Source organism: Buteo buteo, unplaced genomic scaffold, assembly GCF_964188355.1.
Source record: "Buteo buteo unplaced genomic scaffold, bButBut1.hap1.1 HAP1_SCAFFOLD_50, whole genome shotgun sequence".
Lineage (NCBI taxonomy): Eukaryota > Metazoa > Chordata > Aves > Accipitriformes > Accipitridae > Buteo > Buteo buteo.
Window position 1 is genome coordinate 124,334 of NW_027439216.1, and position 71,208 is coordinate 195,541.

The following is a 71,208-nucleotide window of genomic DNA, read 5'->3' on the forward strand; positions in this document are numbered from 1 at the left end:
TGACTCCATGGTGGGTTCCCCGGGGTGTAGGTCGCCTGGGAAGAGGGATGACTCCATAGGGAATCCTAAGGTCAGTCTCCCTATGATACCGCCAGATAGTCCTTTAGGGTAATGATTGCCCATTGGGATGACTGGCTGCCCAGACAGGGCAAAAGCAGAGAGAAAATGATATATTAATGCATACAGGGGTGGGGTGGTAAACAAATTAGAGGAGATCAGGTATTTCGGCCTGTTTTGGGGACGTTTGACGATTGGATATGTCAAGCCTTAAACATATACGTAAATTCTAAGGAACCCTTGAGTTTAGAAGAGAGTGAATATGCTCATTTATGGATAAAATTAGATACCCAAATCCATGTATTTGCTCTAAGTGAAAAGAACCATAAAAAAAAAAAAAAGAACTAAAAACCCCGAAGAACTTCCCACACCTCCTCCCCCTTATGTTCCCCCTACACTCGCACCTGACCCAACCCCCCCCTTCCTCCTCTTCCCCGACAGCCCCAGCCCCAGACTTAGACCCTCCGAGTTCCCCTGAGGAGAACAGGGGAATAACGAGGAGTCAGACCAGAAAGAAAAGCAGTTAGAAGAAAGATTATACCCCTTGAGAGAAATAGCTATAGGGGGTCCACAGCCTGGCATGGGATTTGTGTCAGTACCTTTGAATTCCGGAGATGTAAGGGAATTCAAGAAGGAGATGGGGAACCTTTTAGAAGGCCCCTTGGGAGTATCCGAAAGGTTGGACCAGTTTTTGGGTCCTAATATATATATACCTGGGAAGAGTTACAGGCAATTTTAAGTATACTATTCACAACAGAGGAAAGGGAAATGATTCGAAGAGCAGGAATGAGAGTTTGGGATCAGCAGCACCAACACGGTCCAGGCGCAGATATTAAATGGCCACTACAGCGGCCAAACTGGGATAACCAAAATGCAGAACATAGAACTCATATGGCAGATCTGCGCATTATAATTGTTCAAGGCATTAAGGAATCTGTTCCTCGAGGACAGAATATTAATAAAGCATTTAGTGAACACCAGAAGAAAGATGAGACCCCCACTAAATGCTTAAAGAAGATTAGGGGGGTCAGGGGATCTATTTGCTGGGGACCCCTAAGAAAACAGAGCCCTTGATAAAATTAAAATTACGTCCCCAGCATCAAGAAGTAGAGTTCCTTGTGGACTCTGGGGCAGAGAGATCTAGTGTCCAGTTAGTGCCCCGAAGATGCACACTGTCCTCGGAGAAATTACAAGTAATAGGAGCAAAAAGGGAACCGTTTCAGGTACCACTAATAAAGGGAGTAAAAATAGAAGCTCCATCTCGACTTGGAATAGGATCCTTTTTGTTGGTACCTGAAGCAGAATCTAATTTACTGGGAAGAGATTTAATGATTGAATTGGAAATTAATTTGGAAATAAAACCCAAAGAAATAGCAGTAAAATTGTGTGTCTTGACAACGGAGGATGAAGCTAAAATTAACCCCAAAGTGTGGTACACTCCAGAGTCAGTAGGACGATTAAACATTGCTCCATTTGAAGTCACTATTAAGAACACGGAAATTCCAATTAGAGTCAAACAATATCCCATGGCACAAGAAGGTAGACATGGATTACAGCCTGTAATCGAAAGGTTGTTACAGCAGGGATTATTAGAACCTTGCATGTCACCACACAATACCCCCATTCTGCCCATAGAGAAGTCAGATGGCTCCTATCGCTTAGTTCAAGATTTAAGGGAAGTAAACAAAAGAACTGTTACCAGGTTTCCAGTCGTAGCTAATCCGTATACGTTGTTGAGCCAACTCTCCCTGGAATTGAAGTGGTACAGTGTTATAGACTTGAAAGATGCCTTCTGGGCTTGCCCCTTGAAGGAGGAATGTAGAAATTATTTTGCCTTTGAATGGGAAGATCCAGAAACCCACCGGAAACAACAATTAAGGTGGACTGTACTTCCACAAGGATTTACAGAATCACCAAATTTGTTTGGGCAAGCTCTGGAACAAGTACTAGAAACTTTTGAATCAACCTCAGAGGTAACTTTAGTGCAGTATGTAGATGATCTGTTGTTAGCTGGGGAAGATCAAGAGACTGTTAGAAATGAGAGCATTAGATTATTGAACTTTTTAAGCCTGAAGGGGTTCAAGGTTTCAAAGTCTAAATTACAGTTTACTGAAGAGGAAGTAAAATACTTAGGACACTGGCTGAGTAAGGGAACTAAGAAATTAGATCCTGAACGAGTGAATGGTATCTTATCCCTCCAGGCACCAACAAGCAAGAGACAGATAAGGCAGTTGTTAGGACTTTTAGGGTACTGTAGACAAGGGATTGAAAATTACAGCAACAAAGTGAAGTTTTTGTATCAGAAATTAGTAGGAGTAAGATTAATAAAACGGACTCAGAAGGATGAACAGAGTCTAGAAAGCCTCAAAGCTGACCTTGTAAATGCTCCGGTATTAAGTTTACCCGATACTAAACGACCGTTTTATTTGTTTGTGAATGCAGAAGGAGGAACAGCCTTTGGGGTATTAACCCAAGAATGGGCTGGAAGAAAGAAACCTGTAGGTTATTTTTCCAAATTATTAGATCCAGTTAGTAGGGGATGGCCTACTTGCCTACAAGCTATAGTAGAAGAAACATTTGACTAAATTAATCATTGAAACTAAAATGAACCGGATAAAATGTTTACCATTAGCACTATTAAATGTAAGGACGCAACCCAGAGCAAACACTGGGATCTCTCCTTTTGAAATGTTATAGGGGATGCCCTATGACCTAGAAATGCCGATTGAACACCCAAAGATAGAAGAAAAATTCTTACAGGAGTATATCATTAAACTCATGAAGAGACGGCAAGAACTAATAAAGAAGGGACTGATAGTGCAGAGGCCACCATTAGATATTGCAATACACAAAATTATGCCTGGAGATAAGGTATTGATCAAAACTTGGAAAGAATCATCTCTAACTCCCTGTTGGGAGGGACCGTTTCTTGTTCTGCTTACTACAGATCCTGCAGTCCGGACTGCCAAAAGAGCATGGACTCGTGCAAGCAGAATCAAAAGACCAATGCAGAATTCTCACTGGGAGGCGACCAGAGACCCTGACAGCTTGAAAATTAAGTTCCGAAGAAAAGCGGATGAGTGAGACTATCTTTTGTAAAGATCCTCACTGTATATGTTATCCCTTTGTATGTTACAGGTGTAAACTCTGTAGAGAAAAGTGGTGCACACATTGCTCCTATGGGTATTCCCCTCTAGTGGTATTTGCCACGAATGTTATTATTACAAACGGGAATTAACTGAGCAAGCATTACGTGTGGGAGTATCAACCGGGAAAATTACAAAGGACTCCAAAGAGTGGTGGGATATTTTTGCTAAAGGCATAAACCCTGAGAGGTGTTGTCTTTACGCCAACGAGCCGTGTTCAACGAAGGCTGAAATACTGCCAATATCTTGCAGACAAACAGTGGTCAGAGTGGGGTGGGGAGCTTGGAAAGTGAAGGATAAAAACTGGGACGCATATAAGTCAAAGCGAATCAAATATAAAGGAGGTTCCCCTGAAGAATACGACTGCTGCCGAGAAGATGGTACACCTCACTGCTCTAAGCAACAGAGTAGGCAGAGAAGAAGGCAGAGACGTACTGCTGTTCGGATTAAAGTTGATGAACCACCTCCAGAGAAGGCTCACGGAGCCTCTTGACTTATTACTCCCAAACAAAACGTCCTCAGAGCTTCCCCGAAGTCTCCCATCTCTCACCAGGGGTAAAGACAAAAACCAAAATGATTATCAACAAATTCGGAATACCTGTCGCAAGGGTAAGGGTACACCACTTTTCTTGAACTTAAGATTAAGCATTTGGATGATAAGACTGTTACTAATGCTGATAGGGATAACCCAAGGTAAAGGGAACCCCCACCAACCTTATAAATGGACGCTCTATAGGTGGGAGGATCAAATGATATTACAGCAAGTAATTGCTACCGGGGCCCCAAGTTTTAATCAATCGTTATGTCAACTCGTACCCAGAGACCCATGTCTACATAACTTAGGCTTTTAGTTTTGTCCTAGTTCTCATAATGTTAATATTAACCTTTGCACCTTGTATATTGAATAGAATTACTGGATTGATAAAAAATCGATTAGAAGCTGTACACCTAATGTTGATAAGAAGACACTATAAGCACCTAGAAGAAGACGAAATTGTTAAAGAAACTCCCCTTCTCTCCCTAGCTCGAGAAGCTCTTGCCCAGTTTGAGGAACAAAATAAGAAAAACAAAAAGGGGGAATTGTAATAAACTTTGCATAACCAATTTGTTCATCAAACCTGTTGATTGTTAAAATATATTGATCTCTACAACTTAGTAACTAAGCTGCTTTTAACTGTAATAACCACAGTAACAAGTGCAGAAACTAGATATTGAGCTAAGTAAGCAGGATGAGCCAGTCTTGATTACCTTATCATATAGCTCCTCAAGAGCAGTTTTCTGAGAAAATAAGGAACTGGTCCCAGAAACCGGCCAAGGCCGATTCCGTGGCTTGGATAGATAAACTTGAGGGAGTGTCCCCTTGGAACTAATCGTAATACCTCTCGGAACTAATTGTAATACCTCTTGGAATTAATTTTAATGCAAAGCGGGAATAGGTCATGCATATGTATAGGCGTACCTGCAACTCCCATACATATGTAACACTTAACTGTTTAACTGTCAAACACGTGACCACATCAGGTGTGTGCCGTTGGTGGAGCGGAGACTCCCCGGCCACCCAGCGCTGTTTTGCCTGCTTGTTGCTTGCTACAATAAACCTGGATTGGTTTATCCCCGGGCTGGCATACAAATTTTCGCCGTAACTTATAACAAAGACGCAGCGTGCCTTGTGGCAGGATCACCATCGCAAGTGTATCGCTTGCATTCATCTCCATCTTAATCTGCCGGCTGGCACTTGCTCCCTCCAGGCTGTAGCCGGGATAAAAGCGATGCAGGTTACAAGAAGCACAGCACCGTGTGAGCCCGCTGTGTATTTATAAAACCGGCTACAAATACTAAAGCTCTGCAGGGACCGCTGACCCACACAGAGGCTGTGTTTTCTGAAGAGGGAGTCTGTGTGAAACCCACAAACCCAGGACTGCGACCCCCCTCACCCTGCCCCTTCTCTCCTTCCCTCAGCCGGGCCCGGCTCCCACACCCCCACGCCCGCCCAAGGGCCTCGCTCGCCTCACGGGCAGCCCCAGCCCTCACCTCAGCCGGGCCGCAGCTGGAGCAGAGACTGCAGAGACCAACATGGCCGCCCGGCAGCCCCGTGCCCCAGGACTACAGCTCCCAGCATGCCCCGGGAACCACCAGGGCCCCCGGCAGCCCCGTGCCCCAGGACTACAGCTCCCAGCATGCCCCGGGGCGCTCCTTCCTGCTGCCTGACCCTGCAGGGACACCGTCCCCGGCCCGGCCCCGGCCCCCGCAGGCCTCATGGCCGCCTGCCTGGGGGAGGACGAGGGCGAGGGCGAGGGCGAGGACGAGGATGAGGACAAGGACAAGGACAAAGGGGCAGGACGATGAAGCCCCGTGGGGCAGGAACCTGTGAGTCAGGTTCCCTTCTGCACTCAGCATGAAAGGCCTTGTGAGATATTGTCCTGACACAAAGAACCCCAAACATTCATGAAATGCAAATCAGACCCATACCCCCAATCCCACATGTAATGAGGTAAGAGAGATTTTACAATAGCCAATATATTTTCAGCCTGTATCTCAAGATAAGATGATAGCTTTTTCACAGACTTTGAGCAATACAAAAACCAGGACTAAAACACCCTACCAAACACCACAAGATCCAAGATAGAAATCACAATTTTTGCTGGGTAACATCAACACCACCTTTTTTCTTTCCTTCTTGAAAGACTTCCATTCTTCTACCGATTTTAGTATTTTCCCGTGAAACAAAAGTGTTCTAGATGCTTGTCTTATAAAAAGGCTTTAGTGAATAACTCTAGTTTTAAAGACTACAACCAAATGATCTTTTTCTTCTTTCCTGCTGAGATTCCTGACTTTTGTAAGCCTCTGGATTTCATCTCTACTGCAGGAGAACAATAAAAAACGTCTTGCTTATGAGTTTTTAAAATGTGAAATGCAAGTACAAGATGAATAGAATTTTGAACACACACTATTACACTATGAGCGATTACCCACAAAAAGTAGGGAACACATACAAATGCTTAGGCGTTTAAGATGATTGCTACCCCTGTCTCACAAAGCCGTTTTTTTCCTGCTGCTTTATTCCACATTCCCTTGGTTGTAAGTTAGTTCGGTGCATCCTTCTTTTCACTGTAGCTGTTTTCTTCCTTCAGAAATGAAGGGGAAAAACCTATTATCCATCGGTAACATACCTATAGCTCCTCTGCTAATTTTTTTTAAACTTTTTGTGCCTTGAATTCACTTAAAGTGTATATTCCATATAAACCCCATTTTCCCTTTATAAACTATAAATAACTACTATATCAAATCTTGTTGACTGGGTATATGGATTTCTGATATTTTGGTTTATGAAACAAAAGCAGCCACCTGAAAACTTCACAGTGTTTCATGTCTAATTGCCTGAGTTATTTAACTGTCACCTCACTTCACTTGCTTCAGGAATGATACGTGAGGATGTACTTACTGATTAAAATGACAATTAAGGTAGGTTACCATCACATATCTGTACGAAACTTTGAACATGCTGTGTTTCTCAGCTTTTACAAATGCTGCTATATTTACATGCAACATAGCTGAAATTTGACCATGAAAAATGTATCCCTCACACATAACAATACAAAGTGTTGAGTGAGGCACATTAAAACAAAGATGTGTTCACCTAATTCTAACGTCTTTATAGTTTAAAAATCACCTACTAAAAAGCTATGAATGTTTTGCCTGTGAATACAAGAATTAGCTGCTTTTTTTTCCTCCAAAGAAAGCAACAGGCCTGCCTGCCAGTTTCCCGGCAATTGCAGTTGGTATTTGAACAAGCTTTCTCCTTCTGAATACAAAAGAACAATTAACTTGAAATCTAGAAGTGAGACTAGAGTAAGGGGGTATATACCCACTACAATCTATTGCAAAGCCATCTGCAAGGTTCCACATGAGATGATTGTTTTGTACAGAACAAAAAATAAATAAACAAAAAAGCACACGCAGCATTCACTTCACCTCCAGACTTCTAAGTGAAAAGATGTATGTAACCTGGGATGCAGTGAACTATATAAGGGAAATCGGGCCTGATAATCAACCTCTTTCATGTTTGTCTTACAAAAGCAAGGCTTATCTTTCTATTTGTTTGACAGACCCCAATTAGAATGAGTCCCGATTTTAACATGAGTTCTGCAGAACAAAACTCCAGGTAGTTGGGTGTTTGTATTGCAATTCTCACTCCAGATCAGCCCTCTTCTATTTATTGAGGAGCAGGTGCTGAGAGAGAAAGCAAAATGTATTGCCTTGTTTGGAACAACAACATCATCCTTAGCAATGATGTACCTTCATGAGTAAATTGACTCATGTGGGTAACTTCTAACTTGGCTGCATAATTATGCAAGCAACTTCATGGGATTAGTGGCATAAGTAAGTGCTCACTAGAGTAACAAAAAGGGCTTCATACATTAACATCGTTTTTCTTTCCCTTCAATGTAAGGCTCCTGTAACTTGTAATGCAACACAACAACAAGCAAACATCAAGAAAAAAAACCAAAACAAACAAAAAACCCCAAATATGGGCTAACTTAACAGAGCATGCAGGCAGTAAAACTTCTTAGTCAGAATCATCCTGGCAAGACGGCCATTCTGTAGGATGAGCTAGCATGAACTGTCCAAAGAGTAACCGCAGTGTGCACTGTTGCTATCCTAGCAGGAACTCTGCTGCACACAGTGAATTTTTCCTGCTGGAAAATGTCAGTTGTATCCCAAAACATGGTGTTTTCATTTTGGTTTTTTCCTTCATGGATGTGTAAGTACTTTACCAAAAAAACCTGTACTCAGTAGTTTATCGTATTTAGTTCACATCCCACATTTCTCATGTCGTTAGAGCTTATGGGACTGTTATTTACTCACAAAAGCCTACTGAAGTGATGTTAACCTGTACACTGTAGTGCATTGCTTCTACTTCTGAAGACAAAGTCCAAATAAAAGGCAGGAATGCCCTTCATTGCAGAGGAAAAAATACAGCTGCCACAGTGATTCCTTCTGTTGCTCCTGATGCTGTATATATTAACATCAACATCTGCTGACATTGGCAAAGAGCAACATGGAACTAGACTTACCATCAAGAAATCATGTTTTTGTGTGATAAATAGGCAGCAGCAGCTGTTTTTACAGCTGGGAGATTTCATCTAACTGTGGGACCAGACACAGTCACTTCTTGGACATTCCAGATTGTCTTGAACAGTGCTAGAATGAACAGAGAACAGAAAGAAATGCTGAAATTGCAACTTTTCTTATGGTAAATTGCAGTATTATTGGCATTCTTCTGAGTCTTCTTCCACGTGCTGCCCAATTCTTTTTTTGTGTGCTGTACTATGAGAATGTCTTCAAGGCACCTTGATAAAGGACATGCTCAGGACTACACTTCTCTCAGATTCTGTGCTTGACTGCTTCCTCTGTGTTCCCGACCAGTTAAGTTCTCAAGGTTATACCCCAGCTTCATCCCACTGGCCCAGAATAGGAGAACCACAAATTACAGTAACTTTTCTGGGTATGACGGGAACAGGCAGCCCCACGCTCACCGTGCAGCTCATCTCCACACATTTTCTTGACATGCTTTTCTGACTGCAGCACCATGAGCGCTTGGAAAGCCTCTCCTGCTTGTTTTGCCTGCCAACAAACCACTTCAAAGACTTCAGCCCTCTGTTGTCTGCTCACATGCTACCCCACGGGATGGCCACGTGCTTGTACCTGTAATGCACTCACAAAAGAGGATCGAGAGGGCTGTGAAAGTGGTACCAGCTGCAGGTGAAATGACTTACGTAAGGGATTTTTCTATTTGGAGAAGATCATAAAACAATAATATTTTGGGCTACCAATAAAAAGACAGTTTTGTGATAAAATAGGAAGTTTTAGGCTCCCTTCCTCCCTCCAAACAGTGAGCAGCAGCCTCTAGACAGGAGCATGGAATAGTCCTGACCAGAGTCAGCATTGCATCACATGGACCTGGTCTAAAATAGCTCTAACAAAATCCCAGCCTCAGAGGAGAAAGCAGCAGCAGCAGCAAAGATAAATCCTGTGATTATAACCAGAGTGAGGTTGTAAAGTCAGTATCTCTCTTCAGGAAAGTGACCATTAAGACTATGGCTTCAGTTTCTGTCCTGGGGCCTTTTCAAGCTGGTTAGGTCATTGTTTTAGAAGTTTGAGGTTTATTCAGGAAGAGATCAATTCACGAATGGATCATATATTTTAGCTGATCAAGAGAATAAATGGCACATGGCTATGTCTGTTAGTGTGTGAGCCCATGTCCGTAGAAGCCCCGTCGACAGCTTCACCAAGATTACCTTCTCACAAGGCCATTCTTCAATGACCTTCAGACGGTTCAAAATACACAGCCTATCTTAATGCCACTATCCAGGAGAGGATGTTTGTCCCAGCTAGTGTTGCATGGTCTGAGAGCTGTCTTTCTCAGGGACGAATCGTCTAGGGTGAAAGTGGTTTTCGTCTTAATGAGGGCAGAGCAAAAGTGTGATGCTGCACAGACTCTCCCTCTCGTGGGGAGGGAGGTCCATATTGGTGTCTGGGTCCAGACCATGACATTCCCTTTCTCTTGCAGTGTGAAGTGTTGAGGCACACAGAGCAATGCAGAAAGCACAAAACACCAAGTTACCGTTACCAAGTTGGAAACTGTATCTGCACCCTATCAGCATGGTCATCTTCTTTCTCACTGTCCCATGCCAAGAGAGAGCCTCCCCAATTTGACCACTGCTTTGGCTAGAGAAAACCCACACAATTCTAATCCTCATCGCAGTGGCACAGGGAGATGTGCATGAAGGGCGGGAATGGGAAGGGTGCTACATAGACAAGCAAGGGGAATCCAGGGATAGCCACACACTTGTGACTAAGACACAGTGGCTTAGGGAAATGCACAGTTCTGGGGCATGAAGGTCCTAGCAAGAAAGACTGCAGAAGTCCCAAGCCCTTCCCCTCTGCTCTGTCGAGCCCTGGGCTCCCCAGTGCCAGGCAGAGACGGCCACATTGGAAAGAACTCTCCCCCCAGTGCCCCTCCCACTTTCCGTTGGGCTTAGAATGTTGGTCGTTGGGCTTAGAATGTTGGTCGCTGGGCTCGGAATGTTGGTCAGTTGGAGCCCACGGCCGCCAGAGACAGCAGCACGGAGCTGTGCTGGCACGCAGGAGCGCTGGGAGGAGGCAGGATCTGACCGAGCGGCACCGAACCGGCACCGGCACCTCGCCTCCCATCCCCGCTGTCGCCGACTGGCCCGCGTCCTCGGTCCACGGCGAGGGTCCTCCTCTCCCGGGCAGGATGGGCCAGGCCAACTGCTGCTGCGGCTCCAGGTGAGCTCTCCCTGTGCCTCGGGGGCACGGCCGGGACCCGCGGTGGCAGCGGCCTTTCTCATGCCCGCCGCTCTCTGCTCTGCAGGGAGGCTCTCGCCGACGCCGAGGCGGTGCTGAGCGCGGACGTGCGGCTGACCCGGGGCCGCAAGAGGAGCGAGAGACGCCTTCTCCTCCTCCAGGAGGAACTGGTGATCGCCAAGTTGCAGTAAGACCCTCAGAGCCCAGCTGCCTTTCCCCCAGCCCTGGCCCTGGCCCCAGCCCCGGGACACCCCGGCCCCAGCCCCAGGCCCCGGCCCCTTGGTGCTGGATGCGCCCATCGATGTCTGTCCCAAGGGCAGGTGGGGGACAGGGCTCGGCCCGGGGGGACCCCGAGGAGGACACCCCCAGCTCACCGCCTGCCTCTCCTCTCTGCTCTCTGCAGACGCGGCACCAGCCTGCGCCCACAGCTCCGCCTGGCCCTGGACCAGCTGTGGGTGCTGAGCGGCAGAAAGGAGGCAGCAGGGGAGGAAAAAGAGGAGGAGGAAGGCGGCGACGAGGACATCCTCATCCTCGTCTGGCCCACCGGCTCATGCGTTGTCGCCTTTGGGTGAGTCGTGGTGCCACATCCCGTGGCTGGGTGGGAGAGGTTCCCAACCGTGCCCAGAAGAGAAGGGCAAAAGTCCTGCTCTGGCAGGACACAGGGAGCCAGGGCTTGGGCAGAGTCCCTGTCCTGCCCCACGGGGCTTCTTCGTCCTGCCCCTCTGTCCTTCCCCACGGCGCAGGGCTACACACAAACACGCCTCTGCCCACGGGCTTTGAAGCAGCGGGGCCTGACGCTGGTTCTCCTCTCTTTCTGCAGCTCCCAGGCGCTGAAGGAGCTGTGGGTGGGCACGCTGCTGGGGTAAGCCAAAGGGGGATGCTCCAGGCGCAGCCTGATGGGAGAACACAGCTCCCCAGCTGGGGAGAGGTGCCCTCGCAGCTGCCAGGAGCTCTCGGGGAGAGCTGCCTGACAGGAGAGAAGGGGCAGCTCGGGGCTCAGCCAGCTCTCTCCCTGTCCCTTCCCGGTCCACAGGACACCAGAAGGAGCAAAGCAAGCCCGGGTGACCCATCTCCCCTCCCTCAAACCCCTGGAGAAGCAGCTGAGCCGCCGCCACGCCGTGAGTGTCTCCCCAATCTGGGCTCTGTCCCCGAGCCCTGGTCCTCCAGCCGAGCAAGCGGCAGAGGCATCGCTGCTCACCTTCCTCCGCTCCTTCTCTCTTGCCCAGTGGAGGACATTCAGCGCCGGGAGCCTGGAGAGGCTGATCGAGGGCCAGGCAGAGGTGAGAACGGCTGCCTTTCGCCCACCTCTGGCTGTGCCGGCATGTGCGGCAAGTGGGGAGAGGTTGTGGGGAGGGTCTCATGGTGCCACTCGGGGAGTGGAGAGGGTTGGGGAGCCACCAGGAATGCCAGCACATCCTCACTGGTGGCACTGGGGGGAATCCTGCCATGCAGGGCAGAGAGCCCCACAGGGCACAGGGTCCCAGCTCTGCTGCGCTCAGGCTGCTGGTGCCGGGCGGCAGCTCGCCGGCGGCCCTTTCTGCTGCGGGGATGCTCTCTAAGCGCAATCTCATTTTTGCAGGATCATCCCAAGCAAGGGCCACCGACAGCCCCATCTGGGAACAAGGGAGGCGGACTTTGCCGCTCACCAGGTGAGTTTTGGAAAGGAAGGCAACCTCCTGCGAATGGTTGAGCTGTGCTCACTTGTCCCTTGAGTGTCGCCATGCAGGTGCGGCACCCCAAGGCAGGACATCACCTGGACGAGCACAGACACCCGCTGGGCAGCGGCCGCTGGACGTGGTTCTGCGGGGACACGGAGCCTCTGCTGCTGCCCACGGCTTGGAGGAGGGCAGGGCGAGGGCTGGGACAGGCTGTCCCGGTGGCACGCCGGCTCTCAGGAGCCTGCGAGATGGAGCCGCTGAGCTGGAGCCGCGGTTCCAGCTGCTGGCTCCCTGCTCGTCCTCACTGCTCAGCACCGCGCTGCAGGCAGGGCAGGCTCCGGGAGCAGCGGCCTGGCAGTCTCCATTGACGGGATCTTGCTCTGTTTTCCTTTGCAGCAGGAGGAAACAGCAGGAGGAGCAGGAGGAGGATGGGGCTGCCCTGGCCCTTTGCTCTGCGGAGGACCCCGGCCGCTGCCCAGGCGCCAGGGCAGGCGGGCTCCGGCTGTGGCAGGGCGCTTTTTGGACAGCCCCTGGCAGCCCTCTGCGGGGAGGACGGCTCCCTGCCCCGGCCCATCCAGGTAAGCCAGCCTGGGCAGGGGGTCCCCAGCCCTCCCTCCCGCTGCTCCAGAGGGGACGTGGCTGTCCCCAGGAGCTCCGGGGATGGGGGATTGGGCTCTTCACCCCCAGACCATGCTTTGGGGGGCAAGGAGCAGGATGTGGGGCAGCGCTTTGGTCACTGCTGTTGGAAGGCAGCTTCTCAGCCAAGCAACTGTCCTCCTGCCCCTCCTGCAGGAGCTGCTGGCTGTCCTGCACCGGGAAGGACCATCGACGGAAGGGATATTCCGAAGAGCTGCCAGCGGAACGGAATTTCGGGAGCTGCGAGAGGCCATGGACCACGGCGCCGACGTCGACCTGGGCAGCCAGCCTGCGCTGCTGCTGGCCGTCATCTTGAAGGTGAGCGCTTCTGACCTGCAGCTGGAAGAGCTCCTGCCTGGCCTGGAGTGTTCAGAGGCTCACCTGGAGCCCCTGGCATTGCAGGACTTCCTCCGAAGCATCCCCGCCAAGCTCCTCGTGACAGACCTCTACGAGGACTGGATGGCGGCGATGCAGAAGAGCGGCAAGGAGGAGAAGATTGAAGAGCTGAAAGCGTAAGTGTGGGCAGCAGCCTGCCTGTTGAGGAGGGACTGGTAGAGGCCTGGGACTTGCCTGGAAAGGGACGGTCTCCTTAAAAAGCTGTGTCTTCTGACAGCTTGCTTTTGCTGCGGTGGGCTTAGATTTCGGGGGAAAGGGCATGGACAGGGAGCCTTCCCTTGCCTGGGCTTGGGGGAAATCAGGATCTAGGAAGGAACGCCGTGCTTCCTTCCTGAGGCACAGGAGCACTGACCGCTGGCTGAGAGCACCTGGAAATCTGTGCAACTCACCCACTGGCTCCCACCTGCCTTGGGCAAGCTTCGGGGATGGCTGTGGGCAACATCTGCTCTATTAACGTTGAGTTCCTGTTCCCTCAGGGTGGCCGAGAAGTTGCCTGGAGCCAACCTCCTCCTCCTCAAGCAGCTGCTGGCCCTCCTCCAGCACATCGGCCACAACGCCTCCAGCAGCAGAATGACCGCCAGCAACCTGGCCATCTGCCTTGGGCCAAATCTGCTGAGCCCACCTAACGAGGACGTGCTCCCCCTCGAGGCCATGCTGGCGGTGACTGAGAAGGTGCGCTGTACTGAGCAGCCGGCTGCAGCCTTGCCGGCCCATCCGAGCTTGGCTGCTCAGAGGTCCCTGGCTGCCTCCTCTCTTGAGCGAATGCTGGTGGGGTGGCTGCCTGCAAGAGCAGCCCCACAACCACAGCCTCCTGTGCAGAGGCAAGGGTCGGGAGTGGGAAAGGCTGTGTGATACATTTTCAGGCACCTGGGTTGAGACTGAGGGTTTGATGTGTGCAGGTGAACGTGCTGGTGGCGTTTCTCATTGAAAACTGCGGTGACATCTTTGTGGAGGAGATGGCTGGCCGCTCCTGTCCATCAGCCGGGGAGTCGGCAGCCCCCATGGACAGAGCCACAGGTATGAGGAGGAACTGAGGGCTGTCCCAGGCTGGGGCTTGGGGTACCAGAAACCTCAATGTCAAGAAGACAGCTGGTGTAGGGCTTTGGGTGGGTTTTGCTTTAGGTGTGCTTTACTTCCAAGGAGTCACTTTGCTGCACGTGCTTTTCCTTTCTAGACCTGCATTTGGAAGAGCAAAGTGGCCCTGCAGGTGAAGCAGACGCAGAGGACCAGTCAAAAGCCTTCCTGGACACACCACCGTCTCTGCTTGTCCTCCCCAAAGAAGCAGGTGTAGATATGGCAGTGGAATCGGAAACAGGAGAGGTATGTCAGGTCGACAAACGCTGTGACGTTTCTCATGTATGAGAGTAGTTTCTGACAGGTCCAAGCAGCTGCTGTGCCTCTTCCAGGCATTAGATCCCTTGGGTGGTGGTGGGCGTTTTTTTCACTCTAGAACGATACATAAGAAAAACCAGAAAGGTTGTTTCAAATCTGCATTAGGCATGTACTTAATCAAACTAAATACCTACTAGAAGACAAATACAAAAAGGCAGATTTCAAAAGAAAAGGCTCCCACCTCAGAAGTTGGTATTGCTGCCAAATGAATAGCAGCAGAACTACATCTCGGGAGGGCAGAAGAAACCCCAGCAGAAAGAAATTGGCAAGCCTTTTCTTGCTCTCCTTTCCCAGCATTTCTCTGAGCTCTATCCTACCCTCAGAGGCCACTCAGTCTGTGGTGCCCCAACCTGCAAGGAGCAGCCCGTCAGCTCCTTCTGCACATCAGGATGCCAGGGCTCGAATGTGCGGTGGCTGCTGCAGCCCCTGTGAGCCCTGAGCGGGATTGCAGGCTCCCAGCTGAATGGCCCTCACAAATTAACTGTGTCATACACCCGTGTGAAAACTGTGTTTGTAAGCAAGCTTTGAAGAAAGGACGTCATTCTTGCTACAGTCTAAAATACTCTGAAAGGGACAGCAAGGTCGTCAGTCTGCAGCTCTGTGAAAATTAAGGCTAAGTGCCGTGCAGGTTTGCCATCGCACTTTGTGAGACAATCCTGTTTGTTAGAATTTGCTCAGCTGAGCAGTCATGGGTGTAGTTGTCAACTTCAGAGGAGTTTGGCTAAGATCCTACTTCATCAGAGCTTCATGAAGTCTATTTTGGGACAGGGGACTGTGCAAAATGTGGATAATGCAAACCAACCAAAGGGATCTTATTTTAAGAGCTAAGTTAGCAATTTGGAAAAAAGTACCTTACTACTCCAGGCGTCTTGCTACCTGTTAAGTTCAACATTTCTGGTTCAGGTGCCTGTACCTTTGCCTCCAATAACCCCAGAGAGCACAGCAGAATTCCTGGTATGTCCAGAAGAACTGAAAAGTGTTTCAGAGGAAGAAAGGTAAAATGAGCTTTCTTTGGTTAAAGTAAGAACTGACTCCAGTGGATCGTGGCTTTACCTATCTAATCGCACTGTGGAATATAAAGGCTTGCAGGGTCTTCCAAGGAAAATGAAAACCGAAGAAACAGAAAGAGAAAACAGGCCTGTGGAGAGGAGAGTGAAAGCATACCAGAAGAGAAAAGGAGGAGGAGAGAAAAAGAGCTTTTGGTTATCAACAACTGAAAAAATCCAGGAAGGTCAAGAATCCTAGGTGTTTGTTTGACCCTTCTGTCCATCTTTCAAAACTCTGAAGACTGGTCTAAGTATATGAACTATTTCTATGATACACAAAGATGGCCCCAGAAAGGAAGCATGCACCTGCCTTCTGGAAAAAAAGTATGTCAGGAGGAGAATGCCGTTCCCAATTTTGCAGTTTTTGTTTTGTATTTATTGAAGTTCTGTTTGCTCAAGGGTAAGCGCACACCCTGGCAAGGTCATGAAAGTCCCAATTCTGAGCTATTTAACCTGCTACCTAAATAAAGACGCAAATGAAGTCTCACTTTTTTGTCTGTGTCAGTTGGCAATCCTCACACTGCCTTGTATTATCTGAATCCCAAATACACAGCAAGGATTTGTTCCAAGTCACTTTAGACTCTAAGATATTGGCACTTTTTTAAAAGGCCAAATTTCACCTGAGGTAAGTTAGAAGGGAAAAAAAATTCAAAAAAGAGAAGACAAATACATCTGGTCACTATACAGAAGGGCTCTAGTCTGGTGCCTTCACATTTTTTTCCATGCACAGCCCACTAGATAGCAAAGCCGTCTGGGATGTCTTAGGTGCAAACTGGTAAAACCAGACAGCTCAGCATGGTGTTTTGCAGAAAGAGTGACTGAAGTCCTGGAAGCAACACAATACCAGGCAGCTATGTTGCTCTGCCCAAGGGAGCGTGTTTTGCCTGCAAACTTGGGTTGCTTGGAAGGGACAAGGAGGGATGATGCTGTGCAGAGTTTGGAAATAACTATATCGTAGCTATCCAGGGGCTCCCTGTCGAGCCCTGTTGCGTAGCAAAGGGGCTCTGTAAACCTCTGTAAACTTACAGGTCTCTAAACAGGCTATTACCCACGTTGGTAAGGCGCCAAAGCAATCTCATAGTCAATGCCAGTGCTAGTTCTCTCCTCTGGGCTATAAACAATTCCTTCACAACTGTATTTCCTGAAGAAAGGGGAGCAAAATCATGCCTATTCTTGCCTTTATGGTTTTGTCAGTGCTTTCTGACTCTATCATTGTAGGTGCTGATATTCTGTTACTGATTGGATTTCCTGGCTGAGCCACTGGGCCTCCTGGGATCCTGCAGTTGATGTCCACAACAAAATTATATTTTTTATTCTTATGACTGTGTCTGCCGTATGATATTCTGGAATAGGTAGATTTTGTTTTGTGATGAATCCTAGTGGAGGAGTTTGGGATCATCCATCGTCCCAGAATCCTTCCTGGCAGGCATCAGGGATGTGTTCAGAGGCTTTATGAGTAAAACTAAAGCACTGAATCACAGAGAATAGTTGAGGTTGGAAGGCACCTCTGGAGCTCACCTAGTCCAAACCCCCTGCTCAAGCAGGACCACCTAGAGCTGCTTGCCCAGGACCATGTCCAGATGTTTTCTGAATAACTCCAGGGAGGGAGACTCCACAACCTCTCTGGGCACCCTGTAAAAAAAAGTGTTTCCTAATGGTCAGAGGGAACCTCCTGTGTTTCAGTTTGTGCATCTTGCCCCATCACTGGGCACCAACAGAAAGAGTTTGGCTCTGTCTTCTTTACACCCTCCTTTCAGGTATTTACACACATGGATAAGCTCCACCCTGAGCCTTCTCTTCTCCGGGCTAAACAGTCCCAGCCCTCTCAGCCTTTCTTCACACGAGAGATGCTCCAGTCTCTTCATCATCTCAGTGGCCCTTAGGAGGTGATCCTTTCATACTAAGAAGCTTTCTCGGCCTCCTCTACCCTCCAGGGCTTTCACCCTTTAAATCCTCAAAATATTTGAATATTCAAAAGAGGCTTTTAAATCGCCTGGAAATTATCTCTAACTAAAGGAGAGTGTCAACAACAAATCAAAAAGCTAGACAAGCAGATGACTCAAATGGGTACAAAATGTTCTCTCTGGTCTATCTTTTTACTGCATTAAGAACAAACTTGCAAATTTAAACCCCTCATGACTGAGGCAATATTCCTGTTTCAGATTTTTTTTTACTCAAAGCATTTACAAATTCCTCAAGGATATTACATGTAAGTCTAGAAAGGTAGGCATCATGCTACTATTTCACTACTTGATGGTAATAAATATAAGACATCATATTTTCCAGGGATGTAAGCTTATTTGTATTAGTAAGAAAAGGGAGAAATTCAATGTATTTTCTCCCTGGTACCTCCACTAACATTCCTGCATCTTTCCAAATAACTCCATACCAGTATGCTATATAGGAGAATCACTGATGGGGACTTTGTCATGTCAAGGTACAGGGGTTGGTTTTTTTCTGCTGACTGTATCTCAGCACCCTCAGGAGACAAAGGACTGCATCACGTAAGCCTGAACCAAACACGATACTGAAACATCTATCTTGTGACTCAAATGGGAACACAGTGGCATATTTTGACTATTCTTAATTTACAAGAGGGTATCATTTTTACACACTAAAGACATCAAAGAGAGAATACAGAATGCAATAACAGGAAAGAAATAACAGGAAGAAACTAATAATGATAGTAATAATAATAACAATAATAGGATTGGAATATACAAAACAAGTGATGCACAATGCCATCGCTCACCACTTGCTGACTGATGCCCAGTTAGTTCCTGAGCTGTGATCCACCCCCAGCCAATTCCCCCCAGTTTATATACTGGGCATGACGTCACGTGGTAGGGAATACCCCCTCGGCCAGTTGGGGTCAGCAGTCCCAGCTGTGTCCCCTCCCAACTTCTTGTCCCCCTCCAGCCTTCTTGCTGGCTGGCCAGGAGAAAGAGAAAAATCTTTGACTCAGTCTAAACACTACTTAGCAACAACTAACAACATAAGTGTGTTATCAACATTATTCTCATACTAAATCCAAAACGTAACACTATACACCGGGGGGTATACGCTGGGGGGGTGCCCTGGGCTTTCCGGGGGGGAAGTGGCAGAGTGTCGGGTTCTGAGTGGTGAGCAGTTGCACTGTGCGTCACTCCTTTTGTATATTTTTTTATCAGTACTGTTGTTGTTGTTGTAACTTTTCTTTTTGTGTTGTCCCAGTAAATTGTCCTTATCTCAACCCACAAGGTTCCATTTTGGGGGGGCCACCACCCCAGCCCACTCCCCATTTGTATACTGGGCATGATATCACATAGTATGGAATAGCTCCTTGGTTAGTTCAGGTTAGCTGTCCTGGCTGTGCCCCATCCAGGTTCCTGTGAAAATTAACTCTATCCCAGCTGAACCCAGGACAAAGATCATATGCGCCTGTATTTTTTTATGATTCAGCACTCCTCAGAGCTGAAATTAATCTCCTACTGCACAGCATTAAACCACCCAAAACAGCAGAAGGTGCGGTATTGCACGTCAGAATACCGCTAAAACTACGATTCAGAGGACGGCCTTAAGCAAGTCTGACTTGGAGAGATTCTACGTACTCCAACATGCTACTGTGAAAAAATTTAACACATATGAATACTTTGGGGTTTGTTTGGGTTTGCGGTTGTTTTGTTTTGTTTTAAATAAAAACAACAAGCAGCATCATGTTGGCAAAATCAACTCCTCATGGACTGTTCTGGATGGTTTGCTATTTACGCTGCATCAGTCCTTTGCCTTAACTCACATGTTATTATTCACATACTAAGGCTACAGTGCAATAAAACATGCGAAAAATACTATGAACAACTTTAAAATAATTTCAAGCTACAGCTAAAGGAATCTGCACGAGATGATGACAATTACCCAAACCCCTCCAAACATTATGGGACAATAGAGAAAATACATTTCTTCTGGGAAACTAACATAACATGCAAGGAAGAAATACAGCAACAAATATGGATAATATAAATACTTTAAAAGAAAAGCTATTAACCCTCCCCTGTAATTATTACTTAGAAGAAGAAAATGCTAATTTAAAACTGAAGAAAAAAACATGTTTCTGTAGCATTTACAGTGAACACACATTTCCAGTATAGATATAATTTGAGAAATTTATTTCATGGTATTAAGATTAAAGTAGGTTTATATTATCATATATTATTATTCTTTTCAGAATATTTTCAGCAAACTTCTCGTACTCTAGCAATAAGCAGGGATTTCTTAAAATTAACAGCAAAATTTAAAATATTCATGATTTCAACTTTGATTCTGGGCACAGGCTTATAGAACGTTTTAATAACTACCATAAAACAACTATTGTTTGGTTTATACAGTGTAATCCATTACTTAGCAACATTTATCACATCTTCATCTAACAACTTTCTTTCCTACATAGAAAAACTAGTGAACTGTGGCCACTTCAATTTTATAAATTGGAACACAGCCAGAGTGCCGCAGTTCTGAAAGTTACATTATGGAAAGTGATAATCACTGAATGGTAAAGCTTCTGGTAAGAAAATTGTATTAAAAATACATAATCCACTGGATTATGAAATTTTCATATGGTTATCACATTTAGGGCTCCAAATTTTCAGGAAAGAGGAGGAAGAGAAAAAAAGAAAAAGCATACTTTTATTTGGAAATGACAACTTTTTCTTTGGGTCAGATTTGAGTAAGAATTTTTTCTTATGACAGAATCATATTATGAAAATAGGTATAAATACGTAATTTTTTGCCTTGGATTAGAAAATGTCTAAGAGATAAAACTTTTTTTCTTTTTTTTTTTTTTTTAATTATAAAAATGAGGATCTGGATAGTGATATGAAGCTGGAGCCTGAAGTTTAAGTGCATTCCTGCAGCCCACAAAGGAGAAGAGAGAAAATGCTGAATCTTGGATTAGGCAATGGTTTGTCCAAAAGGCAATGGATCAGGGAAATAATAGTAATAATTTTGGTGACCATCATAACATGACAATTAACCTGCATGATTTTTTTATGATGGAGGTTGAGTTTATGCACTATTAGAGGACATAAAACCATACACCATATTTTTACAGTTGGGTAAACAAAAGAAGTTTAATCCTCCAAAAACTTAGAAGGACGTAGAAGAGGACAGAGACTGAGCCTGACTCTCTTCAACTGAGCCAACAGTTGCTATTAGGGCACTCATTAAAAATATGGAAGATTCATTCTGGCACCACATCAAATGTTACAAAGATGTAAATCTGTCTCTCAAACACTGTGCTGTTTTTCCATGAAAACATTTGAATGTTATCAGATCTGAAGTGGACTCAGATGTCCAAACCTCCCTATTTCTTGCAAAATGGAATTTCTGGGTTTTGGCTATTACTACTGATTGCACGAATTCCATTGACAATTTTGACAGAACTGACAGTCTTGAGAAACATTTCTATTGTGTACAAAGAGCATCTTCAAAGGGAAAATTACTCCACCAGACACGATTAATTTGCTTTAACATTATTCTCATACACTCTACTTTGTTTTTAACAAGAAAGCACAAGATACTTGATTCTGTTGTTAGAAGTAGCAGTAATTTCATTTCAAAACAAAGATCAATGTATTTAAATTTCTGCACAATTCATTCTAAACTAAGAATATTTATCTTGGCAAAATTGCCTCATAAAGAAAGGCACACTGTAATTTAACTGCCTCGGATCAAATGAAGCTAGTGACAACACCATTCTTATTATAGTATGTTCCCATTTTATCTTAATCTGTTTCTAAGTAGGGACGAATTTATTAACCTCATCCAAATATTTCTCACTTCCAAGACATGACCATGCCTTAGTGTCAATTGAGAATGAAGCCAAATTTCCATACTTTTACCAAAACTTTTAAAGCATCATGCCATAGCATATGTGCAGGTGCAGATTTGATACAGAATCCCATTTGCCACAGTTTTCTTAAACATAATCCTTAGTATTCAAGAGCTGCAAAAGTTGGATCATTCTCTAGTAGATTGGTTTTAATTCCTTGGCACAGCAGTGCAAAATATTGTGAATTTAAATACATTTCTATAGAGACATTCAGGTCATGTCAATTTTAATCACCACAGTTTCTAGTTACTATTAAAATCTCTATTATAGCTGTATTTTTCTTCTTATTGGTATTTCAAGCTAAAAGCAATTTATACTTCATTATTCTTAGACTCCTCAGGGCATATTTGGAAGATGTAGCATTCCATATAAATGTTTTACATGCATCATACAAAAATTTAAGTAAAGCATCTAATTTCACACTGAGTCACTGAATATAGGGTACAGGCATTTGACAACAGGGTCTTTACTTCCAGGTTATGAGTTTGAATTCAACGTGGGGCAGAAAAGATAAAGATATCACCAGGTGCTAAACTGTCCATGACTTGTATTAAATGAAGTTCACAGCTTTTAGAGTCAGTGGGGACTATTACGATTCTCAGGTCTGGCTCCAGATCCAGCACTGGCCACAAAGCTTTACAGAGTAATTTCTGCATAAAACCTACAAATTGTATGAGGTAAAAAAATTCATTTGGAAAGGCATTCTTCTTGGTTTACACTTCATCTGATGAAAAATGTACTCCACTGCAATGTCCCCTTCACTATCAAAAACGTGTCAGTGTCATTTAGGTAACAGAATGTTACAAAACACATTAAAAAAAAGAACAAAGCCTTTCAGCAGAGATAGCAACGTAATGGAATGTACTTGCCCTACGCAGATGGAGTAGTGCTCACAGAAAAAAAGTACTATTTGCGAATAAAACAGGATAAGAGAAGGAGAAAAGTACACAAGCAAAGGGGTCTGGAACCAAGTAAGTTGCAGAGAACCAGCTTCTTGGGCTTTATACACTTGTGTTAGACCTACCTCTTCCTGCCACATCTTATTAAAGAGAATATATTTATTTTGCTTTTCCGTTCAGCATTTGTTGTTGATTTTCTTTTCTTGTTACAGACAAACCATTGTATATTTTGCTAATGAAATATATTTCAAGTTGTATAGTTGAATCCCAGCCTATTAATCAACAATGTAGAAAGCTATCTTTTGACTGCCAAATAGAGCACAAACTGCTCGAAGTGTTTTATTTTAATGCTCTATAAGTAGTGGCTAATACTTCAGCTATATAAAATGAGCTATTGATATTTCAGTGCATTCCTATTTGGAGTGCAGAAAGCTTCGGATTTTTTCATTTGTATGTAATTAGGCTCTAAATTTTAATTATTTGCTCTACAAAGAAGGTAGAGAGTAGAGATACAAACATAAACTTTCTCCTGTATCCTTGTCATTTAATTACCATCATTTCACAGTCTAAAATACAAAGCTTTTCTCAACCACCTAATGAATGAGGTTCTTGTGTAATTGAAGGCAGGGATATGACTGAAGAGCAGTAACTTCTGTGTCATTTAAAAATATTAGTGGAAAACAAAGTATGTGAGCTTTACGGAATAGGCAACACTAGTGAGCAGTATATTTAGAATATCTTTCCTCTCAGGACCAGGAAAAACAAAAAAAATGTTTTTACTCAGTAGATATGACATATGCTTATATCTGTAACACTTACTTGTTCACCCTACTGAATAAAGCTGTAAAAGTGCTTTTCTAGGTTTTCAAAGTTTTTGAAGTGCTTAATTCCAGCACCGGTAGAAGAGAGTAAAAAAGATTCCATCCTTCTTTGTGCACTATGATTTTGATTGATCACTTGCCAGTAAATTAACACTATACAAACCAGTGGACAGTAAAGGAATTGCATACATGGCGTTGAATGTACACTTTGAAAATGGTATTTTTCTTCTCCCCAACATTCTGAATGCTAATATATAGAAAATAAAATCTTAGCCTAAAGCTCCAGCCTCAGGCTGTGTCTTCAGAGACAATGATTACAATCTCTCTGTAAACTGAAAAATTTCAAATACAATTTTGAAGAAGAACAGAGAGACAGGAGAAGCTCAGTTTAAAGCTTCAAAGAATTTCTTGTTCAGTTAACTTACTTTTAACATATTTATTACTTTGGGGAGGAATTCATCTGCTGGATTTCAAATTTTCAAGCAGGATTTCCTACCTTTCTACATGATTTCCATTTTTTTCTCTCTACTAAGGGATTAAAACAAACCACTGCGGGGGTTTTTCCAATGGATTTTAGACTTAACTTTATTGCAAACAAATGTTACCAGTTATCCTCTCTATCCAGCTGGTTGGTTTTCTTCTTCTAGATTCCTAATATGCAGTCTCACAAACAAAAAAAACAAGATCCTTACTTGCTCCGCCCTAACTCTTACTATATGCTGCTGGTGCATCTGAATGAAAATATTTCACTGTATGAAAAACATATTTTTGACAAGCCAACAGCAATTTTTAAAAAAATTATAAATTCTCAGAATAGTAATTTATCCCACAGTTTGGATTTAAAAAATTGAAAAAGATCTCATCTGATGAGGTATTCATTTTAAGCTCACAACTCATGTATCAAATCAGTTTTCATAAATCTGAAAAAAAAAATAAAAATCATCTCTTTGCTGAAAAAAAAATGATAGACTTCAGCTAAAAGAGTTTTTCAGAAAGTCATGTGTGTCTGTAAAGAGATGCTTACAATAAAAGTGCCTCTTAGCTACAGTGGTCTTGTGTACTTAAGCACATCTCCTTTGATTTGCAGCCAATATCCTGATATCAAACCAATTGTCCTTCTATGTTTTTCTTCTACTAAACTGTTGTTTGTTTTTTTTGATGACTGTAAGTAGTAGTGCACGTGACAGAGCTGATAAGGAATCCAAATTTCTGCCAGCCTGTGTCTACATCCTGTTTAAATAACCCCCTGTTAACTCCTATGGAAGCTGACGCAGCTGCAAGGAAGATACTATATAGTTCATTATGCCTTAAAAGACCTCGTCTGACTTGATCAGCTCATCCTAGTAGTACTTCTGGTAGTACTTCTGAAAAATAGCTTTATGGATAAGGACTTCAAAGTCAAGTTCTCAGGAACGTTTTTATTTCAGGAACCTTAATGAAGCATCACAGCTACAGCAGTTGCATGTTTCTGTTCCATCATTTCATTTTCCCATACTTGATGACTGACCACTTGAACAACCACAGTGCATTTAAAATTCATAAATGTATGTTAACATAATACTAGGGATGAAGTTCTTTTGCATGACATTGAGGGCAGAAGACAGGAGCAGAAAAGGGCTTCACAGTTACAAGAAGAACAAGATTTGGATTAGAAGCAACTCAAGCAGCCTGTTAACTCTTGAAGCACAATTTTTGTGAATTTCCCTTGTCATCACTTCAGAAACACTCTCTAAATTATGAGCACGTGCATGGTTTTGCATTCCCACTTTCTATTACCCATTGATATCAGAAGCTGAATTAAGTCTGACACTTTAACACTAATGGAAGGGATTACCCCATTGCATTTTGTCTAATCTTAATTTTCTTCTGTTTAACTTCAGAGTTAGCTATTCATTTTGCTTTGGTATTATTGTTTCTGGTTTTTGTTGTCTTGTTTACCACTTCCTTTAACTTTGAATTCCCCCTAGGGGTTGATTAGCAATGTGCAATTTAATGGGGAAAATGACTACTTCCTTGCCTTGCAAGATTTAGAAATGGCAATTATAAAAAGTTCCCATTCCAGCTTTTGCTCTGAAACCAAGTCTTTGAAACAAAACTCATACTGCCTATCTTCAGCAATATTGTTTTGTGAGCTCTTCAGCAAGCCATTTCTTATAAAATTCACAGTAAGGACGACAGTTTTTGCTTTGTGTCCATACAGGGACACAAATTTGCTTTTCAACTCTCAAAAATTCCACATCTTTACAGATTTTAGACTAATTTCAGGCTGCCTGACTGCCACAGTTTGTGTGCTGCCTGATTTGTTACGTTTGCTGCCAAATCCCCTGTTCAACTACGCTTATACGTCCCAGTAGCATTCTTCATGAGGACACATTGCAGGAGACGAGAAACTTTATTCCTTGCATTACCTCAATTACACATGTCCATCCTTAGGTTCTTTACAATCATATAGTATCTGCAGATATACTGATGATCTGCGTACTGGTATATGCAATGTACATTGTTTCTTTTTATAGCATTAATGATACTCAGCTTATCAGATGGAGAACATTTTCCTACTATGATGACATTTTTTAGTGCATCATAATACTTGTGTGTATCTTTCCACTCTCTTCTAAATATCTCTATGTTTTTTGTTTGAATTTCCTGGTATTTTCACATTTCCTTGAGCTTGTTTGCAGTCATGGTTTGAGACTCTCGAGTTTTAAAAAAACATGAGATCTTGTAATATCTTTCAGGCTCTTGAACAGGAGCCGGATCTCAGGGAGCAGGAATGGATGGACTCTCCAAGGAGATGTGGAAGGTTCATCTGCAATAGTTTGGGAACTCCAATAGGACCCAAAGGGATACTGTAAGGATAGTAAGGATTCTAACATTGTATGTTCACTCTCGAGATCTCCATATGACCTAAATGGACCTAAATTTCAAAACAACTTCTACTATATGAAAATGTTAATACGAGAATGCTCTCAGGGAAGGATCTCCAGTCAGTGAATGTACTGTTGAGATAAAGAACACCATCTGGACTAAAGAGCAACCTGTGAGAGATACTAGGCCACTAGATAGTCTCAACTAACTAAACGGACAAGAGTAATGTCCTGTATGTATCACACAGCTACCACACTCAAAAAGCCCCACAGATAGACTGTATCACTTCCAGATAAATCCCTGATGCTTTTGAGATTGACACTGGTCTAGAGAAGGAAAAGAGTAAATAAAATGGGCTAGGGACTAATCTCTGGTTCGCAGGTTGGCAACACAGCAGTTTCTACTCACTTGCCAGAATTTTTTTTGTCCTCAAAATAGTACAGTAACATCTAAAGTGCCTATTGGGAACAGATCCTAGCATATGCTGTTGACTCAAGCCACTCCTGAGAACTGTCTGGGAGATTACTAGGTTGGAGCAGATCAAAACTATGCCAGAGTATGCTAGCAATAAAAACGCATGGATGACTTCTCAGCAGTGCTCGAGCCCTTGCCATTCACTGTTTCACTCACTTGTAAATACACAAGCTAGGTGACCAAGACTAATGCACTGAAGTTGTCTTACTGAAAACAGCAGCACCAAAACTGTCACTGCTTTTCTAACATACAGCATGATTTCTGTATGCCTGCTATGATGCATGTGCTTATACAAGACTCAGCAGGACTCAGTTGCAGTATCGAAGTCAGACTGAGGAGTCTTTAGAAAAGTATTTCTTGGCACAAATTTCACCTCTTTTTGTATAAGCACTAGCTGGGGTCCCAATTTTCACATGTCAAGACAAGTGCTACTTTTCATATGAAGATTTAAGTCATACAGCCTTATGCAGATCTGGCAAGAAACTATAAATGTAAAGACACAAGAACTGATGAAGCTGAGGTTGACACGGAACATCCTAGCTAGAATATTATCCAGGGAACTGCTGAAGCTGCCGATCTCTGTCATCTTTTCAAAGTCACATGTAGCACAAAAGAGGGCCTTCTTCAGAAATTAATGGCTCCATAGATAAAACAATGGATTAGATCAGTTTCTCAGGAACTCTTTAAGTTCTCTGTCCTCTGCTCTGATAGGTGTTGATTCAAGATCTCTCTGTACTCAGAAGCTCTACAGTTGGATATCCTGGCAGGAGCAGTGGGGGACAGCAGCCAGGCAGACCAACACCTACTCCTTGTTCTCTCCGTTAAGTCAATAAACCTGAAGGAGCATAAAAGTGACTCCTCTGAGAGCAAAACCAGAATGGGATGAAGGGGCCTGAGATTTTTAGAACTGGTCTCCCATATATCAGAACGATGTAGCAGGAAACACTTTCTTTTGATCCCAATTCACAGTTCCTTCATAGCCAGAAGAAATTTCATTACAGGAATTTTCAAACCACTAAACTGGCAAAAAGGCATACAAGCCTTTTTATTCCTTCTGCTCCTTTTATACTTGTTCCATAAAACCATTTCCCACTCTCCAGCTCACGATCTCTCTAAGCAGGAAAGTCCTATCTGCCACACACTTGTCATAACCTAGGTAGGATATGACAAAGTTTCAAATACATCAGTATTTATAAAATTAGAAATGTCAAACTGCAGAAAAGAAAAATAAAAAGGAAAAAAAGGGTGGTGGGGTAAAAATCAGTTTCTACCTTGACTGTTAGGCTCTTAAGCTGCCAGTATTTAACATTAATGTTTCTACTTCAGGCTCATGATTGCTACAGTTCTGCCATTTGTGGATATCAGTGTGAGATTATCTGCCTTTCACCAGCTCAGGCAATCCACTTCTTGATGGATATGATTTTATTTTACCTTTTAATGTTTAAAATGGTGAGAATCCAGCCCTCCAAGCTATCATTACGCTTCTCTTGATTTAAATACAAGAAGTTAGCTCCACTGGTACATTCATCCACAGGAACGTTAGCACTTCCAACTTCATAGACAACCATAAATTATTTCTGTCAACAGCAAATTACTAAACATAGTACAACACTCTATGAAAGACAAAAAGAATGCACACAATCAGCATTTCCCTTTATGACTATGAAAAGCTCTAACAGCAGATAAGCCTGAACTAAACATCAATCAAATCTGGACCCCAAACAGGGTACGGCTTATGATATGTCACACATCTGGACTCGACTATCGAAAGCAATCACGCACTTAGGAAATTTGAGGCTGTTATGCAGAGGTTTAACTAGAGTCTTGGCAACTCAATTTGGGACATGAAAGGTATTTGCACTACAGTACCAGGTGCAGTAAAGGAAACTGGTCTTGCAGTTCGATTCCAACACCGCGTCCGCAAACAAAACAAGGCAGCTACGTGTGAGGAACATGGATGGAAATCTCACCTGCCATCCTGAAGTTACGCTGTGGCATTTCGTCACTTCTTGTCACTTTCCTCGGGCTTGGTAAAGCCTTTGCAGAGTCTGAAGCAAAGGCCCATAGCTTCTTCCCGTTTGTAACAGTGGATGCCTGGGTTTCGGCAGGTTGGTTTGCTGTGGGGCACCACTTGTACCCTCGATTTGCCTTCACACATGCGTCCTTGTACTAAAAAAGGAAAATTGCCAGTCATGACGTTATACTATCCACAGGGCAATAGAGTGCACTGCTTGTAAGAGCATTTAATACAGCAAATAATCCTTAAATATCTTGATTTTTTTGACAGTTTAGTCACGTGCTTAGAGTCTGACCGCCAACACAATCTAACAAGAAGAACTATTAAGATAAGTAGAGATGCATTTAAAAAAGTGGGGGTTCTCTTTCCTCTCCTGAGGGTTTATCACCCAGAGCAGGCTGAAGTTCTGATCCTGCAAACTGCTCCCCAGTGCTTGAATGCTCACTCTGGGAAACAAATTCTTTGGCAGGTCCAATCTTTGTTTACTTTCTAGTTTGAATGAAATGAAAGCAGACGTTTAGCAATAAATGCAGCATGATGCTCCTTACCTCATACTCCTTTTCCTCTAATAGATCTGTACCTTAGACTAGTTGAGGATATTCTTTCCCAAAGCAGGCACTGAAAACCACTTAACCGTTTAACTGTGAAACACGTTACCACATCAGGTGTGTGCCGTTGGTGGAGCGGAGACTCCCCGGCCACCCAGCGCTGTTTTGCCTGCTTGTTACTTGCTACAATAAACCTTGATTGGATTATCCCCGGGCTGGCGTACAAATTTTCATCGTAACTTATAACAATTTGGTGCCGTGACTCGGATAAGGTTAACTTCGTTTGGAATCTAAACTCTGGGGAGGCGCCCCATCCTTGGATGGCCCCGGAGTGGACGATATCCTTTCCAAGACCCTTACCTCCGAACTCTAAATTTGGCAAGCAGGCAAAAGAACACTGCAGTACCCCATAATTTTCGTGCACGAGGATCCGGACGAAGACTCCAGGTTAAGTGAGTATTGAAAGCGTTTCCCGTTCAGTCGGGGTGGGTTTCCCAAAGTGTGCATAAACGAGACGCTCCCGAGAGGAGCGAAGTGAGTGCGGACCCTCTTGTAGTGCGGTTCTCATTTCCCACGAGGGCATGAGCCACGAACGAGGGGCACGTGTGTGTGTGTGAGAGAGAGGCACTTCGGAAGATGGGGCAGAAGAAAAGCAAGCCTTCTGACTCCATGGTGGGTTCCCCGGGGTGTAGGTCGCCTGGGAAGAGGGATGACTCCATAGGGAATCCTAAGGTCAGTCTCCCTATGATACCGCCAGATAGTCCTTTAGGGTAATGATTGCCCATTGGGATGACTGGCTGCCCAGACAGGGCAAAAGCAGAGAGAAAATGATATATTAATGCATACAGGGGTGGGGTGGTAAACAAATTAGAGGAGATCAGGTATTTCGGCCTGTTTTGGGGACGTTTGACGATTGGATATGTCAAGCCTTAAACATATATGTAAATTCTAAGGAACCCTTGAGTTTAGAAGAGAGTGAATATGCTCATTTATGGATAAAATTAGATACCCAAATCCATGTATTTGCTCTAAGTGAAAAGAACCATAAAAAAAAAAAAAAAAAAGAACTAAAAACCCCGAAGAACTTCCCACACCTCCTCCCCCTTATGTTCCCCCTACACTCGCACCTGACCCAACCCCCCCCTTCCTCCTCTTCCCCGACAGCCCCAGCCCCAGACTTAGACCCTCCGAGTTCCCCTGAGGAGAACAGGGGAATAACGAGGAGTCAGACCAGAAAGAAAAGCAGTTAGAAGAAAGATTATACCCCTTGAGAGAAATAGCTATAGGGGGTCCACAGCCTGGCATGGGATTTGTGTCAGTACCTTTGAATTCCGGAGATGTAAGGGAATTCAAGAAGGAGATGGGGAACCTTTTAGAAGGCCCCTTGGGAGTATCCGAAAGGTTGGACCAGTTTTTGGGTCCTAATATATATATACCTGGGAAGAGTTACAGGCAATTTTAAGTATACTATTCACAACAGAGGAAAGGGAAATGATTCGAAGAGCAGGAATGAGAGTTTGGGATCAGCAGCACCAACACGGTCCAGGCGCAGATATTAAATGGCCACTACAGCGGCCAAACTGGGATAACCAAAATGCAGAACATAGAACTCATATGGCAGATCTGCGCATTATAATTGTTCAAGGCATTAAGGAATCTGTTCCTCGAGGACAGAATATTAATAAAGCATTTAGTGAACACCAGAAGAAAGATGAGACCCCCACTAAATGCTTAAAGAAGATTAGGGGGGTCAGGGGATCTATTTGCTGGGGACCCCTAAGAAAACAGAGCCCTTGATAAAATTAAAATTACGTCCCCAGCATCAAGAAGTAGAGTTCCTTGTGGACTCTGGGGCAGAGAGATCTAGTGTCCAGTTAGTGCCCCGAAGATGCACACTGTCCTCGGAGAAATTACAAGTAATAGGAGCAAAAAGGGAACCGTTTCAGGTACCACTAATAAAGGGAGTAAAAATAGAAGCTCCATCTCGACTTGGAATAGGATCCTTTTTGTTGGTACCTGAAGCAGAATCTAATTTACTGGGAAGAGATTTAATGATTGAATTGGAAATTAATTTGGAAATAAAAACCAAAGAAATAGCAGTAAAATTGTGTGTCTTGACAACGGAGGATGAAGCTAAAATTAACCCCGAAGTGTGGTACACTCCAGAGTCAGTAGGACGATTAAACATTGCTCCATTTGAAGTCACTATTAAGAACACGGAAATTCCAATTAGAGTCAAACAATATCCCATGGCACAAGAAGGTAGACATGGATTACAGCCTGTAATCGAAAGGTTGTTACAGCAGGGATTATTAGAACCTTGCATGTCACCACACAATACCCCCATTCTGCCCATAGAGAAGTCAGATGGCTCCTATCGCTTAGTTCAAGATTTAAGGGAAGTAAACAAAAGAACTGTTACCAGGTTTCCAGTCGTAGCTAATCCGTATACGTTGTTGAGCCAACTCTCCCCGGAATTGAAGTGGTACAGTGTTATAGACTTGAAAGATGCCTTCTGGGCTTGCCCCTTGAAGGAGGAATGTAGAAATTATTTTGCCTTTGAATGGGAAGATCCAGAAACCCACCGGAAACAACAATTAAGGTGGACTGTACTTCCACAAGGATTTACAGAATCACCAAATTTGTTTGGGCAAGCTCTGGAACAAGTACTAGAAACTTTTGAATCAACCTCAGAGGTAACTTTAGTGCAGTATGTAGATGATCTGTTGTTAGCTGGGGAAGATCAAGAGACTGTTAGAAATGAGAGCATTAGATTATTGAACTTTTTAAGCCTGAAGGGGTTCAAGGTTTCAAAGTCTAAATTACAGTTTACTGAAGAGGAAGTAAAATACTTAGGACACTGGCTGAGTAAGGGAACTAAGAAATTAGATCCTGAACGAGTGAATGGTATCTTATCCCTCCAGGCACCAACAAGCAAGAGACAGATAAGGCAGTTGTTAGGACTTTTAGGGTACTGTAGACAAGGGATTGAAAATTACAGCAACAAAGTGAAGTTTTTGTATCAGAAATTAGTAGGAGTAAGATTAATAAAACGGACTCAGAAGGATGAACAGAGTCTAGAAAGCCTCAAAGCTGACCTTGTAAATGCTCCGGTATTAAGTTTACCCGATACTAAACGACCGTTTTATTTGTTTGTGAATGCAGAAGGAGGAACAGCCTTTGGGGTATTAACCCAAGAATGGGCTGGAAGAAAGAAACCTGTAGGTTATTTTTCCAAATTATTAGATCCAGTTAGTAGGGGATGGCCTACTTGCCTACAAGCTATAGTAGAAGAAACATTTGACTAAATTAATCATTGAAACTAAAATGAACCGGATAAAATGTTTACCATTAGCACTATTAAATGTAAGGACGCAACCCAGAGCAAACACTGGGATCTCTCCTTTTGAAATGTTATAGGGGATGCCCTATGACCTAGAAATGCCGATTGAACACCCAAAGATAGAAGAAAAATTCTTACAGGAGTATATCATTAAACTCATGAAGAGACGGCAAGAACTAATAAAGAAGGGACTGATAGTGCAGAGGCCACCATTAGATATTGCAATACACAAAATTATGCCTGGAGATAAGGTATTGATCAAAACTTGGAAAGAATCATCTCTAACTCCCTGTTGGGAGGGACCGTTTCTTGTTCTGCTTACTACAGATCCTGCAGTCCGGACTGCCAAAAGAGCATGGACTCGTGCAAGCAGAATCAAAAGACCAATGCAGAATTCTCACTGGGAGGCGACCAGAGACCCTGACAGCTTGAAAATTAAGTTCCGAAGAAAAGCGGATGAGTGAGACTATCTTTTGTAAAGATCCTCACTGTGTATGTTATCCCTTTGTATGTTACAGGTGTAAACTCTGTAGAGAAAAGTGGTGCACACATTGCTCCTATGGGTATTCCCCTCTAGTGGTATTTGCCACGAATGTTATTATTACAAACGGGAATTAACTGAGCAAGCATTACGTGTGGGAGTATCAACCGGGAAAATTACAAAGGACTCCAAAGAGTGGTGGGATATTTTTGCTAAAGGCATAAACCCTGAGAGGTGTTGTCTTTACGCCAACGAGCCGTGTTCAACGAAGGCTGAAATACTGCCAATATCTTGCAGACGAACAGTGGTCAGAGTGGGGTGGGGAGCTTAGAAAGTGAAGGATAAAAACTGGGACGCATATAAGTCAAAGCGAATCAAATATAAAGGAGGTTCCCCTGAAGAATACGACTGCTGCCGAGAAGATGGTACACCTCACTGCTCTAAGCAACAGAGTAGGCAGAGAAGAAGGCAGAGACGTACTGCTGTTCGGATTAAAGTTGATGAACCACCTCCAGAGAAGGCTCACGGAGCCTCTTGACTTATTACTCCCAAACAAAACGTCCTCAGAGCTTCCCCGAAGTCTCCCATCTCTCACCAGGGGTAAAGACAAAAACCAAAATGATTATCAACAACCTCGGAATACCTGTCGCAAGGGTAAGGGTACACCACTTTTCTTGAACTTAAGATTAAGCATTTGGATGATAAGACTGTTACTAATGCTGATAGGGATAACCCAAGGTAAAGGGAACCCCCACCAACCTTATAAATGGACGCTCTATAGGTGGGAGGATCAAATGATATTACAGCAAGTAATTGCTACCGGGGCCCCAAGTTTTAATCAATCGTTATGTCAACTCGTACCCAGAGACCCATGTCTACATAACTTAGGCTTTTAGTTTTGTCCTAGTTCTCATAATGTTAATATTAACCTTTGCACCTTGTATATTGAATAGAATTACTGGATTGATAAAAAATCGATTAGAAGCTGTACACCTAATGTTGATAAGAAGACACTATAAGCACCTAGAAGAAGACGAAATTGTTAAAGAAACTCCCCTTCTCTCCCTAGCTCGAGAAGCTCTTGCCCAGTTTGAGGAACAAAATAAGAAAAACAAAAAGGGGGAATTGTAATAAACTTTGCATAACCAATTTGTTCATCAAACCTGTTGATTGTTAAAATATATTGATCTCTACAACTTAGTAACTAAGCTGCTTTTAACTGTAATAACCACAGTAACAAGTGCAGAAACTAGATATTGAGCTAAGTAAGCAGGATGAGCCAGTCTTGATTACCTTATCATATTGCTCCTCAAGAGCAGTTTTCTGAGAAAATAAGGAACTGGTCCCAGAAACCGGCCAAGGCCGATTCCGTGGCTTGGATAGATAAACTTGAGGGAGTGTCCCCTTGGAACTAATCGTAATACCTCTCGGAACTAATTGTAATACCTCTTGGAATTAATTTTAATGCAAAGCGGGAATAGGTCATGCATATGTATAGGCGTACCTGCAACTCCCATACATATGTAACACTTAACTGTTTAACTGTCAAACACGTTACCACATCAGGTGTGTGCCGTTGGTGGAGCGGAGACTCCCCGGCCACCCAGCGCTGTTTTGCCTGCTTGTTGCTTGCTACAATAAACCTGGATTGGTTTATCCCCGGGCTGGCATACAAATTTTCGTCGTAACTTATAACAAAGACGCAGCGTGCCTTGTGGCAGGATCACCATCGCAAGTGTATCGCTTGCATTCATCTCCATCTTAATCTGCCGGCTGGCACTTGCTCCCTCCAGGCTGTAGCCGGGATAAAAGCGATGCAGTTTACAAGAAGCACAGCACCGTGTGAGCCCGCTGTGTATTTATAAAAACGGCTACAAATACTAAAGCTCTGCAGGGACCGCTGACCCACACAGAGGCTGTGTTTTCTGAAGAGGGAGTCTGTGTGAAACCCACAAACCCAGGACTGCGACCCCCCTCACCCTGCCCCTTCTCTCCTTCCCTCAGCCGGGCCCGGCTCCCACACCCCCACGCCCGCCCAAGGGCCTCGCTCGCCTCACGGGCAGCCCCAGCCCTCACCTCAGCCGGGCCGCAGCTGGAGCAGAGACTGCAGAGACCAACATGGCCGCCCGGCAGCCCCGTGCCCCAGGACTACAGCTCCCAGCATGCCCCGGGAACCACCAGGGCCCCCGGCAGCCCCGTGCCCCAGGACTACAGCTCCCAGCATGCCCCGGGGCGCTCCTTCCTGCTGCCTGACCCTGCAGGGACACCGGCCCCGGCCCGGCCCCGGCCCCCGCAGGCCTCATGGCCGCCTGCCTGGGGGAGGACGAGGGCGAGGGCGAGGGCGAGGGGAAGGACAAAGGGGCAGGACGATGAAGCCCCGTGGGGCAGGAACCTGTGAGTCAGGTTCCCTTCTGCACTCAGCATGAAAGGCCTTGTGAGATATTGTCCTGACACAAAGAACCCCAAACATTCATGAAATGCAAATCAGACCCATACCTCCAATCCCACATGTAATGAGGTAAGAGAGATTTTACAATAGCCAATATATTTTCAGCCTGTATCTCAAGATAAGATGATAGCTTTTTCACAGACTTTGAGCAATACAAAAACCAGGACTAAAACACCCTACCAAACACCACAAGATCCAAGATAAAAATCACAATTTTTGCTGGGTAACATCAACACCACCTTTTTTCTTTCCTTCTTGAAAGACTTCCATTCTTCTACCGATTTTAGTATTTTCCCGTGAAACAAAAGTGTTCTAGATGCTTGTCTTATAAAAAGGCTTTAGTGAATAACTCTAGTTTTAAAGACTACAACCAAATGATCTTTTTCTTCTTTCCTGCTGAGATTCCTGACTTTTGTAAGCCTCTGGATTTCATCTCTACTGCAGGAGAACAATAAAAAACGTCTTGCTTATGAGTTTTTAAAATGTGAAATGCAAGTACAAGATGAATAGAATTTTGAACACACACTATTACACTATGAGCGATTACCCACAAAAAGTAGGGAACACATACAAATGCTTAGGCGTTTAAGATGATTGCTACCCCTGTCTCACAAAGCCGTTTTTTTCCTGCTGCTTTATTCCACATTCCCTTGGTTGTAAGTTAGTTCGGTGCATCCTTCTTTGCACTGTAGCTGTTTTCTTCCTTCAGAAATGAAGGGGAAAAACCTATGTATGTTCTTTCTGTTTATCCATCGGTAACATACCTATAGCTCCTCTGCTAATTTTTTTTAAACTTTTTTTGCCTTGAATTCACTTAAAGTGTATATTCCATATAAACCCCATTTTCCCTTTATAAACTATAAATAACTGCTATATCAAATCTTGTTGACTGGGTATATGGATTTCTGATATTTTGGTTTATGAAACAAAAGCAGCCACCTGAAAACTTCACAGTGTTTCATGTCTAATTGCCTGAGTTATTTAACTGTCACCTCACTTCACTTGCTTCAGGAATGATACGTGAGGATGTACTTACTGATTAAAATGACAATTAAGGTAGGTTACCATCACATATCTGTACGAAACTTTGAACATGCTGTGTTTCTCAGCTTTTACAAATGCTGCTATATTTACATGCAACATAGCTGAAATTTGACCATGAAAAATGTATCCCTCACACATAACAATACAAAGTGTTGAGTGAGGCACATTAAAACAAAGATGTGTTCACCTAATTCTAACGTCTTTATAGTTTAAAAATCACCTACTAAAAAGCTATGAATGTTTTGCCTGTGAATACAAGAATTAGCTGCTTTTTTTTCCTCCAAAGAAAGCAACAGGCCTGCCTGCCAGTTTCCCGGCAATTGCAGTTGGTATTTGAACAAGCTTTCTCCTTCTGAATACAAAAGAACAATTAACTTGAAATCTAGAAGTGAGACTAGAGTAAGGGGGTATATACCCACTACAATCTATTGCAAAGCCATCTGCAAGGTTCCACATGAGATGATTGTTTTGTACAGAACAAAAAATAAATAAACAAAAAAGCACACGCAGCATTCACTTCACCTCCAGACTTCTAAGTGAAAAGATGTATGTAACCTGGGATGCAGTGAACTATATAAGGGAAATCGGGCCTGATAATCAACCTCTTTCATGTTTGTCTTACAAAAGCAAGGCTTATCTTTCTATTTGTTTGACAGACCCCAATTAGAATGAGTCCCGATTTTAACATGAGTTCTGCAGAACAAAACTCCAGGTAGTTGGGTGTTTGTATTGCAATTCTCACTCCAGATCAGCCCTCTTCTATTTATTGAGGAGCAGGTGCTGAGAGAGAAAGCAAACTGTCTTGCCTTGTTTGGAACAACAACATCATCCTTAACAATGATGTACCTTCATGAGTAAATTGACTCATGTGGGTAACTTCTAACTTGGCTGCATAATTATGCAAGCAACTTCATGGGATTAGTGGCATAAGTAAGTGCTCACTAGAGTAACAAAAAGGGCTTCATACATTAACATTGTTTTTCTTTCCCTTCAATGTAAGGCTCCTGTAACTTGTCATGCAACACAACAGCAAGCAAACATCAAGAAAAAAAACCAAAACAAACAGAAAACCCCAAATATGGGCTAACTTAACAGAGCATGCAGGCAGTAAAACTTCTTACTCAGAATCATCCTGGCAAGACGGCCATTCTGTAGGATGAGCTAGCATGAACTGTCCAAAGAGTAACCGCAGTGTGCACTGTTGCTATCCTAGCAGGAACTCTGCTGCACACAGTGAATTTTTCCTGCTGGAAAATGTCAGTTGTATCCCAAAACATGGTGTTTTCATTTTGTTTTTTTCCTTCATGGATGTGTAAGTACTTTACCAAAAAAACCTGTACTCAGTAGTTTATCGTATTTAGTTCACATCCCACATTTCTCATGTCGTTAGAGCTTATGGGACTGTTATTTACTCACAAAAGCCTACTGAAGTGATGTTAACCTGTACACTGTAGTGCATTGCTTCTACTTCTGAAGACAAAGTCCAAATAAAAGGCAGGAATGCCCTTCATTGCAGAGGAAAAAATACAGCTGCCACAGTGATTCCTTCTGTTGCTCCTGATGCTGTATATATTAACATCAACATCTGCTGACATTAGCAAAGAGCAACATGGAACTAGACTTACCATCAAGAAATCATGTTTTTGTGTGATAAATAGGCAGCAGCAGCTGTTTTTACAGCTGGGAGATTTCATCTAACTGTGGGACCAGACACAGTCACTTCTTGGACATTCCAGATTGTCTTGAACAGTGCTAGAATGAACAGAGAACAGAAAGAAATGCTGAAATTGCAACTTTTCTTATGGTAAATTGCAGTATTATTGGCATTCTTCTGAGTCTTCTTCCACGTGCTGCCCAATTCTTTTTTTGTGTGCTGTACTATGAGAATGTCTTCAAGGCACCTTGATAAAGGACATGCTCAGGACTACACTTCTCTCAGATTCTGTGCTTGACTGCTTCCTCTGTGTTCCCGACCAGTTAAGTTCTCAAGGTTATACCCCAGCTTCATCCCACTGGCCCAGAATAGGAGAACCACAAATTACAGTAACTTTTCTGGGTATGACGGGAACAGGCAGCCCCACGCTCACCGTGCAGCTCATCTCCACACATTTTCTTGACACGCTTTTCTGACTGCAGCACCATGAGCGCTTGGAAAGCCTCTCCTGCTTGTTTTGCCTGCCAACAAACCACTTCAAAGACTTCAGCCCTCTGTTGTCTGCTCACATGCTACCCCACGGGATGGCCACGTGCTTGTACCTGTAATGCACTCACAGAAGAGGATCGAGAGGGCTGTGAAAGTGGTACCAGCTGCAGGTGAAATGACTTATGTAAGGGATTTTTCTATTTGGAGAAGATCATAAAACAATAATATTTTGGGCTACCAATAAAAAGACAGTTTTGTGATAAAATAGGAAGTTTTAGGCTCCCTTCCTCCCTCCAAACAGTGAGCAGCAGCCTCTAGACAGGAGCATGGAATAGTCCTGACCAGAGTCAGCATTGCATCACATGGACCTGGTCTAAAATAGCTCTAACAAAATCCCAGCCTCAGAGGAGAAAGCAGCAGCAGCAGCAAAGATAAATCCTGTGATTATAACCAGAGTGAGGTTGTAAAGTCAGTATCTCTCTTCAGGAAAGTGACCATTAAGACTATGGCTTCAGTTTCTGTCCTGGGGCCTTTTCAAGCTGGTTAGGTCATTGTTTTAGAAGTTTGAGGTTTATTCAGGAAGAGATCAATTCACGAATGGATCATATATTTTAGCTGATCAAGAGAATAAGTGGCACATGGCTATGTCTGTTAGTGTGTGAGCCCATGTCCGTAGAAGCCCCGTCGACAGCTTCACCAAGATTACCTTCTCACAAGGCCATTCTTCAATGACCTTCAGACGGTTCAAAATACACAGCCTATCTTAATGCCACTATCCAGGAGAGGATGTTTGTCCCAGCTAGTGTTGCATGGTCTGAGAGCTGTCTTTCTCAGGGACGAATCGTCTAGGGTGAAAGTGTTTTTCGTCTTAATGAGGGCAGAGCAAAAGTGTGATGCTGCACAGACTCTCCCTCTCGTGGGGAGGGAGGTCCATATTGGTGTCTGGGTCCAGACCATGACATTCCCTTTCTCTTGCAGTGTGAAGTGTTGAGGCACACAGAGCAATGCAGAAAGCACAAAACACCAAGTTACCGTTACCAAGTTGGAAACTGTATCTGCACCCTATCAGCATGGTCATCTTCTTTCTCACTGTCCCATGCCAAGAGAGAGCCTCCCCAATTTGACCACTGCTTTGGCTAGAGAAAACCCACACAATTCTAATCCTCATCGCAGTGGCACAGGGAGATGTGCATGAAGGGCGGGAATGGGAAGGGTGCTACATAGACAAGCAAGGGGAATCCAGGGATAGCCACACACTTGTGACTAAGACACAGTGGCTTAGGGAAATGCACAGTTCTGGGGCATGAAGGTCCTAGCAAGAAAGACTGCAGAAGTCCCAAGCCCTTCCCCTCTGCTCTGTCGAGCCCTGGGCTCCCCAGTGCCAGGCAGAGACGGCCACATTGGAAAGAACTCTCCCCCCAGTGCCCCTCCCACTTTCCGTTGGGCTTAGAATGTTGGTCGTTGGGCTTAGAATGTTGGTCGCTGGGCTCGGAATGTTGGTCAGTTGGAGCCCACGGCCGCCAGAGACAGCAGCACGGAGCTGTGCTGGCACGCAGGAGCGCTGGGAGGAGGCAGGATCTGACCGAGCGGCACCTCGCCGGCACCGGCACCTCGCCTCCCATCCCCGCTGTCGCCGACTGGCCCGCGTCCTCGGTCCACGGCGAGGGTCCTCCTCTCCCGGGCAGGATGGGCCAGGCCAACTGCTGCTGCGGCTCCAGGTGAGCTCTCCCTGTGCCTCGGGGGCACGGCCGGGACCCGCGGTGGCAGCGGCCTTTCTCATGCCCGCCGCTCTCTGCTCTGCAGGGAGGCTCTCGCCGACGCCGAGGCGGTGCTGAGCGCGGACGTGCGGCTGACCCGGGGCCGCAAGAGGAGCGAGAGACGCCTTCTCCTCCTCCAGGAGGAACTGGTGATCGCCAAGTTGCAGTAAGACCCTCAGAGCCCAGCTGCCTTTCCCCCAGCCCTGGCCCTGGCCCCAGCCCCGGGACACCCCGGCCCCAGCCCCAGGCCCCGGCCCCTTGGTGCTGGATGCGCCCATCGATGTCTGTCCCAAGGGCAGGTGGGGGACAGGGCTCGGCCCGGGGGGACCCCGAGGAGGACACCCCCAGCTCACCGCCTGCCTCTCCTCTCTGCTCTCTGCAGACGCGGCACCAGCCTGCGCCCACAGCTCCGCCTGGCCCTGGACCAGCTGTGGGTGCTGAGCAGCAGAAAGGAGGCAGCAGGGGAGGAAAAAGAGGAGGAGGAAGGCGGTGACGAGGACATCCTCATCCTCGTCTGGCCCACCGGCTCATGCGTTGTCGCCTTTGGGTGAGTCGTGGTGCCACATCCCGTGGCTGGGTGGGAGAGGTTCCCAACCGTGCCCAGAAGAGAAGGGCAAAAGTCCTGCTCTGGCAGGACACAGGGAGCCAGGGCTTGGGCAGAGTCCCTGTCCTGCCCCACGGGGCTTCTTCGTCCTGCCCCTCTGTCCTTCCCCACGGCGCAGGGCTACACACAAACACGCCTCTGCCCACGGGCTTTGAAGCAGCGGGGCCTGACGCTGGTTCTCCTCTCTTTCTGCAGCTCCCAGGCGCTGAAGGAGCTGTGGGTGGGCACGCTGCTGGGGTAAGCCAAAGGGGGATGCTCCAGGCGCAGCCTGATGGGAGAACACAGCTCCCCAGCTGGGGAGAGGTGCCCTCGCAGCTGCCAGGAGCTCTCGGGGAGAGCTGCCTGACAGGAGAGAAGGGGCAGCTCGGGGCTCAGCCAGCTCTCTCCCTGTCCCTTCCCGGTCCACAGGACACCAGAAGGAGCAAAGCAAGCCCGGGTGACCCATCTCCCCTCCCTCAAACCCCTGGAGAAGCAGCTGAGCCGCCGCCACGCCGTGAGTGTCTCCCCAATCTGGGCTCTGTCCCCGAGCCCTGGTCCTCCAGCCGAGCGAGCGGCAGAGGCATCGCTGCTCACCTTCCTCCGCTCCTTCTCTCTTGCCCAGTGGAGGACATTAAGCGCCGGGAGCCTGGAGAGGCTGATGGAGGGCCAGGCCGAGGTGAGAAGGGCTGCCTTTCGCCCGCCTCTGGCTGTGCCGGCACGTGCGGCCAGTGGGGTGAGGGATGGAGGGAAGGGTGGTGCCGCTCGGGGAGCGGAGAGGGTTGGGGAGCCGCCGGGAATGCCGGCACATCCTGGCCGGCGGTGCTGGGGGGAAACCTGCCCCGCGGGGCAGAGAGCCCGGGAGGGCAGAGGGTCCCGGCTCTGCCACGCTCAGGCTGCCGGTGCCGGCTGGCAGCTCGCCGGCGGCCCTTTGCGCCGCGGGGCTGCTCTCTGAGCGCAGCCTGGTTCTTGCAGGCTGGTCCCAAGCAAGGGCCTCCGACGGTCCCGCCGAGCAGCGGAGGGGGACTTTGCCACGCACCGGGTGAGTTTTGGGAAGAACGGTAAGCTCCTGCAAGCGCTGGAGCTGTGCTCACTTGTCCCTCGAGTGTCGCCATGCAGGTTGGGCAGCCCGAGGCAGGATGTCACCTCCAGGAGGAAGGAAGGACGGACACCCGCTGGGCAGCGGCTGCTGGACGTGGTTCTGCGGGGACACGGAGCCTCTGCTGCTGCCCACAGCTTGGAGGAGGACAGGGCGAGGGCTGGGCCAGGCTCTCCTCTCCTGGTGGTGTGCCGGCTCTCAGGAGCCTCCCAACTGGAGCTGCTGAGCCGGAGCTCGGAGGTCCAGCTGCTGGCTCCCTGCCCGTCCTGCTGCACCGCTCAGCACCACGCTGCGGGCAGGGCAGGCCCCGGGAGCGCTGGCCCGGCGGTCTCCGTTGACGGGCTCTTGCTCGGCTTTCCTTTGCAGCAGGAGGGAGCAGCAGCAGGAGGAGGAGGAGGATGGGGCTGCCCTGGCCCTTTGCTCGTCGGAGGACCCCGGCCGCTGCCCAGGTGCCAGGGCAGGTGGGCTCTGGCTGCAGCAGGGCGCTCTTTGGCCAGCCCCTGGCAGCCCTCTGCGGGGAGGACGGCTCCCTGCCCCGGCCCATCCAGGTAAGCCAGCCTGGCCGGGGGGGTCCCCAGCCCTCCAGATGCTCCCTAGAGGCGGTGGGAGCCCTCCCTCCGGCTGCTCCACAGGGCGTCCCCAGGAGCTGCGGGGATGGTGGCTTGGGCTCTTCACCCCCAGCAAGGAGCTCGCTCTGGGGCAGTGCTCTGGCCACCGCTGTCGGAAGGCAGCTCCTCGGCCAAGCAACTGTCCTCCTGCCTCTCCTGCAGGAGCTGCTGGCTGTCCTGCGCCGGGAAGGACCGTCGACGGAGGGGATATTCCGCAAAGCTGCCAGCGGGACGGAACTTCGGGAGCTGCGGGAGGCCCTGGACCGCGACGCCGATGTCGACCTGGGCAACCAGCCTGCACTCCTGCTGGCCGCCGTCTTGAAGGTGAGCGCTTCTGACCTGCGGCTGGAGGAGCTCCTGGCCGGCCTGGAAACTTCAAAGGCTCACCCAGAGCCCTTGGCATTGCAGGACTTCCTCCGAAGCATCCCCGACAAGCTGCTGGTGACCCACCTCTACGAGGACTGGATGGCAGCCATGGAGAGGACCAGCAAGGAGGAGAAGGTCTCCGAGCTGAAAGCGTAAGTGCGGGCAGCAGCCTGCCTGTTGAGCAGGAGCCCTGGCCGCTGGCTGAGAGCACCTGGAAAGCTGGGCAACTCAGCCGCTGGCTCCCCCCTGCCTTGGACAACAGGCCTGGGCAAAATCTGCTTTGTCAACCTAGTGTCCCTGTTCCCTCAGGGTGGCCGAGAAGTTGCCTGCAGCCAACCTCTTCCTCCTCAAGCGGCTGCTGTCCCTCCTCCAGCACATCGGCCGCAACGCAGCCACCAGCAGGATGAGCTGCAGCAACCTGGCCATCTGCCTTGGGCCAAACCTGCTGAGCCCACCCGACGAGGACCTGCTCCCGCTCCAGGCCATGCTGGAGGTGACCGAGAAGGTGCGCTGTGTTGGCAAGCCGGCTGCAGCCTTGCCGGCCTATCCGAGCTTGGCTGCTCAGAGGTCCCTGGCTGCCTCCTCCCTTGAGCAAATGCCGGTGGGGTGGCTGCCTGCAAAGGCAGCCCCGCAGCCACAGCCATCTGTGCAGAGGCAAGGGTCGGGAGTGGGAAAGGCTGCTTGGGACAACTTCAGGCAGCTGGGTTGAGAGCAAGGGTTTGATGTGTGCAGGTGAACACGCTGGCGCTGTTTATGATTGAAAATTGCGGCGACATTGTTGGGGAGGAGGTGGCTGGCCGCTCCTGTCCATCAGCTGGGGAGTCGCCAGCCCCCACGGACGGAGCCACAGGTATGAGGAGGAACTGAGGGCTGTCCCAGGCTGGGGCTCGGGATACCAGAAACCTCAACGTCAAGAAGAAAACCGGTGTAGGGCTTGGGGTGGGTTTTGCTTTAGGTGTGCTACTTCCAAGGCATCACTGCTGCACATGGTTTTGCTTTCTAGACCTGCGTTTGGAAGAGCAAAGTGGCCCTGCAGGCAGAGGAGACCAGGGCCACCAGGCAGAAGCCATTCTGCATGCATCCCCCTCTCTGGGTGTCCTCAAAGGAGCTGGGGGAGACATGGTGGCGGAGTCCAAAACGACAGAGGTATGTCAGCTCTGCTCCACAAGCACCGTGACAGTGTCTCTCGGGTAGGAGGGTAGTTTCTGAGGAGGCCAAGTAGCTGCTGGGCCTCCTCCGGCCAGCCGATGGCTTGTGTGTTTGGGGTTCCTCCTCCTCCCCCACGGAATCATACGTTGTATGGAAAACTGGAAAGGTCCTTTCTCAAATGCATTAGGCATGTGCTTAATCCAACCAAATACCTACAAAAAGACAGCGGGGAGTAGCTGTCAACTTGAGAGGGCTTTTGCTCGGATCCTACTTCATCACAGTTTCATCAAGTCTGTTTTGGGGCAGGTGGACTGTGCAAAATGTGGATGGATGATGCAAAGCAGCATCTTCCCCAGAGAGCTAAGGTGGTAATTTGGCAAGCAGTCCCTTACTACTCCAGGCCGTCCCTTGCCACCCCTGAACTCCAACAATTCTGGTTTAGGCACCTCCAGCTTTGCCTCCAGCCACCCTCGAGAGCACGGCAGAGCCCCTGCTACGCCCGCAACAACTGGGCAGCCTTTCAGAGGAAAGAAGGTAAAACGAGTCACTTTGGGTTAAAATCAGAACTGTCTCCGCTGGATCGTGGCCTTACCTATCTAAGCACACTGTGGGATGGAAAGGTTTGCAGGCTCTCCTCGGGACAAGGAAAAGAGAAGGAACCGAAGGAGGAAACAGGCCTGGGGAGATGAAAGCTGTGCAGAAAAAAAGAAGAGGAAGAGAGAAAACAGATTGGGGGATCGCAGACGGAAAAGATGCAGGAAGGTCCGGCAGGTCGAGAAGCCCAGGTGTGTACCAGGCTCTGCTGCTGCGCAGGGTCTGGCAAGAACCCCGTGGCCGCTCCCCAGGGGCTCCCCATCGAGCCCTGCTGCGTGGCACAGGGGCCCTGTGCATCTCTGCGCGCGCACAGCTCTCTAAGGGCATTCCCCGTGGGGATAAGGCGCCAGAGCCCTCCCCTCGGCAATGCCAGCCGTAGCTCGCTCTCTTCTGGGCTATGAGCAATTCCTCGTCAACGGTGTTCCCCAGAGAGAGGGCAACCAAACCCTGCCTCTTCCTGCCGCTGTGCATTCAGCAGCGCTCTCTGACTCTGTCCTTGTAGGTGCCGTTTTCCTGTTACTGGCTGAACCCCTGTGAGCCCTGGGCCCGCCCCCCACCGCAGTTAATGTTCTCAATAAAACGGTTTTTCTCTCTTCTGACTGTGTCCGCCATCGGCTGTTCTGGAGCGGGCAGCTGCTGTTTGAGGATGACCCCTCGGGGAGGAGTTTGGGATTGTGCCTTGTCCCAGCATCCTTGCCGGCGCGCATGAGGGCTGGGTTCAGGTGCTTTAGGAGTGAAAGCAAGGCACAGAGTTGCACAGGAGGGTGGAGGTTGGAAGGGAGCTGTGGAGGTCGTCCAAGCCCTCTGCTCAAGCAGGCTCCCTTAGAGCAGGTTGCCCAGGACCACGTCCTGGTGCGTTTGGGCTACCTTGGAGGAGCAGCCCCATGAGCTCCGAGCGAGGGCAAGATGTAGGCAGACACGGTGGCCAGGAAGGGCTGAAGGTCCGTATGCAGCCACCGTCACCTGCAGCTTGCTGCTCCCTGCGGCCATCACCCTTGCACAGCGAGTGCCGGGCAGTTTCTGCAGAATCCCCTCGCTCATGGCAACGGTATAAACCCAACCGCCGTGCTGGGCGGTAGGAATGCGTCAGCTCGCCCCAAAAAGCTTTGGAAGGGGCTCCAACAGCAGCCGGACTGCTGAGGCTTTTGTGCGCCCCGGTGTGATACAGGGGATGCCTGCACCCTGAGGGAGGAGGAAGGATGAGCACTCTCCCCGTCCGTCCGTCCGTGGGTAGGTAACTCTTTTGCTCACAGGTTGCGGTGGTTTAAGCCTGGCCGGTGGCTGAGCACCACACAGCCGCTCGCTCCCTGCCCCCCAGGGGGATGGCGGGGGAGAATCGGAAGGGTGAGAGCCCCGACCGTATCGCCACAGCAGGCTTCGCCCTCCCGGTGTCCCATCACGCTGGGACCCCCCACAGCACTGCCCAGTGACACACTGGGGGGAGTAGGGGGCACTGGGGGGAACCGAGGGGGTCACAGGAGGTTACAGGTGTGTGGGCAGGGGGCGGAAGGGGGGCACTGGGGGACGAGTGGGGAATGGCGGGGGGACCTTAAAGGGTCAGCAGCGGCACAGGGGCCGAGCAGAGGGACGGAGAGTAGCATCTGGCTGGCCCATCGGACCCCTGCCCGTTAACCCAGGCCCCACTGGTGCTGTTCCTCACCCCCAGCGAGCCTCCGCACATCTGCAGGGGGCAGGGGCAGCTCCACACAGGGAGGCCACCAGCAGAGACGTGGTTTTGTCCCTTGGGCTGCTGTGCACGCTGGCCCGGCTGCGAGCCCACGTGAGCCTCAGACCCCTGTCCCGCGGGTCCCACCACACGCGCGTGACCCAAACGGAACGCTCTGCAAAGTTCGCTCAAAGGAAGCACGTGCTTCCGCCTTGCCCAGTCCTTCCTAAAGGTGTTCCTTGGTAAAGGTGAGGATGTAAGCGGGAACGGAGCCCCTTTCTGGGTTGAACAGCAGGCTGAGGGGGGCTCCTGCTGTGGCGGGGGCACCGGCAAGGGCCAAGCTGGCCAGTCTTCCTTCGTCCCGGTCTTCAGAGGTGGCAACCTCCTGCGTGCTCTGGGCTGGCACAGCCTTGCCCGTGAGCCAGAGGAAGCTTCCCTCTCCCCGAGTCCAGAGTCCTGCCCCATACACGGCACCCTGGGGCAAAGGGCAGAGGAACCAAGAGGTTCCCCTCCTTCGCAGGGTCCCCAGCGTCAGCTGTAGCATCGCGCCTATCCTTTGTAGTGCCCAGAGCCTCCTGTTTCGGGCCGAAATCCTCGGTTTTCGGGTCCAAACCCGCCTTTGATGACCCCCAGCCTTTCCTCAGGGCCCACAGCTCCATGCTGAGGCTCTCAGCCCTAAAGCTGGAGTTCGTTGCCTGGCAACCTCCACCCAGCAGTCCCTGGGGAGTCAGTGGGCCCAGGACAGCCAATCGCATTTGAGGAGGCGGGGGCAAGGCATGTGATCGATAGGTAACCCACCAGTCAAGCTTCGAGGCCTGCAGGAGAGGTGGCAAGAGGGGAAAAAGCCGGGCTCCCTGCCGGGTGTGTGTGTGTGGGGGGGTGTTGGTTGGAGGCGGGGCATGCCCGCTCCACCAATCACAGCTGGCAAGAGCAAAGCAGAGATGACTGATGAGCCGCCTGACCCATCACTGGATGGGAGGAGCGATCTCATGCAGCCAATCGGAGGAAACATCGCCTCAGGGAAGGGCGGGCCCCAAAGCAGGGCACAGTGGCAGCCGAGGGGAGCGATCCTCCGAGGCAGCACCGCCTGAAGGGAGGAGACTGGCAGCCCTCCCCAGCTGTGCTGACCCATGGGAGAAGAAGGTGGGGCCTTCTCCTGGGGCCAGGAGTTTCCTCTAGGCACCTGCAGTGCCGAGGGCTCCGGCAGTCCTGGGAGCTGAGTGTGCCAGGCGCAGGGCAAGCGGCTGAGCTGGGCGTTCTCCAGCGGCAGGCATTTGGACGAGGGGGGCTCGGCGGGAACCCGTCTTGCCCTCCCGCTTCTTCTTGTGCTTCTTGAAGTGGAAGCACTTGTGCAAGGCTCCAGGAGGAGTTAATTTGGTGCCCGCCCTTGCTAATTGCAGGTGGGTGGTCTGCAGCGGGCAGGGAATGGGACAGGACTGCTCGCAGGAATGCCGTGGGAGGGGAGGTCCGTCGCTCAGGGAGACAAGGATGAAGGGTGGGCATTGAGGGTTGTGGTGCTTCTCTTCCCAGGTCACCATTACGCGTGAGGAAGCTCTGCTTCCCTGGCAGTGGCCGAACATCTGCCTGCCCTCGGGAAGCCAAAGGCAGAAATCAAGCAAGCAGTCGGGATGGAGTTGCAGGAATAGTCGCCACCTGTCGACCCCAGCTGTCGCCCCAGTTCATTCTCTGTGTGGAGAGGCAGTTCAGGGTGCCAGGAAAAGGTAATTTAAGGGATCTCCACTGCTTATCGGTTCTGCTGACTCTCATGACTTTACTGGCATTGTGGCATTTGGTGCTAATGCCAAAGCTCTTGGGGAAATCTGTGTCAGGGTATTGGCATCTCTTAGGGTTGTGATCCTGTGGTAGGGGGGAAAGCTAAAAAAATGAGACACAACTGTAAGTAAAGAAGCAACATTGAGGGGGGGGGGGAAAATACATTTTCCCAAAACACTTTTGAGGTTTAGGGATTTGGTTTGAGAACTCTTGTTTTGGTGACACACTTGCTAATAAGTCCAAAAAGAGATTTATCTTTGCTTTCATTGAGATTTTGACTTGAGTGCAGTTAGTGATCTGCTGTAACCTTAAATCACTCCTGTCATCTGACCAATTCTCTGTTTTGTCTCTACTACTGAGCTGATTTTCTTTTCTCAAATGTGGCATAAAATTTGCATGTACTTCCTGGAAATTGAAAGATTTAACAGTGCTTTGTGGAGTGCTATTCAGTCGATGGGCGCATGGCACACAAGAATTTAGGGGTAAAAGTTCTTTTAGAGGTTCTGAGGGTTATGGTCCTGCTGAAAGATTAGTGAGAAATTCAGCTACACAGTTGTCAGGACTCATAAAACTTGCCAAGACTGCAAATATGTGATGTCTGGGCTTTGGTGTTGACTAAGCACAGTGCAAACACAGGTGGATACAAAAGCTGGAAACAAGAGCTTAGGCATAAAAGAACCAAACCAAACCAAAACCCAAGATGATGGAAGAGAGAAAAATGTCCTGCCAAAAATACTCCTTTAATTATTCACCGACAGAAAAGACAACTTCCAGAAGAGATTGTCTTCCTGGATGCAACTGTGAGAAGAAACCTAATTACTGAACCAAAATAGTACACATATTGTAGGATGATAATAATGCATTAAGTATAAAATAAATAAAAAGGCAGAAGAAGCCATGCTGTATTTCCTTCAGATTGTGGATTGCCTCTCTTCCAAAGATACTAGATGTTTATCTGCCCAGTACTAACAGCACTTAAATATTATTTGCTGTTTGTAAATGAAGTATTTGAATTGGAAGTAAAGGCTTAAGATTATGAAGCTTTTCACTGCCAACAAAATGTCTAGGTGCTGAAGGAGCTGGCTGCTTGCTGGTCCCAGGGTGCAGGTAAAGCTACTTTCTGATTATCAGAGATGAATCAGAATCTCGGACATTGCCTGACTCTTCATCATCTCGGTATCGTGCTGAATATCAGTAGCAGGCAGGGAAGGGGGTTCTTGTGTCCCTGTCTGAGATGCCAAATTGTGATTTCTGCTCTCTGTCCCAGGTACGTGCCTGTGCAGGCAGCTAGATGGGAGCTTTCCCTCTGCAGAGCACGGCTCTCTGCGGTTTGCAGAGAATAATGTTTTCTACAGCCTTGTTTTCAGCTTTAGGCAGGTCTGGCTTCATTTTTCGGGGGAGGCAAGAAGGCTTGCCTTCTGGGAGTGTGTTTCACCACTGTCCCATTTTTGCTGAGGTCCATGAGTGTCCCTAGTTGTGAGTAAAGGAGCCCTGGTGGGACTGTGGGCTGGAGATGTGCTGCTTTTTGCCCCTTCTGCCCCTCCTCTGAAGATCTGATAGCAGAAGTGTCTTTGAGACAGGTTTTTTGACCTGCTTCAATGCAGTAATGGATTACTGAGAAGCAGCAGTACCAGGGAGTATGAATGCAATTTTCTCTTGCATGATTTGGCTGAAGATCAGAAATGTGCTTCACTGAATAGGAACATTGTTGATTAAAATGGCATGACTGTTGATGCCATATTACAGCGGTATCTTGCAGTGTTGGAAGCTCAAATCTATCTTTTCGTGTTAACTTAAAGCTTAAACTCTGAGAAGACTGTAGGAATTTAAAAATCACCCTCTGCAACCTATGCAGACCTTGAGGTATGAGCCAGACTGAGAGGAGTGAAGAAAATGTGTTCATGCTTTTTTATCCAGCTGAAAGAGCTCTGTATAGCTTTAAATGCTGTTGCATCTCATTTTTAGTTGAATATAAGCAGATGGTAATAGATTAGGTGTCAGATATCTTGTGAGGGCAACTACCTGGCAATGACATATTATTAACAGTAGTTTAAATGATTGCACTTGTTTCAGAACAAAAAGTGGAGTTCTGTCTATTTTTAATCTGAGTTTCTGAACTATCTGATTGGAACTTAGTACTGGGGAGGCCTTCAATACAATTTTTTTTATGATGATCACTAGGGTGTGATGGTTGTCGGTTATTTTTAGGTGGTGTGGTCAAATCAGAGGTGTTGAAAGCTTACCCCTCATCTAATTGGGGTGGGTTTTGTTTGTTTTCGGTGCTTATTTCTTTTGGAAAAGCTGAAGATTAAAATCTCTCTGTATATACCCATGCACCCCTTCTCCATGGTGTTTACATAAATGTTTAGGCTGTTTTCCAGGCTGTTTCCTTCGTGCAAGACTGGTTGGAATCACCTTAAAACACCCTTTTACCCAGCACCTGCGAGGGAGGACCACAGTGTTTGGGGACCTCGGTGGTCCCAGTGCCTGAGGATGGTGTGTGCACACACACACACATTTATCTGGGGTGTTCCTGCAGCTCCCTGGGACTGGGCTGTAGCCAGGGCCAGGGTTTGTGAAACCCCTTGTCTGAAGATTTCTTGGGACCACAGCACCCACAAGGGCAGGAGCAGAGGGACAGGGAAGAGAAGCATTTAGCAATATTTAGCAGGGGCTCTCACCAAACCAGGCTGATCCACTCTCCAGCTTCTCCCTTAACTTGGGGGGAATCTGCTACCACAGATGTTTCTGGCGTTTGCCGCATCGGGAGGATTGTCAGTGGGCTGCACTGGGAGCAGGTTATGGGAAATAAGAGCCTGTAATGGTCAGACTACAATGCTGGGAGATTTTTACAGTAATGCCCGTGCTGCAAGAATCCAAAGGTCAGAGAGGAAAATTGCAATACCAACTTCAATTAGTGACTAAGAAAGGGAATGACTTTCATGATGTGTCAGACTGTGCCTCTAAGCCCTATGAGAAGCTGCCACCCTTCTCCGATGACAGGTAGCGTCGTGGCAGTGGCTACTGCTGGGCCAGGAGCAGCAGGCAGATGCTGCGCAATAAAATGAGAGCAGAGAGCAGGCAGGCTTGGTCTGTGAAGGATCTGCTATCCCATAATTCATTCCCTGCCCTTATTCACTGGAGGCTGAATGTGAGGATCTTTGTTCACTGGGGGTTTTTTGTTTTGGTTTTGTGGTTTGTGTTTTTTTTTTTTTTTCTCTTTCTTTTGATTTGGTTTGTGGTTTGTGGTTTTTTTTTAGGGGAGTTTAGGAGAACTGACTATGGGCAGCAGAGAAGATCTGGTGATTCAAAGGATCTTTTTTCAGTTGTTCATGCTAGAAAGTTCTTGGGGTTTTTTGTTTTGTTTTTTTGTTTGCTTCTTCCTGCTGCCACTGAACACCTCTGGGATCCATTGCATTTTACGGGGATTGTTGCTTTGGAAGATGGCAGGAGGTCCTGTGGGCCTTTCTGCCAGCCAGCCCTGCAGGAGCAGGGAAGCTCTGCTGGGAGGAGGCCAAGGAAGGGTGTCAACAGCTGCTGTAGAAATCCAGACGAGCAGTTCAGGTACATAGGAGGGATCAGGGGTACAGTCCAAAGGAGCCACGCAGGGATGTGCTTGAATGATGACTGTTCCCTCCCACCCCAGTGCTATGAAGGACATTTGTGCCCGGGTCTTGTACCAAGGGACTGTCATACCCTCGTGTACGGGGACCCCTCGTACACGCACCCTGGCACGATTAACTTTGCACAATCTTGGCCCCCTTCCCTGTCTTCAGGGGAACCCGAACTAGTAAAACGTTTTTGGCTTGTTTTTCTTCCTTGCATGGTGAGGATGGACCATGGCAGCATGATGTCCTTACAGTGTCACTTGGTGGGGAGACTTGGACTTGTCCTCTACAGGCTGGACACTAACTGTCCAAATGACTTCCTAGAGCTGGCTGCAACAAAGAAATGCAGTGTCATGCTAAGGAGGAAATGACAGCTGGATAGCTCCCTCCCAGAAGCTATAGCAAAAGAAGAGAATGAGAAAAATGAGGGATAATTGTTCCTGACAATGGTGTCTTTTAAAATCAAAATAGAGATTTTTTTTTTCCTTCAAAATAGAGATTTTTTTTCCCTTCAAAATAGAGATTTTTTTTCCTTCAAAATAGAGATTTTTTTTCCTTCAAAATAGAGATTTTTTTTTCCCTTCAAAATAGAGATTTTTTTTCCCTTCAAAATAAAGATTTTTTTTCCCTTCAAAATAGAGATATTTTTTTTCCTTCAAAATAGAGATTTTTTTTTTTCCTTCAAAATAGAGATTTTTTTTTTTTCCTTCAAAATAGAGATATATTTTTTCCTTCAAAATAGAGACTTTTTTTTTCCTTCAAAATAGAGATTTTTTTTCCCTTCAAAATAGAGATTTTTTTTCCTTCAAAATAGAGATTTTTTTTTCCCTTCAAAATAGAGATTTTTTTTCCCTTCAAAATAAAGATTTTTTTTCCCTTCAAAATAGAGATTTTTTTTTTTCCTTCAAAATAGAGATTTTTTTTTCCTTCAAAATAGAGATTTTTTTTTTCCTTCAAAATAGAGATATATTTTTTTTCCTTCAAAATAGAGACTTTTTTTTTCCTTCAAAATAGAGATTTTTTTTTTCCTTCAAAATAGAGATTTTTTTTTTTCCTTCAAAATAGAGATTTTTTTTTTTCCTTCAAAATAGAGATTTTTTTTTTTCCTTCAAAATAGAGATATTTTTTTTTTCCCTTCAAAATAGAGATTTTTTTTTTTTCCCTTCAAAATAGAGGGTTTTTTTTTTTCCTTCAAAATAGAGATTTTTTTTTTTTCCTTCAAAATTTCTCAGGAAGTTTTTGGTGATGTTGGACTCTCCAGTGCAGAATGATCTGAACACCGCTGCAGTGTCCTGATGACAGGACTTTTCCAAGCACTCAGCTTTAGAAATAGTCTATGGAAAGATGTCCATGTCCTGGGCATGAGATTTAAAAAAAAAAAAAAACAAACCCAAATTAAGAAAATAAAATTTGAGCGGAAAGTCCTCCTTTCTCCCCAGTGCAATAATTCTTCATGGCACTTGGAATCATGCTCAAAAATGTTGAATCTCTTCCCCTTAAGTTTGAAAGATGGAAGAAAAAATTGAAAATAAACATGGAAGAACACCTGGTCTGCAGGAAAGTTTTTGTGGGGAAAAAAGTTATCAAAAGCAGCTTGGTGATGTGATTTTTTATTTATTTTTTTTTTTTTTTTCCTATTGCCATTTAGGTCAGAGGGACTAATTTGTATGATTTTCTTAAGAATGCTTTCATGTGTAAAATTTAGATCTCATAAATCAAGACTCAAACAGGACAATAGTAAGGATGGAAATGTTTTCTTTACTGGCATACTGGGGACAGACTTTATAGTAGAGAGTGTTGCAATAGGACAAGGGGTAATGGTTTTACACTAAAAAAGGGTAGATTCAGACTAGATATAAGGAAGAAATTTTTTACAGTGAGAGTAGTGAAACACTGGCACAGGTTGCCCAGAGAGGTGGTAGATGCCCCATCCCTGGAAACTTCAAGGTCAGGTTGGACAGGGCTCTGAGCAACCTGACCTAGTTGAAGATGCCTGTGCTCATTGCGGGGGGGGGGGGGGGGGGGCGGGTTGGACTAGATGACATTTGAAGGCCCCTTCTAAGCCAAACTATTCTATGATTCTACGCTAACAAGTTTGGAACAATGTCATCCAGTTCTGGGCTCAGCAGAGAGGAGTGAAACATCACTGGAGTCAGGGTGCCACTTGTTTCTATTAAACATTTTGTTAGAATCTTTCTTTTCTTACTGTAGTTTTGTACAGGCATTCATCTGCCTTTTCCAGTGTTTAATATTCACATGCTGGAAGAGTAATTTAAATGGGTAATAGATACAGAGTGTAACCATTAAATCTAGTTCATAACAATGCAAACTGTTGGATGGCAACAATTGCAAATATATGCCTGGCTTTGCAGGATGCCAACTCGTTGGCTTGGGACACAGAGCTCACCTTAAGTGACAATAAACATTTTATATTTAGATGTTCATTGCTGAGCCAGATGAACACAAAGAGCTGCAGCGTTTCATTTTTTTTTTTCTTTTTGTTTTATGTAGGGGCCTTATGCGGACTGACGGCAGTCCCGGAGAGAGATCCAGCCTCGCTCGAGTGGAGTACACCTGCAGCTTTTAATCAGAAACGACAGCTATAAAGCAGCACTATGTGCAATACCTCTGAGACCTGTACCCTTGCTGGTGCTCACACTTGCATGGAGGAGGAGGTGAGCAGGATGCCTAGCAATAAGAGAAGGATAGCATTTGAAATTTCTGGAAGAAAAAGAGTTATTTCTGTCTGTTTTCTTCATTCCTGTCTTTTCTGCTCCTTCTGATAAGCAGTGTGGCTATGTTGTCGGAAGGATAAGCTGAGAAGTGGGTTAAATGAGAAGGTTTTCCTCTGGGGGGAAAAATCTGGAAGTGGCTTGGACCCATATTTTGTAGCTAAATGGATTGTAGCTGTAAAAACGTGCTGTAGCTAGACGATGAGTAAGGCTGTGTCACAAACTGGAAAAGTTGTGGCTGACTGAGGAAATCTGGAGGGGTTTTTGTGCTTGTGGAGTGTCTGTTTTTTAAGAGCTTCTGGAGAGCTGGATAGCTTCAAGAGTAATGTCAAGTCGTTTTGGGGTCCAAAAAAATGCTGAATTGCTGCAGGAGGAGTGTATGGGGTTTGCTGAATCTGAAATAGCTTGTGAGCACCACTGGAGGCACAGTGTTGTGGGGACACCCCCAGAGGTGCAGTGCCCTGGGCAGTGGGGTAAGGGTGTACTTGTGTGGCTGTCACCTTAGCCTGTTTGTAATTCTGTGCTTGTGTGGGAGCTGCCTGTGTCTAGGTGAACAGTACCTCAGTCACACCTTCCTTCTCATACTGTTTTAATGCTACCGTATTTTAATTTGTCTCCCATTATTAATTAATGGATTGACTCCCCTTCAAAGCAGGTTACTGCTTTTTTCCAAGTGCTGAACTGAAAATGGTGACCAAGTCCTGCATACAATGATACTTTCTGCTAGAAAGTCATTGGAATGATTCAGGCACCCACTTTGGTGCTCATCCATTAGGGGAGGACTTCACGTGTGCTGTACTTTGGGAAATGAGTGTGCATTTATTTCTCCATTTAACTGGATTTTTGTGTGAGTGAGATTTGTTAATATTGTTGTATCACTGATTTTGCTGGCTTGCCGTGGAAATCTTCCCCAAAAGAGTTAACAGCTATTTCTAAACAAGATCCTCCAGACCAGATACATCCTGAACAGCTGAGTTGACCTGGGAAGTGGTTGTAGCCTCAGATGGAGTTGCCATTACAATCACAATAACTGAGCTATCATATAATCAAATTCTCCAGCTCCCTGAATTGCTGATCTCACTTCTAAGCTTTCTGTAAGTGGAACTTCTGAGTCCTTGATGTAAGAAAAGCCTCGGCAGCTTTTAGTTATCTTTTTGGCATTTTCCATCAAAATTTCTGACTAAACTTCACAGCTTCCAGCTGCCTACTTGGCAGTAGGTTTAGGGAGCTGAGCCAGCACTAATGCCAACCCCATGGGGGTCTGCGCTTGCCCTCAGGCTGTGATGGCTGGTGTGATGCTGGTGGTGCATCTGGTGCAGAAAAGGAGCCTTCCCACAGACACAGAAATAAGGCACGAGTCAGCTGGCACGCTCAGCTCATGCTGCTGTAAATAAGCTGAAGTTTTTTGAAGGCTGGCCTCAAAGTGACAGCCTTTCCATTGTCACAGGAACTTGAAAGTCAATAGTAAAGATTGTAAAGTAACAAAAGTCCATGATAAAGATTTCATCTTTGAAGACCGCAAACAGCAACCCGCGTGAGGAGTACCTGCTCTAGCCTGAAGTTATTGAAGAGAAAAGAGAAAATGTGTTAGTTAGCATTCAGAGGGTAACAATTTTCTGATTTATATTGATTGCATGAGCTAAAACCAAGAAGTACTGAATGCTTATCTGGGAAGTACAGCAGAAAATTGAACTTAAAGGGGATTTGGAGAATGTCTGTTGGAAGAAAAAAATTCTTTTATCTATGCAATTTCCTGAAAATAAAAGCACCCACACTCCATATTCCTTAATCTTTTATTCCTCTTTTCATTTCTACTAGTTGTGAAAACTAGAAGACAAACTAATTTGTTATCCTTGTTTAGCCAAAATGATTTCCTAGAGGAAAGAAATATTAAGAAATGTCTAATGTGCAAAACCAGCAGGATTTCTTGCAAACTAGGACAGGGTTTATCAGGCATAGCATACACATGGCCATTTCACCCTCCCAGGGTTTAACAGAGGGCTGAGATTTACCTGAACTCAAAGTTGAATCAGGAGAAATGGATTTGCCCCAAACCAGGAAACAAGGTTTGTAGTTGTCTCAATAGATACAGTGTGATATAGCCCAGGGGAGGTGGAAAACACTGCAATGGTTTCTGCTGATGTTATATGGAAGGAAAAAGAAAAGCAAGCTGAGAGAAAACCTATCAGATAAGGGAAATATCCAGTCATGATCCTACTGTTTGCAGTAGGGTAAACTGCAGCTACTCAGAACAAACATAAATGTCAGAAACCTATGGAAGAGATGAGATCATCCAAAGGTTAGGTACAAAACCAAAGCAGCTTCAGTGTATTGACATAAGCAGTCCTCATATTGAATGTTAAAACATTTCTCTTCTATCAGCTCAGTGCTAAACAGAAGCTGTAAAATGAAATGATAAAGTGAATCAGATAGAGCAATGTATGTTTGGCTGCTTATTGCTGACAACTGGCCCTGGCAAAAGCTGAAATGGTTTTGTGGGTATCAGCAGGCTGCTGCATTCCTACAGTATTTGCAGTTAATGAGATTATTGGGTTGTTGTGTGATGTATAAAAAAAGCTAATATTCTGTCTACAATGCCAAGATGTCTGGGCAAGTCAGAGACATGGAAAGATAAGAGTGAAGTTATGGGACTCATATATTGGGATGTATATTTCAGATATTTTATCCATTTTCTCTACTGCTTGCAGAGAATAGAGATGATTTATTATGAGGTCCAAAAATGCCATTAGTATGCTACATTTGAAATGCATGCCCTAATCTTATTTACCATTGTCCTGTGTGAGGAATTTTAATTATTCTCTAAGGTTTAAAGGAAAAATACCTCCTGGAAGAAAAAAGGAATAATGCTGCAGTAAACTGGCTTTCTCCAGTGTAAGCTTTCAGCCGTAACAGAAGAGAAAATGTGGAAGTGTGTTAGCAACATTCATTTTTCACTACATTACCTTGTGGAAGCAGTATACAAGAGCTATTAATATTTTATTACAGATATCTGTAACTGTGTTTGCAGTTGACTGATCTGACTGTATGATAAGAATTAAGTTGGCAAACAGGTATTTCTCAAGTACAGTCCTGTCTTTTTGTTTGTTTGTTTTCATGGCCAATTGTTAAGCTGTATCAACCAAGCCACTATGTTGTTATGCAGGGTTTTCCATTTCACACCACGCCTTTTCATGCACACGTTGCATGTGGTGAGGTGCTCAGAACAGAGAGAAACCTGCAGCCCAACACGGATGATGATCTCCTCTGCCTGCACTCCTCTCAGAAGCGATGGCATATAGATGTAGTACTCTTACTGAATACATAGTGGCTGGGTTGGTGTGGTGTTTGGGGTTTTTTTGTTGGTTTTTTTTTTTGTTGGGTTGTCATGTCCCCCCCCCCAGCCCCTCCCCCCTCCGGTTGCTTGGCTTTTTTGCAGTACTATGTTATAGGCCTGATCCAGCTGAAAATTCCCCCCAACAAAAAGTCTGCTTTTTGTCATCATTTTATAGATGAGCTGAAACCAAAAGATACTGAATACTCAGGTCCTGTTCAATACTTGCTCAAGGCTGGCATGCTGCCACAGAGCACAGCAGGGCTGGGAAGCGGAGCTGGCTCTGGGGCAGCCAGGGGGAGCATGGGGGCAGAGATGCTCTGTTGTGTGGGGCACCCTTTGGCTCTCTGATCTGACCTTGCAGATGGAGGGTGGGTTTCTGTGTGTGTGTGTGTGTGTGTTGGGTTCCCTTTTTTTTTTCCAAAATTATACAAACTTAGGATAGATAACTAGATAAATTCATGTGTGTAGCTATGTTCGAGTCAGTGGGAGAAGGAAGAGCTCTTTTGTTGAGTCTAGAGCTGGTATTTGCTAAGAGTAACTATGGTGGTGCAATTATGAAATTCTATTGTTAACTGACTGTACCATATGCACGTTTTTGGTTTTATTATGCTAATAATTTTCACTGTTTTGAGCTATCTTCTACGCAATTTTCTGGTTCAAAAAATTTCCCCAAACAAGCATTTAATAATTTTTTTTCCACTACCTTCTTGAATCTCTATATAGGAAGAACCACGTAATTTTTTATTTTTTATTTTTTTTAGCGTTCAATCTCAAGCCCCTGGGATACAGTTAATTTCTCTGGCTCTGTATCACTGCTTTTCCAAGGATGTGAGTACTACATGGCTTGTTTGAAAAACAGCAGCTGACAACTGCACTTAGTTTCAGACAGCCTTAAACTTTTGTTCCTCATTTACTTGAGTCTGTCGAAGATGCATTTGATACGGAATACCTAATTCTGGTACAATCCTGTTCTTGTAAGGTTTAGAATGTACTGACACAGAGACTTTGTCACGTACGTAATGAGTTATTCTGATAATAAGAGAAGAAAATTACTTGGAAAGAAATGCCACATGTACGTGCTTAGAAATTCTTGTATTAAATTGAGTCCAATTTGTTATAAGTTTCAAATGTCAAAGAAAATAAAATCAGCAAACCCAGATATATGCGTATTTTCCACAGGGCTGAACAAAACCATCATAGAAACTTTGGAACAGAGTTTTGTGTTTGGACACCTTTCTATTGTACTGTCTCTTCTCTGTCAATGTTGGGCCATTCTTCTCTCATAGCTGAAGTTCACTGAGATGAGAAGGTTGAGAGCACTCTGCTCTTGTATAGCCACTTTTTTTCTCAGTATGTGTAATGGTCCCCAGAATGAATCCTAATAGCGTGATAATCTTGCTCTGAGCTCAGAGGTGAATTTTGGTCTTAAGTCGGATTTACCTAGCTTTCTTTGAATACTCAGGATGTGGAGAAAAATGCTGTCCTGGTGTCAGCTGGGATAGAGTTAATTGTCTTCCTAGTAGCTGGTACAGTGCTATGTTTTGAGTTCAGTATGCAAAGAATGTTGATAACACACTGATGTTTTCAGTTGTTGCCAAGGAGTGTTTAGACTAAAGTCAAGGATTTTTCAGCTTCTCATGCCCAGCCAGCAAGAAAGCTGGAGGGACACAAGAAGTTGGGAGGGGACACAGGCAGGGCAGCTGACCCAAACTGGCCAAAGGAATATTCCATAGCATGGGACGTCACATCTAGTATAGGAACTGGGGGGAGTGGGGGTGGGGGGATCGCCGCTTGGGGACTAACTGGGCATCGGTCGGCGGGTGGTGAGCAATTGCACTGTGCATCATTTGTATATTCCAATCCTTTTACTACTGTTGTCATTTTATTAGTGTTATCATTATTAGTTTCTTCTTTTCTGTTCTATTAAACCGTTCTTATCTCAACCCATGAGTTTTACTTCTTTTCCCAATTTTCTCCCCCATCCCACTGGGTGGGGGGGGAGTGAGTGAGCAGCCACGTGGTGCATAGTTGCTGGCTAGGGTTAAACCATGACAAATGCCTATCACAAGGTAGGAAATAACATATTAAGGGACCTTGAACCTGCACTTAGTAGCCGGATAAATTCCTTCTAACTGGTCCAGCTGAGGGGAGAGGGGGTCCCTTGCATGAATGAGGGTGGCAGAAGGTCTCTGATTTGCCTTAAAACCTGCTTCCTTGCCTATAGGCTCACAGAGGAAAGAGGAGTTAAGTTCTGAGAAAAGACAGCAGCAACCCATCATGCCTGGTGGGACCTTGTAAAGCAATTTACAGCCTTTGGCTGTCCGCTTTTTCACCATTAGAGAAATGCTATTTTCTTTTATTTCACCTTTACGTTTTGCAATGCGTGTTCCACTGTTCACTGCAGAAAATTATCAAACGTGTGTACAAGAGAGTCTGTATTAATACCTGGGCGGGAGATGGGGTTTTGTGGGCTTTTGGACCTCTCTAGGAGTAACTTGGAGCATCCAGGGCAGGCAGGGAGATGGGTTTATATTTTCAGTGAGTGCATCTGTTTGTGTAGGGAGCAAGTTCCCTGGGTGCAATTTTGGTGCTGGCTGTGGGAGCCAAGGGCCTGTCCTGGGAGCTGGACTTCTCCTAGGGCCAGCCCTGGGCCACTGCCAGCCGTGATTTGGGCATTGGAGAGATGCGGAGCAAGCACCTGAGCTAGGCTGTGGGTGTACAGAGCCTCAGCGGTGTCCCCCATGGTTTGGTGCTGGCGAGGAAGGGTGGCAACTCCCTGTGCTGCTACAATTGGGGTTGCATGTGGAGAAGCCTGGGGGTGTGCTGCCTGCCGTCCCATGGCGGGGGGGTCAGCCTGCTGCTGGCAGCAGGATGGGGCACCCCGGCTCACTTGTTGCATCTTCCATCCAGATGAACACCGTGTGGCCAAGGTGTGTGACTCGGTTTACAGGAGGTTAAAACTGTGGTGTGTGCAGCACGCTGGCATTGTTTCTTTTTTGCACATTGCAGCAGTATATTGTGCAAGTGAGTTACCAAAATATCCTGGAGCCCACCCACAACTTCAGCTGAGAATGGATTGTGTTCATCAGCTTTTTTTTTTTTTTTTTTTTTTTCTTTCTTCATTCCACTGAGTCTACTCCCCCACAATTTAGTGAAGCAGGGATGTGCCTTCCTCCCCTGGCATAATGCAGCGTGGCTCAGGAATATAGAACCAATTTGTCTGCGTGACAATATGAAAACTCAATAGAATTACAAAAATAGAGTTGTTATTTTTTTAATCCCCCCACCCCCACCCCACAATGCGAGTGTGTATTATACTTTTCTCCTCATCTGGATAAATACGCACAACTCACATAAATGACCCTCAACATGAAGTGAGAGTTGTTTCCTTTAGGCGTGGAATTATTCATTTTTAACTTGATACTGGTGCATCAAATTGCATGCAATTTAAGGGTTGATAAGGTATTTATGTTTTTCCTTTAGACTGTAAATGAAACAGAGTTTTCAGACACATTAACTTCTTTAAAAAACAATTCTCTGTGAATTTTGCGTTTTTGAAGTATGCCAGAAAATTTCTTCTCAAAACAGACACTATGTAATACTTGCTTCTAGAAATCAAATTACATATTGGGAAGGTATAATAACAATTGCAACACACAAAGGCAGCACTTAATATTTTCCTAGTCTCACCTACCATTGATGATGACAACCTTTGTTTTTCCCCTTGGGAGTACAATTCATGGTGACCTTGTGACACCATTTTTTTTCTGGGCTGTCATAGAGGAAGAAATTGTGTCATCTGACGGAGGTGCTTCAGAACTTCTCCAAATCCAAATACTGTCCAGGCAAAGGTTTTGTTCTGTTATCTCCCTTTCTCCTCAGCCACCCTCAATCCATGTTGTACTTGTGCATGAATTACGTCCAGTTTGCAAAAATATTGACTGCTACAGAATAGCCCTAGTTAGTAAGCAGAACCACTAGGCCAGAGAGAACTGGGATTTTCCCCCCCCTTCTCCGTAGTGTTGATAAGTTATCGATTCCAATTCCAGCTGTATAAGGTGATTTTCTGCAGGTTTTTTTCATGCATCAGTCTGAGCTCAGGTCCCAAGGCCAATAATTTCCTGCTTTGCCATCTGTCAGTGTCAGTAGCCATAAAGATACAGTTTTTGGGGGTAGCTATTCACAGGGGCCATGGTGGCAGATGTGGAGGGCTGTGCTGCGTCCCCCAGGGTGGTTCCTGCCCTCTGCTTGAACGGTTACAGCTGCAGAGGCTGTTCCTCCCTGCTGCCTTGCAAATGCCATCTGACCTTGCCTGCAGGATGTCTGCCAATAGTTTGGGTTTGAGTATTTTAAATGGTCCTCTGGTTTGCCCAGTATGTCATTTCCTTTATTGGCGGGCTGCCGCATTCCCCTGTACCGCTCCTAGTATGGTGACTTCTCAGGATTTGACCCAGAGCATGCGTATTTATTCTTCTGTCAGCACCTCCTGTTCGACTCTGTTCGAATTTGACGAAGCAGAGCTTGCTGCTCATTATCAGGACAGCAGAGGGAAAGACTTGCCACAGAAAGCCCTTGTGGTGCAAAGCTAGTGGAGTTGAGCATCCTCTCCTGCCTTCTCTCAGTTTGCCACTCCTTCTGGCATTGCAAAAGGGCAAATCCCCTTTGTGGTCCCACATGTATGTAAGACCTATGACCTGTGCCATAGAGAACCGCACAAAGAAATAACCTGGGTGCTAAGCTGCTTCCCAAGAGTCAGATCCTCTCCAGAGGGGTTTCCACAGCCTTCCACTTGCCTCACTGCTGCGAGCAGTACACTTGTTCCCAGGTAAAAACCCTTTTGCCATTTTGCATTTGTGGAGTCCACCAGATTCAGATTCAGGAGGACTCTACGCATGGCAGTATTGGCATGTGAAGGCAGGACAGACCTCCCTATGGCCTCCTGAAGATGCAACAACAAAATATCCCAAGCAGCAGAGTTGCACTTTTGCATCACCTGTTGGGAAAGCTGTTACCTGTAAAGGTTGTAACTATAATGCACATTAGGGCTGTGAGTTTTTCTATGCTGTACAGATAACGTCTGGGAGCTATCACTGCAATGAATATGAAAGTGCAGCATAGTGCTTGGCCTCTCAGCTGAGCTGTTGAATCTGTAGTCCCACAGCAGGCAGCAACAGTAAAAATGGGGGGTTTGTGCCATTGACAGTGGCAGTGATTTCTCATCCCTTGGACTCAATAAAAACCTGACACTTCCTTCACTGACATAGTTAATATTTTCTCAATAGCATGTCAGCGTGCATGTGATCAGAATCTGGCTCCTCTGACTTAGAAACTGGACCGTTTCAGCAGCAAATTTTGCTAGGCAGCCATCCAGTTGACCTAAACCATTTTTAACATGGTAATTTAGAGGCAAAAGGCAGTTCTATATACTTTGCTACATCCTGAATCATCTGTGCTTGTTCTCCCTGTAGTTGCACTACGTCATTTTAGTAGACGTATTATAGCTGAAGCATTTACACTCAGCTCCAAAAGCTCTTTGAATATTCTTCTAAGAAAAGGCTGCTTTATAGGAAAATAGAGCACAAATTATTACCAGTCTGGAGCTGACATGGAGATTTGGCACTCCAGCTGGAGTGCTTTCTTTCAAGAGGTTTTTCTATAAATTCTGCCCTGTTCCTGATGAACAGGCAGTCTCTGTTGTCAGTGTCAAACTGTACACTTGTCAGACGTGATAAAGACAAAGGAATATATACAGTGTGCGCTGGCTGATTGCACATTGTCTGGAGCTGTAGAATTTTCCTACACTGTTACTGCTTTCAGGTGATTTATTTGTGCAATTTCTTGGGGAAAGTCATCTGCAGGTTTCAAAATGCATAGTGTTATGATCTTAGGGATTTATTCTCACTGTGTAAATGGGGACTATCAGTGTCATCTGTGAAACTACACTAAGATAGTATGGAAAAATAATCAAGACCACTTTTAGAACAGGGACCTCAGCAGAATGACTGCAGGTTTATATTAACACGCCTGGCATATAATGATGTGACTGGAGAGCAGTTGATAGTCTATCTAAGAAGTAGTACTACTTTTGGATAAAAATTATTGAACATTAGGGGCAATGAACAGAAGGTTTTAGAGGTGTAGTGTGTAGAATTTCCCATATCTCTTGAAAATAAATGTCTTATTTTCATGCTAAGTACTGTCTTTTTCATCTTCTACAGGAAATACTTCAACTCTGATGGAAATAAGTAGGGAAGATAATTGTAGTTTCTTACTCATTTTTGCCCTCAGAGGAAGGAGACCAACTTTTCTTTTAAGACTCTTCTTACTGTAATTGAACCAGGGTAATTACTATGCAAACAATACCTACTTTTCTCATAGCTTCAGGAAATTTGTGATCTCATTATTTGTTTGCTTGTTTGTTTTCCACTGCCTGCAAATCACTACCTAGATAAAGTAAAGATTAGCCTGGTGAACCCTGCCATAGTTTGGACAATACGTTCCATCTGCAGAGTGGTGAGGTCTTGGCTGCAGGAAAGGCTGGGCAGTTTAAGATGCCAGCTTGTTGCTCTCTGATAATTTGTTAGTCCTTGGCTGTGAGGAATAAGCACCTTTCTGGCTGATGTGGTGGAACAGACCATGGCTCAAGCTCTCTTCTGTTGGCTGGAAGAAACCATAAGGTATTTGCTATATTAATGTGTTTTTTCTTTATGCTGAAATTGCGTGCACTGGTGTTGAAATTTTTCCTTAAACAAAACTGATAGTGACTTGTTGTCCAGCTTTTGTATAATGGTGAAACTCTCCAAAATCAATAGACTTTTCTCTGGGCTGTGTGATGGAAAGCATTTCTAGACATAAAACAGCAGTGCTTAGTGTGGACAAAAAAATCCTTCCATTTGCAGGGCATGCGTAGAGGTAAAGACAGTGAAATAAATCACCAGTGTAACATGGACACATTGGAATAAGTTAATTCTTTTCTCTGTCAGTCTGTAGCCTAGAAATACGATGCCGTGATATGAGGAAGCAACTTCTTGTAGTTTTCCAAAACAGTGGTTTGAGTTTTGTGTTTCTCAGAAGTCCAGCTGCAAGCTCTGCCCTTGAGCTGCCAGCAAGGCTATTGTGGGGAGCAGCTCCTGTGGCTCGCTGGACCCTGGCTGTCTTGGTACCGGCTCCTTCAGAGGAACCAACTCCACATTAAACATGCTGCAGCTGTGGCAGATGACCTTCCCTTGCTGCTACCTTTCTTTTAAGGTGGACAGCATTGCTGGAGTGCTTTTTTTTCCAGCTGACACAGCATGTTTTATTTACTGTAGGAAGCAGAAATATCTATGTCACTTTTGGTCTGACTACACATTCCCCCCCCTCTTTTGTTTTATTGCCTTGTTGGTCATGGAAGTGCAACCTCCTATTGTTTTGTCTTTGTTGCTCTATAAATTACTGAATATTGCCATGTTTCATCAGTTCAGAGCCAGGCAGTTGTTGCGGTTGTAGCAAGCAGATGTTCTGCACTTTTATATCCTTTACTTTCAATGTACAGATCATATTTTCTGCTGATCATAAAAAAAAATGACAGGGGCACATGGGATTCTTTGGATGCTGAATATACATGACTGTTTTGATCCAGGTAGTGAATTCAAACAGAAATATTCTATTTATGAAGGAATCAACTGCTAAAGTACTAGCACTGGTGCCCAGTTTGGGGTCATGGTAAAACTGCAGAAGCAGAGCCCCCAGGAGAGCTCTGTCACTTACTGTCAAGTTCCTGAAACTAAGTGAAGTCCAAATAACTAGCATTTAGTATTACTTAATATTTCTTTTCATCAGATCTGGCAGTATCTCTTCCAGTCCTACAGGTTTCTGAAATGCTGTAAAGAAATTAACTGAGCCGAAGAAATAGCTTTACTTTATAAAAACTGAAGGTGTGAATATCCTTTAGTTTTGCACTGCTATATGCACAAGATCTTTCTGCTCCTTAGTGCCTCCACAGATAATTTCTCAGCTGAGGCCCTCTCATTAACCCCCTAGGAAAGGATGAGGCCTTGAACTCCTACTTGCTGACCAGAGCAACCAGAAGTCTTACAAATAATGGGCAAAATGCGTTGTGTCCTTCGTAAGTACCTGCTAGTGTTGAGCATATGCTGGTGAGTTCAGCTTGGATAGGAGATATCCTTTAGCTATATACCGCTGTGTCTTCTCTGTCACTCTATGTTTTCTGCACCTAACATCCCCCTCTGTTTCCCCAAGGTGAGAAATTATTTTTCTTTACACATTCCCAAGTGTGCTGATTCCCAGCTCAGCTTGTCTGTAGTGAATCGATATTTGTGAGAGACAAAGCAAATGCCATCTTATATTACATGTGTACTAAAGAGAGAGAGAACAAGAAAGAAGCAGTATCTCCATATCTGTATTACTCTCACTCAAACCACAGACTTCTCGACCAGTTCAGGTCCCATCTCAAATGAGGAATGGACAGCTTATAAACTGTCTGCATCAAACTTATTTGCTGTGACTTGGTCCTTCCACAGGGAGCTAGTTTGGTCCTTCCTAACAACAGACAGAGTTGCAGAGAACTCGGCGTTTCCCTTGACTGAGTTGCTAAGTTTCAGTCTACCTGTATCATCAGAAATGTCCATCCTCTTTACTTTAGCAACTCTAAGCTTACTTTTTGAGTGACTAAAAAGCCCACTTTAGCACATTTTATATGCTCTCCAGTCCCTCAGGCTTCTCAGTTAGCAATTCCTTCCATACCCTTTCTCTTAACCAGTATAATTTTGCAGACTCCTCCACAGAAAATATGATCTCACTGTAATCTCCTATACCTTAAAATAAACCATAACCCTTCAGTCCATTTCCCTCTCTCCATCCTCTCTTCTTTTGCCCTAAAGCTTAATGAACTGCTTTCTGGTGTCTTATTATAGATACTTCCCAGTTTATCCTTATTTCTGCACTGAAATGCCTTCAGTAGTGACAGACCTTTGCTGGAGGTCTAACGGCATTTTCCTTTTTTCTGGTGATGTGCTATCTCTGGAAATCTCATATATGGACTCAGATTCAGGGATCTGTGCGCACTCAGCAAATGCAAGCTAAGCTTGTAGCATTTTGGACAACTCTTTGGAAATTCAGTTAACAAAATTCAGTCTCTTGCCCTTTCCTTGCTAAAGGTCACTTTCTCTCTTTTTTTTTTTTTTCTTCTCCAGGCACTGAAGACAAGACCACCCAGTGTCTTTGTCACGGCTCAGCCTGCAATGTGAGTGTTGTTTCAGTGTGTCGTCCTCACACCCTACTTCCAGGGCATCTGTGTTTTGCTGTTCTGTTCTGTGCAGCAGCATCTCTGTGTCCGCACAACTAAAATTCTGACTCAGGTTTCATCACCTCATGTTTGGAGTTACTTAGAACACTCACACTACATTTATATTTGTTTAAAATGCTGCACCTGAGATTCACTTCTTGCCTTTGTTAATTTAAGTACTTCATCACTCTTCTTGCCTCTCTCCACTGGCTTGCTTTCCTCCCCGTATACACTGTAGTTCTTCACTTTTTAAGACCCTTCCAGGCCTGCCCCATGAGGCTATGAAGCTGTTAACTCTTGTTTCTGCCCGGAAGATGATGCCAGTCTTTTTCACCCTCCTGCTTCACCTTTCCTTATGTTTCTTGCCAGGAGTGGGCAAAGTTCCTTGTAACCCCAGGAGGACAACTCGGTTGGGTGCCTCCTAGGCTAGCCTTGAAATTCCCTTTAGCAGTGATGCCTGTGTGACAGCAGACGCCCCAGTGCGCTGCCTTGTTCTGGCTTGTGTTTGTGCCCCGGTGCTGCTGTCTTCTAGGAAGTGGTATTTGAGGGGACAGAGCCCGCCTTGCTTTTGTCACCCAAAAAGGAAGCCTTGGTAGCAGTGCACTGCTATAATATGAACAATGCAGCTTACTCGTTATGAAGAGTCTGGGTTATCTACATGCATAAGCTTCTCCTAAACAAATTGTTTAGACTGAAAGTATCTACATTTTAGAAATGTAATTCTATAAATCAAATTGTTTTCACCGATCACACTTCCCTTTTATTGCTGTTTGTTATTTGAGGGCATATGATAGCTTTCTGTAAAATGTCGCCTTAATTGCCTTCTGGATATACCCTATAAATCCTGACAAATACTTTTAAAAGCGAAAACAAAGGCATATTTTTCTTCTATCAGAGCTTGCTCAACAAACCGCCTGTACCTTTTCCATGGGGCCTTGCAAAATGGTGTTATGTCAAGAAGAATAATGCTATTTAATTTATGAACCATTAATATTTATTGCACATGCAATCACTGGCATTTTGTGTGTGAGAGCTGGGCAGCAGCTAATAAAATTGGGAAGAGGCTATATATTTACCAGGACTACCCAGATAATTCATATAGGATAATTTTTGATTAATTTATTTCTTTGTGTTGACCAATTTCCTGGTAGCGGCCAACGAGTTGTTTGGGGTTTTTTTGGTTTTTTTTAAACTTATTTGCTAGCTCATAATGAATTGCTCAATAATTACTACAAATAATTCAAGTCCTTTGTTATTAGGGATTTGTAAGTGTGTTGAGGAAACTTGCTTATACCACTATACAATTAACAATCGGATCTCAGTCTTATTTCTGAGCGGAGATCTGCTTATTTCTCACAAAGATCAGGACTGGGGACTCCTTATACTGTATTTTGTATCAGTGCATCTGGAGACCCTGCTGTGTAATGCTGCTGCCCCAAACCACACATCCGATTGCCCCGTGCGAGGAATTGGTTTTGCAAAACCTTGTACCGGTGCTTAGCTTTACAATGAGTCCCCCTGCAAACTGTGTGTGGAATACTGGCCCAAAAGAGGGCTCTGGTGCCACAGTATCATCTTTTGAAAACAGTAGCATTAGTTTGGGGGAAGAAATTAGATACATCTGCAAGTCTTTGTAGAACAGGTTGCCTGAAAATAACTGGTAACAAGGTTTTAAAATTCAGGTTGTGTTGGTTGCTGCTGATAGGTGTCTGCTCTTTTCAGTTCCTGATGGGGAATAATATTATGTTCTTGAATCACGTTCTGGTTGCAATGTAAGTTTTATTTCCCTAAGTAGTATATGTGGCTTACTTTCGAATTAGCTGCTTCTAAGACGGTTCTAGCCAATAGATTACTCTGGGAGGTGCTCACAGAAACATGTGAGTATGGGTGAGAGCCATCCACATAGAACAGGTGGGAATTCTGACCCGTTTTGATTAATGTTTGGGGTGGGGTTTTTTTTTGGTGTTATTGTTCTCTAAATATTGTGATACTTGCATCTGTAACAAAGTGGAGTCTGTGACTATCACTGAAGAGATTGGTGGAGGAATATTATGCCTAATGCGCCAATACAAATACAAATTTGACTCCCATGCAGATTGGAAACCTGGAAAGCAGCAATATTGCAGCCAATTAAGAGTCACAGTTAGCAGCGTGCTAGTCAGAACTGAAGTGCTGCACCAATACAGTTCTGGCTGATACTGATGTAAGAACACAGAGATAATGGAAGCTTTTGCTACGTGCCTGTGTTATATAAAGGGATTAATTGTGATTGGATCTAGGGTGTTATTTAGATGAATTATTCCCAGTAAGATATTCACAGAACAAGAGGGACTTCAAGGTTGGTGAAGCACAACAATCCTATTAGCTGTTTTGAGAAGATCTGATTTAACTTTGTCTTCTAAATTCAGTCCTTGGAGTCTAGGAGGGGGGAAATGGCTGCTCAGGCCGTGGCCCAGACGACAAGGTAGCAAGCAGTCCTGTTAGGAAGAGGGTAGGCTGCGCAGAGGACTGCTCCCATACAGTCCTCTGGTGTCTCATTAAACTAAGTTCTTGCACATTGGCAACCAGGTGCAAATGTCTCAATATGTGTGTGGGAAACTAGTAAGTACAAGCAAGGGAGCAGATTTTAACTACTTTTTGGATTCCAAATATGTGATCTTGCAGAAAACTCTTCTTAAATGCATTTTGAATGTTGCCTGAATAAGGGCAGCCAGAAAGAATCTCTCGAAGTCTTTGGGGGTTTTTTTTCAGCACACTGGGGCTGGAAAAGATTCAGGGAAAACCTGGCATCACTAGCAATAGTAAGCTTCCAGCACCTGTGGCAGACCAGGGTCCCTCACTTGCATTTTGAAGTTGCACTGAAATGACAGTAGTTAAAAACTCTTGCATAGTGTCCCTGTCTGTGACAGAAGTCAGAGCTTTTAGATAGAAAACGAAGAGAAATTAGAAATATGTCATCTTTTAACTCCTGGAAGACACATCAGTTCTTTTGTGGAGCTGGTAGAGATTTGTTAGTTGAGTTTGAATAGGGAAAGCAATGCAGTGTAGTTACTGGCAACTTCCACACTAACATTTTAATGAGCTGATTTTTCTGATGTGGACAAGCAGAAGCAGCAGCAGCATTTTATTTGTTTCCATAGGGTGCATCAGAAGCACAAAGCTGTGCTTTTGAGTTATGAGGAAAGATGAACATTAATAAACAGGCAGGTCAAGAAACCCCACAATACAAAGGATTTTGTTCTTCCTTCAACATTTGTCACCAGATGCTAGCCGTCCAATAAATCTTGCTTTGAGCAATAGTTTTTAAGTCTTGCTTAGATCTGACAGCAGTAAAAGTCCCTTGTGAACTTTGAAAAGGCAATCTCAATCCAGCTGCTGGTGTTTAGGGCTACACAAGATGAAAAGTGCTGTAAATGACAGAATCTATCTTCTAATAGATTTGACAAATGTGGGGGCTGAACCTGTGCACGATGGGAGCTTTTTTATTGCCTTGCCAAAAGCAACAGCTCTTGTAACTTGCACGACTGAAATAAACAGTAAAAACATGCAGTGATGCAAGTTGCTGAGTAATCATGTATCCTTCCAGTGAGCAGTAAATGCCTTTTTGCTAACTAAATGCTATGTTCAAGAAGAACAAAATATAAAGAAGATGCAATAAACTTCAGAGTAAATCTGCCTCTTGGGTATCCAGTACCAGGCTGCAGTTACTGTGTGACTTTGGGTAGACTGCCTAGCTCAGGCTCCTCAGTTTCTTCATCTGAACCAGGTGGTTTGTAAGATCCTTCAGATCAATGGATGAGGGATTATTACTCATGTTGGGGTATTTTTAGGGACTTGCTAATTATTGCAGTCTTGGTAGGTTGATCTCTCCACTTGCTCACTAAAAAAGTTTGTTGCTTTTTCCACAAAGCCTAAGTAGAAGACAGGTGCTCTTCATCCGGCACTAGTAGTTTTGCTCTAGTGTGTGTGTATTTTTTTACTTTCCCAGAAAGTTAAAACAGTCCTCTTAAATAGTGTTTTAAGAACAGTGCTATCCAGGTAAT

At 45.6% G+C, this 71,208-nt stretch overlaps 2 protein-coding genes across 2 annotated transcripts; both read left to right on the top strand.

The window, feature by feature from the left end:
• The first annotated feature begins 13,792 nt into the window (after positions 1–13,792).
• LOC142027658 (T-cell activation Rho GTPase-activating protein-like) lies at positions 13,793–18,019 on the top strand. Its single transcript, XM_075021951.1, has 4 exons — positions 13,793–13,894; positions 14,122–14,239; positions 14,397–14,542; positions 15,518–18,019. The coding sequence occupies exons 1-4, from the start codon at positions 13,793–13,795 to the stop codon at positions 15,611–15,613; spliced, it is 462 nt and encodes a 153-aa protein (XP_074878052.1). The 3' UTR covers positions 15,614–18,019.
• A 15,576-nt stretch (positions 18,020–33,595) lies between these two features.
• On the top strand, positions 33,596–43,862 carry LOC142027651 (T-cell activation Rho GTPase-activating protein-like). Its single transcript, XM_075021943.1, has 4 exons — positions 33,596–33,631; positions 42,682–42,981; positions 43,066–43,175; positions 43,333–43,862. Exons 1-4 carry the CDS (start codon positions 33,596–33,598, stop codon positions 43,730–43,732), a joined length of 846 nt encoding a protein of 281 aa, XP_074878044.1. The 3' UTR covers positions 43,733–43,862.
• Positions 43,863–71,208: the final 27,346 nt, after the last annotated feature.

Bases quoted from the DNA above. Each gene is read 5' to 3' on its own strand.
- LOC142027658 (XM_075021951.1), top strand. From the start codon at position 13,793: ATGACCGCCAGCAACCTGGCCATCTGCCTTGGGCCAAATCTGCTGAGC. The intron at 14,240-14,396 runs GTATGAGGAGGA...TTTCCTTTCTAG, and splicing joins CCCCATGGACAGAGCCACAG to ACCTGCATTTGGAAGAGCAA. The intron at 14,543-15,517 runs GTATGTCAGGTC...TTTCTGGTTCAG, and splicing joins TGGAATCGGAAACAGGAGAG to GTGCCTGTACCTTTGCCTCC.
- LOC142027651 (XM_075021943.1), top strand. From the start codon at position 33,596: ATGATTATCAACAACCTCGGAATACCTGTCGCAAGG. The intron at 33,632-42,681 runs GTAAGGGTACAC...GCTGCTCCACAG, and splicing joins TCGGAATACCTGTCGCAAGG to GGCGTCCCCAGGAGCTGCGG. The intron at 43,176-43,332 runs GTAAGTGCGGGC...CTGTTCCCTCAG, and splicing joins AAGGTCTCCGAGCTGAAAGC to GGTGGCCGAGAAGTTGCCTG.